Here is a 72,089-nt window from a genome sequence, read left to right on the forward strand (position 1 = left end):
AGTTGTGATAAGCTCAAAGAGCTTTAGATAGCTTAATATGCCACTCTCTTGAGTTTCTATTGATTATCTTGAGTAAAATATTTTTAATAACTTTGTTACTAACTTCGACCTAGCTATTGTCCTGAGTATAGTAAGGTGATGAATGCGACAATTTAATTTCATATCAATCGGCCATTGCTTTGACTTCATTGGACGAAAAGGCTCCGCCTCGGTCCATAATGATCAACTAAGGAATCCCAAATCGATGAATTCTATGAGTCTCAATAAACTCAATAATCTCTTGACGACCGATTCCCGACATAGGTTTTACTTCTCCCGCTTGGTGAAGTAATCAGTGGCCGCAGTAATGAAGCTCTATCATTTAGACGGTGGATAAATTTTCCTTATCAAATCAATGGCTCATCCTTGGAATGGCCAAGGTTTGACAATATGATGCATTTTGGTTATGGGCACATGTTGTATTGGCCCGTGTTTTTTAACATGCTTCACATCCTTTAATATATTGGTTACAATCGACTGACATGTTCAGACCAAAATACCCATAACATCGAAGTGTAATCCTCATTTTCCTTCCGACTTGGAGTCCTCCACAAATTCCTTCATGCACTTTACCCATATCCAATATAGATTCCTTTTTTTACTTAAACATCTCAATAATACTCCATTGGCCCTTTTTCGATATATTTCATTATCAATCAATACATAATTTACAATTATTCTCTTAATGTCTTAGCCGACCTTTGTTTGTGGTGATCATAAGTAATGTATGATTGGAGTTTGTTGATGCAGAAATTTGGTTAACCCCTCTCTAGACCTATTTACCTACACAAGGAATGGACAAGGAAGACCTTGGCTAGAGCAGCGGACCCTCCGATGCCCAAGTCAGGAAAAGGATCTGGGTCTAGTCGAGTATTGAAGGTTTAGGACAAAAGATAGTGTGTACCTTTCACCATTAGAGGTACCTTATTTATAGCTTTTAGGAGAGGCGGTGACGTAGAGGGAATTTTCATGTTTAGTAGATACGTATTGGAAGTAGATTCAGATCCCAGATTAGTAGGAGGATCTTCCGAGATCGTCGGTGAAGATCTCGGGGGTCCGAGGGTGTCACGGATCCTTAGAGAAGACCCCGGATGGATTTCTCTTAGGCCTGATTTGATTATCTGAGATCATTGGAGACGCGCAATATGAGGTAGAGCTAGTCTTGGATGACCTGACCTGGGAGTGTCGTGCCGACCTAGGTCGTGAGGACCTGGGTTGTGCTGACCTACGCTATGCCGACCTATCTCCTTAGTTGGACAACAGGGCGGGATATCCCTAAAGAACTCTGGGAATCTTAGAACTGGCAGAGGTAGTGCGCTTTTAAGTGCTTGGGCATGTCAGCAGATGTCTCGATCTGGTGATGAGATGTCGAGCTCGATCTTACTCCGCGCCTGGGTTTTGAGTATGGGATTGAACTCGTTGTAGTGTCCAACCTAGGGAGGTTTGCATGGTTCTGACCTGACCTTTTATTATTGGTCAGCCTATTTTCCCTAGAACAGTAAGTCCCACCTACTTTTGAGTTTATGCAATGGAATCAACAAGTAGATCAGTTTTCGCTAGGTCAAATCATAATCTGTTCATGTCATCGAATCATTCTGCCATTAATTACTAGGATAGGTGGTTAGGCACAAGTATCGAGGCATATTAGTAATCATGGTATGGCACCCTCGAGGTGGCGTGCCATGGCTCGAGGTCACGTGGCCTGTCAGGGTGCATTTTCGGTGCCAGGCAAATACGGTATCGATGCATGGCCTGACCTCAGTCGTGGAGTCATGCGGGGAGTGAAAGCATGCCACGTGTTGAAACGGGAGAACAAAGGAGCCATTTTTCAGTCGTGCATTGATTAGGAGCAATAAATGCTCGTACACGTGGCTCGTCTATAAAAGGGGATGTCTTAATCGTCAGGCAGGGTTACTTGCCTCTCCCTACTATGGCGTTCTCCTCCTTCCCTTGGCATCAGACGATTTACGGCAACTGTAACTCCGGTGACTGTCCCAGGCGATACTGTCCCCCGATGAGCTTTATTTCCGCTCTCCCCTCCCTTCCGTTTTCATTCTTTTTCTTTCACCAAGTTTTCCAGCATTGTTGGGCCCACAGCCATGCCAGAAACCTCAGGCACACTAGAAGGGATCTCAGGCTGTGATGGGGAGATAGATAATCTACATCCCACGTCGAACCCACCATCACCGCCAATGATGATGAGCAACAATGATTTTTGGACGTCACAGGTGCTTAAACGGTCCCCGGCAGAGCGGCTAGTTGAGGGAGAAGATGACTTCCCAACGGAGGAGGGGCTCTTCGGGTCCTCGTCAGAGGAGGAAGAGAAAGGGCTGATTGAATCCATGCTAATGGAGGCCGACCTGGTGCAGATAAGGTCGGGGTACCATATTCCAGACCCTATAGTGCTCCAAGCTCCCTCACCAGGCAAACTCCCTAATGCACCCCTTGAGGGCGAGGTGGCCATCTTCTAGGTCGCCCTCCAGTGTAGCCTCAGGCTTCCCCTCCAACGGATAGTGAGGCGGGTGCTCGCGTACTTGGGGTTAGCTCTTGGGCAGTTGATCCCGAACACTTAAAGGGCATTGGTTAGGTGGTTCATCCTTTGGTACGAGCTTGACCAGCCCGAGCTGACAGTGGAGGAGTTTCTCCACCTATACCAAGTAAAGTCTAACCCTCTTCATGAGGGTTGGTACTATTTCTCTTCCGGGTGGGGGTCCGACAAGGCCATTATCACTGACGCCCTAACCTCGAACAAAAATTGGAAGAATGAGCGTCGGGAGAGTGGGAGACACCAGGGATAGCCAAGCCGCATTCGTCGGTCTCGACATCCTTCACTAAGCCAGGCTGGTATATCCGAGCTTGGATTTTTCCTTCCATATCCTTTTTTATTTCACATGGTCATTATTCTTCTTCTAACTTGTGTTCTTTTCTTACAGTTCTTCCCAAGTAACCCACCGTATTAGGCCCAGAAGCTCTTGCTCGAGTTGTCGAAGCGAGGTCGGTGAAGGCCGAGCTGAGATCCTGGAGGGAGCTTCTCGCGCCCAAGCTCTTTCTTAAATCAGGTCTTGACTCCACCCTGACAGGTATAGCTTTTGCTTGTTTGGCACTTAACATACTTCGTGAATTTGTTGCTAACCCTTTTGGTTGTGCGGATATGCTTGCGGCAAGGCCTTTAAAATACAGGGCACCTCCTCCTGCCGAGCTAGCTTAGAAGAAGAAGAAGAAGAAGAAGAAGAAGCCGACCTCCAAAAGCAAGGGGAAGGTTGAGCCTTCCTCCTTTGCGGCACAGGAGGTTGGGGAGGACATGCCGACCTCGACTCCTATTGTTATCATGATCGAGGAGACTGTTGGGTCGGCTCCTACCGTCGAAGCTCAGGCTAGCGGTCGCGGAGACGGCAGCTGAATTTCCCTCACCCCATGTGGGGGCTCATCTGGCGGACACAGTGGAGAGGGTCAAAGGCCTCTTAGGTCAGTCCGAACTGCACTGGAGAGCCTTTTGCCTTAGGCGGATTGGCATATTTTTTATGTTAATTTCACCAACATGATGGATGCACCGCTAGAGGGAATCCTGCTCCAGCTGTCACGGCTCTTCCTTAGTGTAAATTTCCTTCACTCGAGTTGGCTTCATTTCGAATGAGCTTGGTCTAACATTCTTTTCTTCTTTTTCTCTCTTTTTATAGTACGTGCTTGCTCTACTCAACGTGCACCACTGGATGTCGCGTCTCAAGGAGGTTAAAGTGGTGGAGGCGACGTTGCTGTAGAAGGGAGTTGAGGCCAAGAAACTCCACGTCGAGGCCAAGCAATCCTCCACTGAAGGTGGGAGACTTCGCGAGGAGGTCAACCAACTTTAATCCCATTTAAAAGCTTAGGCGAAGAGTTCAACAATCGAGCTGGAGGCATCCAAGAAGCTGCTCACCGATGCCTTGGAGAGAGGGGCTCAATGGAAATCAGAACTAATTGTGCTTAGGCGCACCTTCGACACGAAGGTCAAGGAGGCCCATGCAACGATTGTAGAAGAGTTCAAGTCCTCTAAGGAGTACATGGAGGACAGGGACTCTCTGTACGGTGCCAGGTACGAGAGATGCCTCAAGGATGTGAAGGGAGCACATCACAAGCTTAATCTCTCGGCCTTTGAGGACTCCGACTCTGACTCTGAGGTGCCTCCAGAGGAATTACCTTCTGAGCAGCCCCCTGCAACCTAGTGCCTTTTTCTTCCCTCCTTGTAAATATCTTTTTTATTTTTGATGTAATGTGCTCCTCGAAGCTTTATCAATATAACAATTTTTTTGCCATTTTATTTATGTGAATTTTCTTAATAAGAAGTTGGTTTAATCTTTTTAGGTCGCGACATCCAAGTAGTTATAGCGGTCGATGATGCAGCCCTTCTTTTTTTAAAGGGTCAATCAATTAGTTAGGGCATTTGTAAGCCCCGTATCCTAGACCGTACCATTCTGTAGGCTTCCGCGGTCTTCCTGGTCGAATTTTGACAACCTTCGACCCTTAACCGGTATTTGCGTGCAACCCTGCATCACACGCCGTCAACCTAAATCAACTCAAACTGAGACTTGTACCCTTGCGATCGCGCTGTCGCTGCAGTTCCGATGCCGCATCTCGCGCGCCGATCCAATACTCTGGCCAGGAGATGTGGGCCAGCGTTCGGTGCGAAAAAAACACCGCTCGTGCGAATTCCGAGAGAATCTCTATAATATGTCACATCAATCAATCAACCAATCAATCCCATCATGTCAAGTACATGTCAAGTACACATCACCTCACACCCATCCCCAAGCAACCCCTAAAGTCAAAAGTTTCTTACACCACCCATACTTTTCTTACACCATCTACCACAAAAGTCAAAAAAGTCTCTCACATCCATCACTCCATCACTCATCTCTCTCTCTCCCTTTACAACCCTCTCTCTCTATCATTTTCAAACTACATTCCCAAGCAAGAGAAAAAAAAAATCCCACGTCCAAGCATTTCTAACCCCCAAGAGAATTTTGTATGTGGCCCACTTCATACCCCCTCATCTCCCATCTCAACCATCTAAACTCCATCTCCTCTGTTCGGATTGAAGCTAAGGAGCAAAGGAAGCCAAGGGAGCAAGAAGAAGACGGTGGGTGATCTTGGATCTCCACTCCTTTATTTCTTTATGATGTAAGGGCCCACTTATGGTGGGACCCACCTTGATGTAGGCTTTGTATCAAAGAGGGGCCCATAGTGGCGGGGCCCCTCCATCTTCAACGATGTCTCCCTCTCTCTCCCTCTCTCTTTCTATGATCTTGGCCACCTATGATGTGTGTATATCATCCATGCCATCTACCGGTGGACCCCATCCATGTGGGACACACTATGATGTTTATATGTCATCCCAATCGTCCATCTAGGACATGGCCCACCCCACATGTGTGGGTGGGGCCCTCCTTGATGTATTTATTCTAATCCACCCCAACCATTCACCCTAATCGGTGTGGCCCACCATGATTTATGTATTTTATCGACACTGTCCACCCAGCTCCACAGCTCACGTGGTAGGCTGAGTGAAAGATACCCCGTTTCAACGCTGGGATCCACCCAGTCCAAAGCTCAAGTGGCAGACCGAGTGAAAGATGCCTCGTTTCAACACTCGAGGTCTTGGTATTGATCCCTGTGGAGGTGGCTAACATGGAGTGTGTACTGACATGTGAGTACTGACAAGGGTGTGGGGTCCATGGGACCCATCCACACCGTCCATCCATTTGGCGTGGGCCACATCACCATGCACGTGTGGTGTCCACCGTCCTTGGACTGTGGGACCCACCCCCTGGTGTGGGGCCCTCCCTGACATGCCCAAATCCATAGCTCGACTGGCAGACGGAGTGAAAGATACCTCATTTCAACACTAAGGTCTTGGCATCGATTCTCCAGCGGGGGTGGCTGCCAGCGAGGTGTGATTGGACGGTGGGGTCCATGGTACCCACCCACACCGTCTATCCACTCTATTGGGCCACACCTTGTTGCATGTGTTTAATCTGGACCATCCACCATCCTTGGACAGTGGGACCCACCTCACGTGTGGGGTAACACCGTGATGCGTGTCGCTGTCCAGGCCGTCCATGGCCTGGACGTTTGATACATATAATATTATATTATATTATATATATTATATATTATATTATATTATATATATGATATATTATATTATATAATATATATATATATATATTATATTCATGCTGCTATGGTGGGCCCTACGTGGGACCCACCTCTGTTTTGTCTCAGATAAGAAAAGAAAAAGAAAAGGTGAAAAAGCAGCCACATGCTGCTCTCTCTCTCTCTCTCTCTCTCTCTCTCTCTCTCTCTCTCTCTCTCTCTCTCTCTCTTTCTCTCAACGTCAGTGGCTAATTCCATGGGTCCCATCTATTTCACCCTCACCGTCTAAATCTATCTATGGGACCCACCATGGTGCATGTGTTGTATCCAAACCGTTCAACCATCAGTGAGATCATTTTAGGACATGGGGTAAATGAGTGAGCTCCGAAGTTCAAGTAGACCCCACCAATTGCAATAAATAGTGGGTACAGAGACATCCACCGTTCAAAACTTCTATGGGCCACCGTAGTTCCCAATATTGTTCTACTTCATTTATCAAATGGGCCCATCGATTCGGCCCATTTGATCAGCCCATCGATTTGGCCCATTTGATCGGCCCATTTGACTCGGCCCATTTAAATCAGCCCATTTGACTCGACCCATTTAAATCGGCCCATTTGACTCGGCCCATTTGATGTATATGAGGCCCAATGATACGTATGTAAGGCCTTTGTGTGGGCCGAATGTGATGTATATGAGGCCCATTCGATGTGAGATCCTACAATGATGTATGTGATGATGTCTTTTGACGGCCATGCCTTGGGAAAAATGATGCTTTGACATCCTCATTGTAAGAGCAATGACGGTTAAATGTCCGCATTGTAACTCTCCCGAGGCCCCATTGTTAGGCCCATACGTGTAGTGTGTAGGCCGTCTAGGCCCATCTTCATTACGAACGGAATCGATATGCTTGGTATGAGGAGTGATTGACCATAGCATATGCCTTCGGGCTGGTTGTTTATGGGCTCCCAGATAGGCAGTGATGCCCTACATGAGCGCACGGTCCGTGAAGGATTGCTGCATGACTGGATAGTGTGATTCATGCATTTCACATTGTGTGACATGGTTACTATACGCCCTAGCGACATCAAGGTCGTAGCCTCCATAGGCATATCATGGTTGGCAGATTGGATATCGAAAATCTTATTCTACATGGAGTGCTATAGATATCCCTGAGTGAAAGTCCCTAAACCCTTATGGTACCAGGAGGTTGCTCCAATGTCTAGACCGAGTGGGTGCATGAGCGCTGAGTGCCGATTACCAGAAGGCCACGCTTTTCACTGTGTCGTGGTCGGTTGGAAGGGGGTGCGGCCTTACCCACTTAAGAAGAGGGGGCAAAGCTAGGATGAGTTTGACCAGCTTGAGGAATGGGTTCGCTATCAACGAGCCGAGCCTGATATTGGCAGGGAGATAGTGAGGTTTCTTCCACTCGCCTTATTGCGCACGATGGGGTGGCAATCTGGTTTGGAGTGTACTAGACCCTGGTTGTATTTCAGAGTTGAGTTATATTGATATGTGGACTTAGATGAGGATTCACATGCTTGAGTTGCATTTCACACAGCATGGCCTTGGTATGGCCGACATCATTCATGCCTTGCACCGCATGGCCTTGGTATGGCCGACATCATTCATGCCTTGCACCGCATGGCCTTGGTACGGCTAATAGCATTCATGTATTCATCAGCATATTCCGCATTACTCTGATACTGCATAATTGTATTACTACCTTATGCACACACTTACACCACCCTCTAAGCTTTCTATAAGCTTATGCACGACCGTTGCGTGTAGGTGACGTTGGACCGCAGCAGCGCTGAGGTAGGAGCGCATAGCAGATCATCTTGGAGCTTTTGTCCATATCATTGTATTTCCCTTTATGCTCATTGTACTTATAAAATTTTTTATCATAATGAAAATGTGATAGAGTTTTTTGTTGTTGTTTGTGAGTTATGCCTTTGGTTATGCTTATTATGAATCAAACTGACGTTGAAAATCCTCCTCGTAGCATCCCAAGATCGGAAGCTGGCAAATGAGCGCTGGGAGCTAAGAATGGGGTACTACGGAGGCTGTCGGCGCCGGATTTGGCGATCGAGAATTTTGTGAGCCCAATTTCCGAGTTTGGGGCGTGACAGCATTCCTCTCCTTGTGTCAAGGGGAGCCCTCGGTGGTTTTCTAAAGGTCAGATACGCGAACTGCATTACTTTAAGTAGTAATGATAGCATATGGTCCGACCTCTTCTTGAATGGTCAGCCCATCAATGAGGGTTGGTCTTCCCATGTATTATGGGAAGCCCTTAGTAGACATTTAGTAGATGGTCCATTTGTAGACATTGAAGTAGAAAGCAAAACTCATCCCGACTTTGGGATTTTTAATGTAATAGTTCCAACGTTGTAGACTAAAAATAGTAAACAAGTAGATTTGGGGAGCTTGGGCCTGGTTAACCCTTATGCATAGTAGATCTTGAGATGCTCAGCATTCCATGAATGTGGTGCAGTCGTCCTTCCAGGTCTTCAAGTTGGTAGGATCCTGGTCGGGTTGTACTTGTTACCATGTATGGTCCTTTCTAGTTCGGTCCCAAGGTTCTCGAGTCTTGTTCCTTGGTATTCTGGAAGGTTCTATAGAGAACCGAGTCTCCAGCTCGGAATCTTCTTGCCAGATTACAACCTTAATCTGAGCTCGTTCCCTTCTTTCTTCGACAAGGTCGAGATCCAGTGTCATCTGTTTAGCATTTTGTTGTTCATCATAGGAGTAGGTCCAAGCAATCGGTAGCCTGATCTCAAATGGGATAACAACCTTTGCGCCGAAGGTCAAGGAAAAAAGGGTTTCTCCTATGGCCATTCGGGTAGTAGTTTGGTATGCCTAGGGGATGTTGGGGAGCTCTTCTGCCCAGCTCCTTTGGCTTTCTAGAGTTTTGTTTGGAGGTGGTTCTTGATGATCTTGTTGACCACCTCAACCTGTTTGTGGCATGCGGGTGCCGAGGTGATGAGCAGACATTCCGGATCCCGAGATTTTCGCACATACCTCGGAATTGCTTGTTGTTGAACTATTTTTCGTTGTCCGAGATGATAGTGTGGAGGATTCCGTATTGGCATATAATGTTCTTCTAGATGAAGTCTGTGATTTTCTACTTGGTGATCTTAGCTAGTGCCTCGGCCTCGGCCCACTTGGCGAAGTAGTTGACTGGGACGACGTGAATTTAGTATGTCCTTTACCAGTTGTCCAGGGGCCAATAATGTCGATCCCCATTGAGTGAATGGTCATGGTCTAATCATAGGAGTCGACTGCTTGGGAGGTTGTCGAGGTATCGTAACAAACCGCTGACATTTATCGCATTTCTGAGCATGCTATTGTGCGTTTGATTGGATGGTTGGCTAGAAATATCCTTACCGGATAACCTTATGGGTGAGGACTCGTTCGTCGGAGTGGTTGCCCACAAATATCTTCGTGGACTTTTTTTAGAACATATTCAGCTTCATCGGGTTGGAGGCATTTGAGATATGGGAGAGAGATTCCTTTTTTGTACAGAATGTCTCTGATCATGGTAAAGCGAGCCACTCTTGCTCGAAGCCTATGCGCCTCTAGACAACTTTCAGGCAGCTTTTCTTCTTTGAGGTAGTCAATTATCAGGTTCATCCAGGTTGGCTCCGAGTCTATCAAGAGGACCGCGCTTGGGTCAGGTTCGATGATGCTCGGTTCCGTTAAAAACTCGATCAGGATCAGTTTCGGGATGTCATCCTCGACTATTGAGGCCAGTTTCACCAACATGTATGCTTTAGAGTTCTTTGCTTTAGGGATCAGGCTGATCTTGCACTTCGGGAACTTGCTGATCAACCTAAGCCCGACTAATAATGCTCATATTCTATTGTGTTGTTTTATGCATGAAATCCAAATATCAAGGCATATTGTATGCATGTCTAGTCAGGGGCCTCCAGGACTATATCGGCCCCACCGCCTTTAGAATCGAATATAACCATCAACATACAGCGTCCATGTCGACTATTCTGGGTAGGCCATCTGGTGCTTAGTCAGTTCGGACTGATTGTTTGGACTAGATTTTAGCTCGGCATGACCCGGGTCGACGATAAGACAGGGTCCTAGCTCGGCATGACTCAACTCGGTAGGACCTAGGTTGGAACTGGGTATGATCTCAACAATGAAGTTGGCCACTGCTTGGCCTTTGATTGTTGTCCAGGACTGATACTTGATGTCGAATTTGCTTAGTTCGATCGCTCATTTTATGAGTCTTTCGAATACCTCACGCTTCTGGAGCACCTTGCGGAGAAGTTGGTTAGTCGGGACAACGATGGTGTGGGCTTGAAAGTATGGTCGTAAGCGACGCAATGAGATGACTAGAACCAAGGCCAACTTTTCTATGTTTGGATAACTGGTTTCAGCAGGGACCAGTGCTTTGCTGACGTAGTACACCAGAAGTTATGTCCCTTCTTGCTCTCTGATGAGGGCTGAGCTAACTGCTATTATTGACACGGCTAGGTATAGTAGTAATGGCTCTCCTTTCTTGGGCTTAAAGAGTAGTGGTGGCAATCCCAGGTATTGCTTGAGTTGCTAAAAGGTGAGCTCGCACTCTTCCGTCCATTCTGTTTTCTGCTTTCCTTTCAATTGCTTGAAAATGGGAAGGCATTTGTCGGTTGCTTGGGATATAAAGCGGTTCAAGGCGGCTATTCTTCCCGTAAGACACTAGATCTCTTTTGTCGTCCTGGGTGAGCCCATGTCAAGCAAAGCTTAGATTTTCTCGAGGTTGGCCTCGATCCCTCTCTGGCTGACCAAGAATCTGAGGAATTTCCTCGAGCTGATGCCAAAGGCACACTTGCTCGGGTTCAACCTCATCTGATATTCTCGCAGGATCATGAATGTTTCCTCAAAGTCAGAGATATGGTCCGCAGCTTTAATGCTTTTAACGAGCATTTCGTCGACGTAAGCCTCCATAGAGCGTCCAATCTGGCAGGAAAACATTTCTTGACGAGCCTTTAATATGTAACCCCGGCGTAGAGTCCCTTGTTTGTAACGAAAGTGATCTTTTGCTTGTCATATGGATGCATAGCGATTTAGTTGTAGCCTAAGTAGGCGTCCATGAAGCTTAGGAGTTCATGTCTGACTGTGATGTCAACTAGCTGGTCGATCATGGGGAGAGGGAAGCTGTCCTTGGGGTGGACTTTGTTCAGGTCGATGTAATCAACATAGACTCGCCACTTCCCATTGGACTTCTTAACTAGTACGACGTTGGCTATCCAATCCGGATAGTAAATTTCCTCGATGAAGTTGGCCTTGAGGAGCTTTTCGACTTCTCCGATTACAGCGTATCATTCAAGTTTGAATGCTCTTCGCTTCTGTCGTACTGGCTGATAGTCGGGATCGACATTCAATCTATGGACCATAACTTTCGGGTTGATGCCTGGCATGTCCTGGTAAGACCATGCGAATACGTCGGCATATCGTCGTAGGAGGCCCATAACTTCATCTCGTAACAATGGTGTCAGGGATGAACCGATTTGTACCATTTGAGTCGGATCGGAGTCGTTGAGAGAGACGAGTACGAGGTCTTCCATGGGGTGCCCTCTTTCAATGGAGTCTTCTCGGGGATTGAGAGATGTGATGGCCATTGCCTAATGATAAGTCCTTAATGCCATCGAGTAGCACCGTCGAACTTCTTGTTGATCTCCTCTGACCAGTCAGGTACCATGTTCGATAGGGAATTTCATCGTGAGGTAGTATGCTGACACGACGGCTCGAAGGGCGTTGAGTGAAGGTCGTCTGAGAATAACGTTATAGACGGAGGGGCAGTCTACCACTAAGAAGTCTATCATGGTCGTTGTCTGGTTTTGCCCTTCTCCTATCGTGATAAGGAGTTGGATTGATCCTTCTGATGTTACCTTGTCCCCTGTGAATCCGAGAAAGGGAGTTTTAACGGCTCAGAGGCGAGGTCACCCAACTCCCATCTTCTCAAATGCTTCAACAAAGAGGATGTCTGCCGAGCTACCAGTGTCCACTAGGATACGAAACACTTTGCGGTTAGCTATAGTCATAGTCACCTCGAGTGCATCGTCATGAGGGTGGTGAACACCCCGTGCGTCTTCTTTGGTGAAGGTTAGATTGCAGGGCACCTTCTGCTCTTTCAGGGGTCTGCTGGTGACGAGGATCTAGTGTTCCGAGTTGGAGCAGTTGATGCTTCTGGTGTGGGCTCTTCGAGCTCAGTTTGAGTTACCTCCTCCGGCGAGCCCGCTAAAGATCGTGCGAATTTCCCCAGTTAGTTCATTGTTAATGGGCTGCTCGTTCTTTGGGTCAGCTCGTTCTTCCTTTCTGCTGACATATTCATACGGGTGCCCGTTACAGATGAGAGCTTCAATTTTCTCTTACAAGTCGACACAGTCACTAGTCAGGTAACCGTGGTCTCAGTGAAAGTGACAGTATTTCCGCTTGTCTCGTTTATCCGCATTGGATTTCATCTTATTCGACCATTTGAGGATACATTTGTCTCTGACTTCCATAAGAACATGCTTGGCCATAGCGTTATAAGGGTGTACGAACTGAACCTACTCTCAGGTCGTCTGCCCAACCGTTGGCCTTTAGGGGCTCCTCGTCTTTCCTCCTCTTATTGTTGTTGGTCGAGATCGGCTCCTCCTTGGGTCGCTTCTCCTTGTTCGAGCTTTCTTTGTGATGAGCCGCCCTCTGTAGGCTAGCGACTTCCTTGGTGTTGGAGTATTTCTGGGCTTTCTTGAGGAGGTCGGTCATCATCGTAGGAGGACTTTTTTCAAGCGAAAAGAGAAACCTTCCTTCTCTTAGACCTCTCATCATGGCAGTCAGAGCAATTTCCTCCGAATATGCTTACACCTGCATTGTTTCTAGGTTGAAACGCTTGATGTAGTCCTTAAGCAGCTCGCCTTTCTTCTGATAGATATGGAGGAGGTGGGAGGCCAGTTTGAGGGTTTAACGCCTTGAAATTCGGGGGTCGAGCATAACTCAGCTCCCGAGTTTCAAAACATCACTTATGCAACATATTGAGTGATGGATGTATGTTGTCTGTATGAGTGCATAAAACATGGAATAGATTAAGCCAAATGCAAACATAATTCAGGGATAAGTGAAAGTCGCAAGCGGAAGACTTAAAGAAATATATGTGTACATGTGCAAGTCCCTAAAATACGTATACTCTGCCAGGTCATAATTACAAGTGTTGCTCTCAAAATATATGTATCAAAATGACATCATCTATTACAATTACAAAGAAAACCCAGAATCCCCACATATCAGGACATGGCTCACATAAACCCGCCTGAGAACTGCATAAAAGAAAATACGTCCTCATTATCCTCATACTCCTGCTCTGCCTCAGGGGTCGCGTCATCATCTGCATCTAAGACAAAGTCTGGTTGGTGTTGAAACACCGTCCCAAAATGTGGGAGTGAGTGATCAACTCAGTGGAACTATACAGTAAAAGTTAACATGTTATCAAATCAATCAAGCAGTAATGATAAGGCAAAACAATCAAACACGTCCTAACTACTTTTGTTAATGCAAGGATGTATGTAGAAATGATGCATGCTCTCGCCTGCACTCCCTCAGCGTCTTCATCTTACGTTACGCATGACAACCTCCCGCAGTGCCAACAACTCCAACGCACATGCAATGCGGTGCATGAACATGATTACCAAGTTGTTATTAGTCCTTTTCATACAGCAGGATTGGGAAGCTAAGGTACCTTTCTCATATCACTTTCCAAATAGTGATCCATTCTAAGGTCGTCAGTCCTAGACAATCTCATACGATCATATGGTTTTAGGTCGCTGCAAAGGGCTCGTCACCAATCAATGCATGCCTATCATACCTTAGTTACTACCCTAAGGCTCGTCGCCTCAATGCAGTAGCAGGGTATGCTCGAGGTCACTACAAAGGGCTCGTCACCAATCAATGTAGGCCGACAGCACGAATATAGTGTCCCATACCACCATAATTGGCTCACGAGTCTGGTGTGCTCACTGGTCACTACGGGGAGGCTCATCACCACAGCGTAGGCCGACAGCTCGACCACGGTGTCCCATACCACCATGCCCAGCTCATGAGTCTTAGCGGATCAAGGTACAATGGTTGACGGAATTGCATTGGTAAGTTTGGTACCCTAGATTCAAGCAATAGCGTTCATACATGGTGTACATCCACCGGGATAATCGGGTTACTTGACGAACTCGACTAGCAGGAGCACACGTTGAGTTGAACGACATAGAATGCGCAAACACTCCGTGTGGCCAAACCACTGCCGACAACCCTAACACGACTTGGTTTCGTCAAACACGTCCCACGTGGCGAAATCAACCTCGGCCACGAACTCAAGGATTGTTACCGATTTCCTGGACTATTCCCAAACACATTCAATTATAACAGATATTCATAATAACAATTTAGAACATTAATGGAACAACAATTCTAATCATACAATATGGAAGTATTTAATGAATATCAACTTAGCATGGATTTACACATAAGTAGTACTTGAAGTTAAACAACAAGGAATGTAAATTGCATGTAGGAAATCATACACATCAATAGGATAGTTGAGAATCTCTTCTCAACGCCCATAATAGGGTAATATAATACACACTAGATCATTCAGACATTTCTACAAACACTTAGACTACATAGTCCAACATACATGATGTATGTTGGTGATAACACACATTTGGACAATTCCTTTCGCCAAGGAGTTGACATACATACAACTAGCACAAGTACACGACAATTAATCATGGCAAACACATGTTCATATTTTATACGTATACGAAACTTCCTACATATACATAGAATACACAAATCTCAATATACCTCATATATATCAGGAACGCAAAATAAACATCACAGTTGGCATGTGACATTTCATCCACAACAATAATAAACCATTACCTAACATTGAAAGCCTTGAAAACCATAACCTATACGAATATAATCCGCACCTTAAACCAGAAAAACACAATAGATCTGATTCAGACGATAAGTCTTCGTCAACGGCGACTAGATAACCTAAGGCATGAATAGAAAAGAGCTACATCAACACTTAGACAAGTCTAAGCTCTAAAACAGACTAGGGTTTGATTAACTTACCCAAGAAAGAACTTAGAATCGCCGGAATAACGATTCAAAAGTGATGGTTTGGGGATACAGAGTAATAAGAAAGAATCTCAAGATGATTTACCAACTTCTCTCTCACTTTCTCTCTCTCTTCCTCTCTCTCTTTTAGCTAGGGTTAAAAAATTCGTATGGAATAGAGAGTGAGGGTTTTAAGGTCCTTATATAGGCCTAAAATAGATGAAAATAGCCCCAGGGCCAAGGTATACTTAGGTTATAACCAAATCAGGTCTATATTGGTCCAATGGAACACTTCTGGTGGTCCTTTCTCCACGTGCGGTCGGACTTAAGCTCACTGACCATGGATCTAGGTCAGACTGAGTTTTTATACCGATCAGATTTTCAGATCAGCCGTGGTGGACCACTCTCAATTCAACGGTCACCGAAACTCGATCAGGTCCACAAGCACTATGACATGCCTGGGCCATCTTCCCTGATCCGAGGGTGAAATTGGGTCAGAATCCAATGGTCAGAAAGCTTAGAATCGGCGCACAAGCGACACGACTCAGATTTCATAAATTCATATTTAATTTCTCAGCTTTCTCACACTCTTTACTCTGGACTCCAGCAAATCGACCCAGGACATCATCTGGACTTGATTTTTGGGTTGATGGTCAAGCCCAACAAGATGATCAAAATTGTCTAAGATCGACGCTATCGGACTTTCGACGCGCGGTCCAGGTCCGATACAAAGTTTCCAAGTACTCCCGAGAGCAATTGGATTTAGCGTTGAATCCAAGATTTCAGGGTAACATAGCGCTAACAATTCTATAGGTTTTGAGTCCTGCAGATCAAATTTAAAGTGATTGATACTAATTTCACAAGCAATTAAGTTTAACACTAATTAACCCACACAACTTCTAAGGAAAATAGAGGTAGTACTCGGGTCTTGGCACGAAATTTTTCGGGTCATTACACTTTCCCCCCAATGATGTTGGTGATGAAGGTTTTGCTAAGCTGCATGAAAGAATTGATCGATTGTGGCTTTAGTTGTCGAAACCACTTCCGAGCTGCTCCTGCCATGGTTAGCGAAAACGCGCCGCACATGATCGCAGTAGATGCGCAGTGTAATTCCATCCACGTCCTGAAAGACTCCAGGTGCTCGGTAGGATCGGTGGTCCCGGAGTACAGGGCGATCTGAGGCATATAGAACCTCGATGGGAGTTGCGCGTGCATGATGTCGGCGGTGAACAGAGGCTCAGTTTCTTCTAATATTACCTCCACCGAGGTTGGCTTCCCAGGGCTTAGGACATTCGATCGGTAAGCTTGCCGTGTTTCACCGATCTGACCTCGCAGGTCATTGAGCTCGGCTTCCCAGGGGTCGCCACTTTCAACTATGGCCTTAACGGCTGCCTCGAGTGCCTTGTCATGCTTCTTCCTATCAAACTCATGAAGCAGATTGGAGGTTGCCAGCACGGTGGTGCCAGATGCCTAAGAAGGCACCAGCCTTGATGTTCTGAGTTGGCAGCTCTTGCAAGAGATGGCAGGCATGTCGGATGGCTCGGGGAGCTCTTGAATTGTCCGCCCTGGCACCAGCCTATCCCCTTGTGTGGGGTGGGATTATAGCTATTCCAACAGTTAATTCATAGAATTCATGTTGTTGTTCAACATCTCAACTTGTTGCTCGAGGGAGACGAGTCGTCCTCGACTCCAAGATCGTTGTGCCCGCCTTGCGAGCGCGGAATCAGCCTGCAGCTAGGAAGAGGAATCCCGGTAGCTAACAGACTGGTCCGACAGCGTGAGATTGAGCACAATAGAGGAGATAGGAGCCTTCTTCTTCCCCTTCGCCATTGTCAAGATATGGTGGGATGAGAACGACTTTCAATGTCATTCCCATAGACAACGCCAAACTGTTAATGCATAAATCTGGTTAGCCCCTTTCTAGACCTATTTACTTGCATAAGGAACGGACAAGGAAGACCCTGGCTAGAGCAGGGGACCCTTCGATGCCCAAGTCAGGAAAAGGATCTGGGTCTAGTTAAGTATTGAAGGTTTAGGGCCAAAGATAGTGCGTACCTTTCACCATTAGAGGTACCTTATTTATAGCTTTTAGGAGAGGCGTGGCATAGAGAGAATTTCCTTGTTTAGTAAATATGTATTGGAAGTGGATTCAGATCCCAGATTAATAAGAGGATCTTCTAAGATCCTCAGCGAAGATCTCGGGGGTCAGAGCGTGTCGCGGATATCCTCCGAGATCCTTAGAGAAGACCCCAAACGGATTTCTCTTAGGCCCGATCTGATTATCTCAGATCATTGGAGATGCGCAATGGGAGGCCAAGCTAATCTTGGCCGACTTGACCTAGGAGTGTCGTGTCGACCTACATGATGCCGACTTAGGTCTTACTGACCTGCGTTATGCCGACCTGTCTCCTTAGTCGGACAACGGAGCGGGATGTCCCTTAAGAACTCTGGAGATCTTAGAACTGGCGGAGGTAGTGCTCTTTCAGGTACTTGGGCAGGTTAGCAGATATCTCGATCTGGTGACGAGATGCCGAGCTCGATCTTACTCCGAGCTTGGGTTTTGAGTATGAGATCGAACCCGTTGTAGTGTCCAACCTAGGGAGGTATGCAAGTTTCCGACCTGGCCTTTAATTATTGGTCAGCCTATTCTCCCTATTACAGAGTTCTCTAATCATCATTATTTATGTTGACCTAACAAATTTCCTTAGTCGATTCCCATTGGAAGACTAAAGACAATTATATTTTTTAAACAGTTATTGTTCTTCATTTAAATCCTTGGATGATCTAAAATTTCAATGCTAACTATGTCATTTCATCTGCATCAATATTGTTTTCTCTAGTTATATATTTTAACTCAACCTCATCAAATTTGCTTAGCAATTATGTCGTCAAAACATGATATGGTTGTAGGGTAGTACTTATACAATTAAACAAATCAATTAATTGGCTTATTAGTAATAAGGAATCACCCATTATCAGTATATCTTTTGCTCCTAAATCAGTCAACATTTCTATACTAATTATCAAACCTTCGTATTTAACTTGATTGCTCGTGTAATCAAATTCAAACTAAAATGAAAATTCTTATTTTCTACCAAGTGGATCGATCAGGACAATTTATGCCCTTGATCCTTTATCAGTCCTCAAACTGTCAAATATCAGTTTACAAGGTAATCAATAGACCACATATAAATCTAATGCTTCCAAAGGAAGTACTTTCTATGTTAAAAGGGTGATCGACCAAAAAATTTGCTATAGCATGCCTTTTCACAGACCTTTGTAGCACATATACTAAGACAAACTCAAATAACGCGAGAATGAAGGCTACGATCAAAAGCTTGACAGAGCTATGGAATAAAGGCTATGTCCTAGAGGAGTGATTATGACCAAATAATTTTTTTACCAATTAATATACAATTTCTTACTCAAACTAATATGATAATTTAAACTAAGTAAATTTACTCTAAGGCTTCCAAACCAATAAAAGGTCTAATCATATTCCAATGAAGCAACTAGTCTATATATGATAGTTTACATGTATATGTAGGATGTACTAACTATCAAATCCTAACATTCATCTAATTATGCATACATATAATTCATCAATCAATCACATAAGCATAATGAAACATGTGCTTAAATAACAATCACAAACACATGCATGTATAATGGTTCGGCTTTCTTATTCCACTCCCGATGGCTGCATTTAATCCATGAGTATACCAGATTTCACTATCAGAGGTTTTAAATCAGGTTCACCTTTAAACTTTATAAGCGTACACTCTCACCGAAGGCCTAAATAAGGACTCATCTACGTACTCACCTGTGTCAATGCCCTACACAAGGACTTACTATGTATACACCCGTATTGATGACCTACTTAAGGAGTTACTCACATACACACCCGTATTAGTGGCCTACACAAAGACTTACACATGTACTCAGTCGTGTTGGTGGCAATATGGTACTACACAAGAACCTATGCGAGTTTGGGTTACAAACTCTACACTCAATCCTACACAAGGAATGAGTGTGTAGACTCTTATAGTTGATAACTTGTTGGATTGGGCTGATTTTGTAGTGCTTTCTCGGATTGCTTGATCGATGCTCTCTCATGCTTCAATCAACTCTCATTTTGCTCCCTTGATCGTTGATGCCGATGCATTGTCAAGGCTTCGCTCTAAGATCAAATACTTTACATACAATGCACCATTGAGGTGACGAAGGTGATGGGAGTTGAATAGAATCTCTTACAACTAATAAAAAGTTAAATTCCTAGGAGATTCTCCTTGATGGACACTCTAGAGGTTGATAGACATAGGGATTTCCCAATGGAATCAATGTCTAAACTCTCAAGAATACTTGAGATCATGATCTTCTTGTAAAGAAAAATGCTCATTAGAGTGAATAATAACTAAAAAGAAGGCATGGATCTCATTAGGATAAAGCCTAAGAAGTTTGGCAGAGTTTAGAATGCACTAGGGTCTCTAAAATGCCAAAATTAATAAACGTCCAAAGATTAGAATGCAATATTAGGCTCGAGCGATTGATCCTGGCCCTCGATTGATCAAGCTAGGTTGAAAATGGTCCAGAGAACTCGTTGGACTATTCTAGCCATATTCGATCGATTGAGCTTGATTACTCAAGAGGAATCGAAGATTCCTTGCAGAATTTTATAACAATCAGGTAATAATCGGATGGTGGGGTTCTTTCTCCGAAGATAGCTTGCGTTTTATTTTGTTTTTCACCAAAAAAAAAAAAGGACTTTTAGTATGCTAGTGCAAACCAAGTAAAAGGAAAAACTCACAATTAGCCACTAGGAGTGACTGCAAGAATGCATCGCTTGAAAGAACTGTGTGATATTAGATGAAAGACAAATCCAGCGTGTGAGCATATATTTGGATTACAACTAAAAACTATAGTTAAGAATTATTACTACTAGATTATTGTTGCTCCTAGGATAAGCTAAGATAATTGATTGTACGTTGGGTTTGTAGATGATTTGCTCTGTAGATTTTCCCTGCTATTTACAGAGTTCTGTTGCAACTTATTCTTCTGAACACTCCTTTCATTACTCTAGTAGTTACAATAGTTGAAAGGTCTCTCTTTAGATCCTTCTTTTATCACATTTCCCATTTGTGATTGTTCCTATTTATTACCCAATTTTGTCTCTCGGTCACCTACCATATCTTTGGACTACTCGATCATGTTTTTCTCTCTACTCGTTAAATTTTAGATAATTCAACCGCGTTACCTCATCGACCATCTAATGACGTGTAGGATTAGATTTATACCAGCTATAATTTCATAAAAAAACGCTTCAAATATCTTGAAGATCTTTTCATCCATCTCCTATATCTCATACAGTGCCACATGTCACCTTCCTATGAACATTTTTCAAAATGGCCAAAAATAGAGTAAAACAGACATTATGATGATTTCAATGGCGGTCGTTCAATATCAATGTTTCATGTGGTATGGCCCATCTAATATTTGGATCTACTTCATTTTTTGGCCTATGCCATAAAATGAGCTGGAAAAATGGATGGGTGGTATGTATGTGCATCACACAAATTGAGGTGAGCCCCCCCACAGGAAAACATTATTGATCCGAAACTTTTGTACCCCAACAAGTCTGGATCTTATGTTGTAGTCTAACGAAGGTTCGGATCTTCCTTATTTGTGGTCTAGTGAGCTGGAAAATTTGATGGACAGCTCGATAAAACACGTATAGTGGGGCTCATAGAGTTTTGAAACCGGTATGTGACGGGTGTTAAGGTCACCAGCCAATTCGAATCCCACTTTGGCATGCTGAGCAAACTTTGTGGGGCCATGTATTATCCACACCATCCATCCGTTTTTACATATCATTTTAAGACATGATCCAAAAATGAATCATATCAAAAGCTCAAGTGGACCAAACAATAGGAAACAACATGCATTCATGTACATGTGTTATGTATCTTCTATGTCGTCATGTATATGTATTATCCACGTTGTCTATCCATTTTTACATATCATTTTAGGACATGATCATATAATCAAATTATATCCAAAGTAGGGCTCTTCACGAGTCAAGCTAGCTCGATTAACTCGCTCGACTCGGCTGGAGTCAGCTCGGATTGAATGGCTGAGTCGAGCCGAGTCAATCTACATTCTTCTAGCTCGAGTTGAGTTCGAGCCGAGCTCGACCAGGGGGGATTTTGACTCGACTCGACTCGAAACTCGAACTCGAGCTCGACTAGGTATTTTCGATGACCACTCTGTCGGTCAGATTCTCTCCTTCTGCGCTATTTCCATTGCCGGCAGCCTTCACTACGCAACTCTCCTCTTCTACAGCCTCCATCAACACCTCCTCGATTCTTTCCTCTGGAATATCATGATCCGTGCCCACATCAAGAGCGACACTCCCCAAAGCGCCTTGCATCTGTTCGACGAAATGCTTAGCCAAGGCTCCGTCCCTCCAGACAAGTTCACCTTCCCCTTCCTTCTCAAGGCATGCGCACACCTTCAAGCGCTCCACGGAGGAGAACAACTGCACTCCCACGTCCTCAAATCCGGCCTTGCCTCTGACCCTGTCGTGAGGAATGCGCTTATCAACGTTTATGCGCAAATTGGGATGCTGGAATCCGCACGCTGGGTGTTCGATAGAAATCCTCAACGGGACTCCGTTTCCTGGAATTCTTTAATTGGTGGGTATTTGAAGCATGGACACGTTGAGGAAGTAGGTCGCCTCTTCCCGCAGATGCCTCACCAGAAGACTCTTTTCTCTTGGAACATAATGATCTCGGGGTGTGCCAAGTCCGGACGGCCTAAACTTGCCAAGTCCCTTCTCCTTCAACTTCTTTCCGAATTCAGCAACAGCAACTCGCCCATTTCCCTCACTCGTCTCATCTCCCTCTACATGGAGGTCGGGGAGGTGGAGGCTGCACGTCGGGTGTTTGATAGTATGGGCGAAAAGGATATTGTGTGCTGGAGTTGCATGATTTCTGGATACGTGCGCAGCGGCCACTACATGGAGGCATTAAGGCTCTTCAAAGAGATGCAGCAGGTTGAGGAAAACATAAAGCCGGACAAGGTGTTGCTGGTTAGCATTGTCTCATAATAGTTTTTCTTTAGTGTCCATTTTTTCCAGTAGGTTAAGTGTCAACATCAAGATCATCACACTCTCAACCTGACCCCACCCTAATTCTAACCTAGCGTGATTAACCCCAAATCCCAACCCAACTTTACTTGACCTCACCAAAGTCAAATACATATGATTATTCCCAATCCACTAACCCAACACGGTTTTGCAATTCAAATTATGTTGACAACCAAACTCTACAACTTGACATGAACTCGATTGGAACCGTCGGTTTGGTCAAACCGAACCCAAGTTGCAACAGTACTTAAAAATTTTTAAAAATAAATAAATAAATAAAATGTTGCAACAGTACTAATCCAAAAGCCCATTTAAATTGCAGTGTTAAAAAGATTAATCATGCCCATGTATGCATCCATGTCAACTTGTGCATGTAGGCATGCATGTATGGTAATAACTTAACATATGATGATATGAACAAGCTCAAGCTCGACTCGACGGCTTTGGCAAACAAGCCAAGCTTCAATGTTGAGCTCGAGGCTGAGCTCAAGCTCGAACTCGAGTACACCATTGACAAGCCAAGCCGAGCCTGGCCCACCTCGACTCGACTCGCTCGATGCCCACCCCTAATCCAAAGCTCGAGAGGATCATACAACCGGAAACAATGTGCATACGATCTACAAGCGGAATAAGCTGAACCAAACTGAGCTGAATCAAGCCGAGCCAAGCCAGTACTGCCCTGGCTTGAGCTTGGTTTGTTTTTTTAAAACCAACTTGGCCCTGAGGCTTAGTTTGCTTTGAACTTCTACTCAAACCAATCCAAGCAGAGCTTTCAAGCTGGCTTGGTTTGTTTTTTTAAAACCAACTTGGCCCTGAGGCTTGGTATGCTTTGAACTTCTATTCGAACCAATCCGAGCCGAGCTTTCAAGCTGGCTTGGTTTGTATCTAGCTAGGCATCAACACAATCCCAATTCAGATTGATTGTCCATTAACAAGCCTTGAATATATGTTCCTAATTATAATTGCATAAAACATGAACCCAGGTAGCAAAAAGTTCAGGGGCAGGAGCAACAAAAGCATTTATTTCAAAATATTGTAAAAAATAAACAGCCAGGAAGTGCTAGCAATACCTGGAGGGAAAGATCACGCAACTAAAAAGTCCTAATAGGCACACTCATCAACATCTTCTGCAGGGCACCGATGGCTTGGCTTCAGCATAACAATTTATGTACCGTGATTTTATGATTGGGCTCAGATGAACAGCACGGATCATGCTGAAATATTGTGGTAATCTCTAGTCTCCTAAGTAGAGTACCATAGAAAAGATTGAAGAGAATATTGTCCTTGCAATTCGGTGCCAAAAACAATATTATAAAGCAAGTTACATAGGCTATAAACAGTATTTTCAAATATAGTACATTTTTGAGATCATGCTGCAACCACTCACCTAACACATGCATACCGATCATAATTTACACAACTAAGATACCATATTTCTTGTTTGTTCATTCTTCTTCTTTTCCTTTTATGGGATTGACAAGATGACTGGTACAGTATATTCACTTGCTGTGACCGAAGAGATGGGCATTTCTTGCCTTTCAGGCTCTATAGGGGGTCACCTGAGATAATGGAATGGAGCTGTTTTGCTGTCCACGTGACCTCTGAAAGGCTACATAGAGGAGCCACAATCTCTTCTGCAAATGTCATGAGTAGGACCTGGCATTCTGCAAATGATCGCAAGACAAATGATCTGCCGAAATCAGTTGAGATTCAATGGAAACACCGTTATGTAAAATTTTCACCCCTATGCATGCCCATGCAAGTGTACATCCTCGCTGGAAATTACAAAGGCAAATTTCCCATTTCTGGGCAGGGGAGGATTCCAGCAGCCTTTTGGACCCAGGATTATTTTTTTTTCAAACCAGATCTAATAGTAATTTCTGACGGTGGTGGATCCCACAACGACTACACTAACATCTTGTTTGTTATGGAGAATCTTGAAATGAAAATGTTCATGGAGAACTGCCATTGTGGGACCCATTGCTTTCAGAAACTTTATATATATATATATATATATATATATATATATATATATATATATATATAAAATCCAAAGCCAGCGATATTTGACATTTGCCCATGAAACACAACCTCAAGAAGCAGCATTTTGGCTAAAGACCAAACTAGCTCACCTGAAACCTTGCTGAAATTGAGCAGGGACATGGAAGCAAGCACTCGATGCTCAATTTGTGCATTCTTTAAGCTTTCTTTCAGTGGAGGGATGAGAGATGAGAACACAGATAACTGGAGTTCAGCATTGGACAAAGCAAAAAGTGCATGGCTAATCCATGCTACCATGGTGAGGCACACACTGACCAAGTCAGGGCTTTTGGAGTCTAAACACTTGGAGATAGTCTCCAGGAATGACATCTTTCCATTATGGAGCAGCGAAGCCGCGATGTTCTTTGCCCACAGTTCGCTTTCTTTTTCTTCCTCCTGAAAATGGAAATCACAACTTTCAATGACAATGTAAAAGTACCATGTACAGGGTGTACCAAATCAGTTACGTATCAACCAATACGTAATGTTAACGGCTATGACTGTTACGCGTTACAGGGTCATAACGCCCCGCCCCCCCCACCCCCCCCCCAATTTTTGTATCTATAACGGCCGTTACTGCCAAGCAACGATCAGAAAACGGCTCTCTTTCTTTTTTTATTTGCTTTTTAAGCTCCGATTTTTCATATTTGTTGATACTTTTCTCTTCCAAATTCTTCCTAAAACATTCTATTGCAGATTCCAACCACTCTTAGCTTGAAATTAAGGATCAAAACAAGTTATATTAAGGATTTTCTTGATTCGAAGCTCCATGGGCAATTTTTCAAAAATTCTTCAAAAATAGGTATTTATACTTTTTTTTTCTATGTATTGTTGTTTTAATGGTAGAAATGATGTGTTAATCATAGTATAACATTTTAATGTTCATTTAACAAATTATGGTAGTAATTTTATATTATTTTAAAAAAAAAAATTCTATTTTCGCACTATTTTTGGCCAATTTTTTAAAAATACGAAAAATTATTTTTTATTCAATGTATTGTTGTTTTAATCGTAGAATATTATGTGTTAATCATAGTAGAACATATTAACGTTCATTTAACAGATTATGGTAGTGATTTTATTTTATTTTTTCTATTTTTGGACTATTGTCGGCCAAGTTTTAAAAATTACGAAAAATTATTTTTTATTCAATATATTACTGTTTTAATGATAGAATATGATGTGTTAACCATAGTAGAATATATTAATGCTCATTTAACAAATTATGGTAGCGATTTATATTTTATAATTTTTTTCTATTTTCAGACTATTTTCGGCTAATTTTTTAAAATTACAAAAAATCAATTTTTATTCAATGTATTGTTGTTTTAATGATAGAATATGATGTGTTAATTATAATAGAACATATTAATTTTCATTTAACAGATTATAATAGTGATTTTATAATTTTTTTGATTTGTTTCTATTTTCAGACTACTTTCGGCCAATTTTAAAAAATTACGAAAAATCATTTTTTATTCAATGTATTACTGTTTTAATGGTAGAAGATGATATGTTAATCATAGTAGAACATATTAATGTACAGTTAACAGATTATAGTAGTGATTTTATATTCTTTTTTCATTTTTTTCTATTTTCGGACTATTTTCGGCCAATTTTAAAAAATTATGAAAAATCATTTTTTTATTAAATGTATTGATGTTTTAATGGTAGAATATGCTGTGTTAGTCATAGTCGAACATATTAATGTTCATTTAACAGATTACGATAATAATTTTATAATTTTTTTAATTGTTTTCTATTTTTGGATTATTTTCGGCCTATTTTTAAAATTTATGAAAAATCATTTTTTTAAAATTCAATGTATTGTTGTTTTAATAGTAGAATATTATGTGTTAATCATAGTAAAACATATTAATGTTCATTTAACATATTATGGTGGTGATTTTATTTTATTTTTAAAAAAAAAAATTCTATTTTCGAATTAGTAACTTTATATTTATATTTTATTATTGGACAGGTTTGGAGCTTCCTAGGATTTAGGTTTAGAACATAAAATCATCTTTATTTATTAGATTTGGAAGTTCGAACTTTCTATTATTAATCTATTTACATTAGGTTTCGAGATTTAAATTAATTAATTCATTCTCTTATAAGAAGTAAAAACTGTATATAAATTTAGAGAATCGAGTAGACTCACAATCTCACATAGACATAGGTCATATCCACCTAAGGAAATGTCTGGGTCTGGCCAATAAGTGAGTGAGGATATTGGATGGCAATATTGTCAGAGGGTAGGTGGTACTAGGCACCCAATGAAGTACAATTATTGTGAGAGACTAATAACTGGTGGAATTACGCGTTTCAAATAACATTTGGCACATCGAAAAGGTCAAGTTGTGGGATGTACTAGAGTACCAAAAGAGATAATGATATTAATATTTACATTAGGATTCGAGATTTTAATTAATTAATTCATTCTCTTATAAGAAGTAAAAACTGTATATAAATTTAGAGAATCGAGTAGACTCACAATCTCAAAAAGACATAGGTCATATCTACCTAAGGAAATGTCTGGGTCTGGCCAACAAGTGAGGATATTAGATGGCAACATTGTCAGAAGGTAGGTGGTACTAGGCACCCAATGAAGTGCAACTATTGTGAGAGAATAACAATTAGTAGAATTACGCGTTTCAAACAACATTTGGCACATCGAAAGAGTCAAGTTGTGGGATGTACTAGAGTACCAAAAGAGATAATGATATTAATATTTACATTAGGTTTTGATATTTAAATTAATTAATTCATTCTCTTATAAAAAAGTAAAAACTGTATATAAATTTAGATAACCGAGTAGACTCACAATCTCACATAGACATAAGTCATATCTACCTAAGGAAATGTCTGGGTCTGGCCAACAAGTGAGGATATTGGATGGCAACATTGTCAGAGGATAGGTGGTACTACGCACGAAATGAAATGCAACTTTTGTGAGAGACTAATAACTGGTGGAATTACGCATCTCAAACAATATTTAGTACATTGAAAGGGTCAAGTTGTGAGATATACTAGAGTATCAAAAGAGATAATGATTTTAATGAAAACCAGTTTGGATGAGTCTAAGAATAAACGTGTTGCTGGACAGAAGAAGAAAGATGAGATTTTAGAGGCTGCCCAACAAGAGGTGTTTGGTCCTAAACATATGGGCGTTCATAATGAAAATATTATTGATTTTGACGAAGATTCAGATCGAAAATTAACTATAGATAAGAGAGAGAGTTTGCGCCTTGCTCGTGAAGAGGAAGAACGTCGCCGCATGTTTAGCGCGAGTGGGTCAATACGAGATTGGGGGGGGGGGGGGGGGGGAGTGCGAATGCATCTACAAGTGGGGGGTAGTTTGGTGGGTTACAACGTATATTTGGGAGCCGACGAGAGGCATTTGGATGAAAAAGTAAATGAGCCCAAGAGACAATCTATTGATTCAATCTTGTTTAGGAAAAAATCAACTAAACAAAAGAATATAAACCAAATGTGGAGTAAAACTTCCGCTGAGAAGCTACGTAGGGCAGTAACGAAGTTATTTATACATGCCAACACACCTCTTAACGCAGCCAAGTCTACATATTGGCAGATGGTAATTGATGCAACAGCAGAAGTAGGTGAAAGAATTAAAGCTCCCACGACTAGGGAGACTAGGGGGAAATGGATGGATGTAGAGTATGTGGATGTGAAAGCATACATGGTTACCTTTAAACCTATATGGCAGGCTAGAGGATGCACGATCATATGCAATGGTTGGACTAGCCCAACCAGACGCAGCATAATCAACTTCGTGGTGTACTGCCACTTGAGAACTGTATACCACAAGTCAATCAATGCCTCGGCCATTACAAAAAAATAAAAATAAAAAAAAAATAAAAAAAATAAAAATCTGATTATATTTTTGGACTAATGGATAAAGTTGTGGACGAGATTGGAGAAGACAATGTGGTGCAGATTGTGACGGATAATGAAGCATCATATAAACTTAGCGGACATAAGTTGATGAACAAGAGACCACATATTTTTTGGTCGCCATGTGCTGCCCATTGTATTGATCTTATATTGGAAGACGTTGGGAAGAAGAAGAGTATTAAGGAAATGGTCGATAGGGCAAGAGAAGTGACGATGTTTATTTACAACCATAATCAAGTAGTCGCAATAATGAGGAAGTTTACAAAAGGACGAGAGTTGTCGAGGCCTGCGGCGACTAGATTCGCAACAAACTTTATAGCATTAGCGAGTTTACACCAGCATTGGGGAGAGTTGAGTGAGATGTTCGCTTCCCGAGATTGACTCACCACAAAACATGGGCAGAAGACATCAGGGACACCGATTGAAGTTGTGAACATCATACAGGACAACAAATATTGGAAGAGGGTCAAGTCGATCATAAAGGTGATGGAGCCACTAATGATGGTACTCTGTCTTGTTGAAACCGACGAAGCACCTACCATGGGCTTCCTATACGATACCATATGTAAGGCGAAGTTGGCAATTAAACGTGATTGTAAAAGCTAGGAATCTTATTGGAAGATGATCGACAAGAGATAGACAACACAACTCTATCCTGATCTTCATGCAGCAGGTTACTACTTAAATCTTAGGTACAAATATGCCCAATCATTTCTTGCGGATAATGAAGTTCGTGTCGGGCTAAAGAATGTAATAAAGAGATTAAAGCCTAACTTAGATATGTAAATAAAGGCGTTGAATGAATTATATACATTTGAAAATCGCTTGGGTAGCTTTAGAGATGCTCTTGCACAGCATGCAGTATATAAGTTGCAACCGGCCAAATGGTGGATGAATTTTGAAGAGAGTACGAAGGCTCTCCAATAAAAGTTTTGATCCAGACAACATCTTTTAGTTGCGAAAGGAATTAAAGTTGTTTTGCACTTATTCATTCAAAGAATAGGAATAGATTGCAGACTAGGACGTTGGATAGATTTGCCTTCATGCACCACAATATGAGGCTAAGAATGCGACAACATCATAGGAGCATTACAAGCGCCAATGATACAGACTACTGTCCAATAAACTTGGACAATATTTATGATGAGGACCTGCTTCTACCTTGGTTGGAAACAAGGGAAAAGCAAATTGAAGAAGATAGTGAAGAATTGGAAATTGATGACCCACTAATACACACAGCGCAACAAGAGAGTCGTGCAGCTGTAATGGACCCAGAAAGAGGGGCAACTTTCATGCAAGTACGACTCAAAATCAACGGAAGAGTACGAGCAGTTGTAGCAGCTTGACCAAGTCGGATGATGGTGATGACGTCCCTGCCCCTGATGGTGGCACTTCCGGTGTTGCTCAACACACCATACAGCCGTCTACAGATCGCGAGGCCGATAAACATCAACAAGGTAATACACGTGGTCGGACTTATGAGTGTACTGAGTCACGATACAGCCAGCAGGAGGAGGGTAGGTCTAGTGGTGCACCAGGTCCGGGAGCTGCGGAACATCAGCAGGCACATGGTCTTGGGCATTATGATGGATATTTGTATGACCAATTGGATTATAATGGTTATACTTATACTGAGTCTGTTCCATCACATTCGTGTTGGAGTAGTACTCCCGATCCATATCCATATGATTATGGATATACAGATCCAAATAGGGCTCAAAGTTGAGCGGGTTGGGTCGGGTTGGTGCTCAACCTTAACCCAACCCAAGGTTCTTATACCTCAACCCTAACCCAACCACACCTCAGGTTGGGAATTCTCAACCCAAGCCCAACCCAAGCGAGCTCGGTCGGGTTGATTGGGTTGGTTGGGTGTATACGTGCTAATATTTTCGTTATGACATTAGTTTATTATATTTCGATACATGACTTATTTTTTGTATCTATGATTTTATTAATTATATATATGATTATTCATTGTAAAGAACTTCATTTTTTCTTTAAAAAAACAAGCTAAAATATAGGACAACTACTCCTTTAAAAGTCATGTAGAATAGCACGCAACCTATTTGGGAGAGAAATACGGCATATCTTGTTAGCTTGAGTCATTGGAAATGACATGGACAAATGAGACCTGACATCACGAGTGTGCCTTCGACTCAAACGATCCACATTCAATTATAATTTATAGGTAACTTATATATTGATCGGGTTCGGGTTGGGTTGGGCAACCCGAGACCTCAACCTGAGCCCGACCAAAGTTTTATCGGGTTGGTGTTTGTATAGCCCAAGCTTGAGATTGGACCCGATACATCCTACCCGAGCCCAACCCAATGTCGGGTCGGTCTGGTCGAACCCGCCCAACTTTCAACCCTAGATCCAAATCCAAGTTACTTATCACAAACATTCTCAATCTCAAGATTCTCAACTGCCAAGTACAGGCACCAGTATGGCTATTCGACGGGCACTGGTGGATATCCTTACTCGGGGTCGAGAGTCGTTGCCTAGTCAGGATCAGTCATCCTTTAGTTTTGTTGACCTAGTATTTCCTTCTAGAACTGGATATTATGGATATGCTGCACCTCGACCTATTGGACAGCCGCAACCTGATGATGACGATGACGATGATGTGGAGGTCGAGCAACCACAAAAAAGCAGATTTTCATTTTGGTGGTGACTTGTGAATTTTATTATGGTAATTGAAAGTATATATTTGTATTAAGGTAAGTATTGCATCAGTACTATTGCTATATACCTATTAGTCCATTACCCACACATTCACCAAGCAAGCACACACTTGACACTGTTGAACTTGTATTTAAAATAACTCCCCTGACAACCAATCAAGTAATTCTTAATCGAGTTGCGGGGGAGTATATCAGACACTACTAATTTTATTTTATTTTATTATTGACTTGAGGATGACAGGACGGGAATCATAGCCACAGGATAAGAGGAGAAATCTCTGATATGTTGAAGAATGAAGACTCTAAAATATAATGAACAATGTAATTTATGCAAGTCCAGACTCTGGTCTAGACAATAGAGACCTCACTCCTCCTTAGGTATGTTAAGAACTTAATATAGAATAAATTATGAAAAATAGTTGCAAACACCTACACATGTAAGATATTTTGATATTACATTCATTTTACTGTATCTATCATTAATATTAGATAGTTAGAAAATTAAATATTTGAGTTTTGCAGTCAAAGCCAAGGTTGTTTGGTTCATAAATTCATCAGACAGTCCGATACAACTTCTCACCAAAGAGTAGACCATTACACCACCATAAACATGTTCCAAATTATAAATGAATACATATTTGGAATATTTAGAACATTGGGGATTTAATGGATATTTTTACATAATTTTTTGACCCAAAAAAAAAAAAAAAAAAAAATTTAAAATAAATTGCACCGTTACGGGACCCGTATCGGCCATTACAGCCCCATATCGGCCGATACGGGGCGTATCCATATCGGTAATGGTGGGCACCGTTACAAATCAAAAAGCAAATATTAGTCAAATAAAGTCAGAACCAAATTGAAATTCCTTAGTATTCATATTGAGGGATTGGGCTCCAAATTGCAGTTGCACATCTTCTGAGTTGGATTTGAAAGAAACATAACTACGATTTAAGGGCTATTTCCTTGTTACAAATTGCTAGGAGACATCACTAGTTCCGTCATTTACTCTTTGATGAAACTGAATGTTCACAACCTAATTCACTTGCGCATCCAAATGCAGCCTTGTGCTTTTGGTCAAGGTTTGAAGTACAGACACTATTTTCCACAAAGGAAAACCTTGCGACCTAGGTTTTAAAAACAAAAAGACGAACAAAACTGGCACATATAAGAATTTTAAAGCTTCAACGGACAAAACAAAGATCACAGCCTGCAGTGTTACCACTTACAAAAGCTGATAGGGAGAAAAGAAAATAGAATAGGATAAAAAGCGGCAAAAGAAATTTACATGATGAGGTTGAGTAAATCGTACTTACCGATGGCATGGTTCCATCCTCTTGGGGGGGATTTTCTGGAGAGTTGGCATCATAACCATCATAGAATCCTGCCTGGTTTAGTAGCCAAGTCTCTGTCAATCTCTCTCCGGAGTATGAAAAATGGCCACCCAAGATAAGAAGAGCTTTGCAAGACTGTTCTTGGACTTTCTCATCAGTTAAACTGCAGTCCAGAGCCACTATAAGTGCATTTACTGCTGCTTCTGCGTAGATACTATCATGCCTTATGGGCTCTATCTGCAACAAGGTCAGCCCAATGGTGAACATATAAAACTCCTAGCTACTTGTTCCTAATTTTGTTTAGGCCTGCATTTCCGGCAAACAGAAATGGAGTTCTAAACACACTCAAAATAGAGACCTTTAGAATGTAGAAAAAACAGTCGACTTTCTCGAATGCTACAATTCAAACTCTTAAGAGCACTTTTATTGTGCTTGTGAGTATGTCTAGCAGACCTCTACAGGCGGTAGTGAATAGGATGTTTTAACAAAGGTAGATGGGTATGCATATTCATTACTCTTTATCTAGTGCCTGTTCTAGTAAGAGAAACCATGAAAACTAGCTTTGTACACCATGTTCTTCAGGAGAGGATGAAAATGCTGCTAAAATTCAGGATGGCATCACTACTGCCCCATGTTTTTCAGAAAAGAAGACAGTATTGTGGATCATTGCCAGTGAATGATAACATGCAGACTCTTAATATGCAATTAAGAGTTTAAACTGCAGTCCAGAGTCACTATAAGTGCATTTACTGCTGCTTCTGCATAGATGCTATCATGCCTTATGGGCTCTATCTGCAACAAGGTCAGCCCAATGGTGAACATATAAAACTCCTAGCTACTTGTTCCTAATTTTGTTCAGGCCTGCATTTCAGCCAAACAGCAATGGAGTTTGAACATACTCAAAATACAGACCTTTAGAATGTAGAAAAAACAGTCGACTTTCTCGAATGCTACAATTCAAACTCTTAAGAGCACTTTTATTGTGCTTGTGAGTATGTCTAGCAGACCTCTACAGGCGGTAGTGAATAGGATGTTTTAACAAAGGTAGATGGGTATGCATATTCATTACTCTTTATCTAGTGCCTGTTCTAGTAAGAGAAACCATGCAAATTAGCTTTGCACACCGTGTTCTTCAAGAGAGGATGAAAATGCTGCTAAAATTCGGGATGGCATCACTACTGCCCCGTGTTTTTCAGAAAAGAAGACAGTATTGCATATTAGAATCAAGGTACGCGAAATCGGTTATGTATCGGCCAATACATAACGGTATCACCGTTATGCGTTAGACCCCCCCCCCCCCCCCAATACTGGCCATTACTGCCCCGTAAAGGTTAAGGCATAACGGTCGGAAAACAGCTACTTTTTTTTGGCTTTTTAAGTTCCAATTTTTCACATTTTTTTATACTTCTCTTCCAAATTCTTCCTAAACCATTCTATTGCAAATTCCGACCACTCTTTAGCTTGAAATTGAATATCAAAACAACTTATTTTAAGGATTTTGTTGATTCGAAGCTCCGTGGGCCATTTTTCAAAAAATCTTCAAAAATAAGTATTTATACATTTTTTTTCAATGTATTTCTATTTTAATGGTTCAATATGATGTGTTAATCATAGTAGAACATATTAATGTGCATTCAACATATTATGCTAATGATATTATATATATATATATATATATATATATATTTGGCCGAGTTTTTAAAAATTATGAAAAATCATTTTTTTTTCATTGTATTTATGTTTTAATGGTTGAATATGATGTGTTAATCATGGTAGAATATATTAATGTGCATTTAACAGATTATGCTAGTGATTTTATATTTTTTTTTCTGACTATTTTCAGCCGATGTTTTAAAAATTACGAAAAATCATTTTTTTTCAATGTATTTTCTATTTTAATGGTTGAATATGATGTGTTAATTATAGTATAACATATTAACGTGCATTTAACAGATTATGCTAGTGATTTTATTTTTTATTTTTTATATTTTTGGACTATTTTCAACCAATTTTTAAAAAATTATGAAAAATCTTTTTTTTTTCAATGTATTTTTGTTTTAATGGTTGAATATAATGTGTTAATCATAATAGAACATATTAATATACATTTAATAGTTATGCTAGTGATTATATATATATATATATATATATATATATATATATATATATATATATATATATAAAATTTTCAACCTCAATTGAACAGCTCCACTCAGCTACGAATTTTTTTTTTTCATTGTATTTCTGTTTTAATGATTGAATATGATGTCTTAATTATAGTAGAACATATTAATGTGCATTTAACAGATTATGTTAGTGATTTTATATTTTTTGAACTATTTTCGGCCAACTTTTAAAAAATTATGAAAAATCTTTTTTTTTTTCAATGTATTTCTGTTTTAATGTTGAATATGATGTGTTAATCATAGTAGAACATATTAATGTACATTTAACAGATTACGCTAGTGATTTTATATTTTATATTTTTTATTTTTAGAATATTTTTAGCCAACATATTTTTGTTTTAATGGTTAAATATGATGTTTTAATTATAATAGAACATATTAATGTGCATTTAACAGATTATGCTTGTGATTTTATATTTTTTTTTATTTTCAGACCATTTTCGGCAATTTAAAAAAAATATATACGAAAAATCATTTTTTTAATGTATTTCTGTTTTAATGGTTGAATATAATGTATTAATCATAGTAGAACATATTAATGTGCATTTAACAGATTATGCTACTGATTTTATATATTTTTTATTTTTTTTATTTTCAGACTATTTTCGGCCAATTTTTAAAAATTACGAAAAAAAAATCAATGTATTTCTGTTTTATTGGTTGAATATGATATGTTAATCATGGTAGAACATATGAATGTGCATTTAACAGACTATGCTACAAATTTTATATTTTTTTAATTTGTTTTTATTTTCGGATTAGTGACTTTATGTTTATATTTTCTTATTTTAAACAAGTTTTGAATCTGTTTAGGGTTTAGAATATGATTTCCTCTTTATTGATTAGATTTAGAAGTTCAAACTTTATTTTATTAATCTATTTACATTAAATTTCGAGATTTAAATTAATTAATTCATTCTCCTATAAAAATTGTATATAAACTTAGAGAATCGAGTAGACTCTTACATAGGTCATATCTACCTAAGAAAATGTCTAGGTATGGCCAACAAGAAAGTGAGGATATTGGATGGCAACATTGTCAGAGGGTAGGTAGTACTAGGCACCAAATGAAATGAAACTATTATAACAGACTAATAACTGGTGGAATTACACGTCTCAAATAACATTTGGCACATCTTGCGAGATGTACTAGAGTACCAAAAGAGATAATGATCATAATGCAAGCCAGTTTGGATGAGTCGAATGATAAATGTGCTGCTAGGCAGAAGAAGAAAGATGAGATTTTGAAGGCGGCCTAACAAAAGGTATTTGGTCCTGAATATATGGGCGTTCCTGATAAAGATATTATTAATTCTAACAAAGATTCAGATCGGAAAGTAATTATAGTTAGGAGAGAGAACTTGCGTCTTGCATGCCGGGAGGGGGGGGGGGGCGGCAGTGGGAGTGCAGCTAGGAGTGCGACTACATTTGCAAGTGGGGGTAGGTCAGATGGATTACAACGTATATTCGGGAGCTGACGTGAGGCATCTTCATGCGATGCCCCTGTACATTTGGATGAAGAAGTAAATGAGCACAGGAGACCCTCTATTGATCCAATCCTATTTAGGAAAGAATCAACTAAACAAAAGAAAATAAAACAAAAGTGGAATAGAAGTTCCATGGAGAAGCTAGGTAGGGCAGTAGCAAAGTTATTTATACATACCAACATACCTCCTAACGCTGTCAATTCTCCATATTGGTAGGTAGTAATTGATGCAACAGCAGAAACAAGCTAAGGAATTAAAGCTCCCATGGCTAGGGAGATTAGGGGGAAATGGACAGATGCAGAATATGCAAATGTGAAAATATACATGGCTACCTTTAAACTCATTTGGCATGCCAGATGATGCACGATCATGTGCGATGGTTGGACTGGCCCAACCAAATGTAGCATGATCAACTTCATGGTGTACTGCCACTTGGAAACTGTGTACCATAAGTCAATTAATGCCTCGGCTAAAACAAAAAATGCTAATTATATTTTTTCCCTAATGGATAAAGTGGTGGATGCGATTAGAGAGGAGAATGTTGTGCAGATTGTGACAGATAACAAAGCAATATATATGGATGAAAGACATAAGTTGATGATAAAGAGACCACATATATTTCGGTGACCATGTGATGCTCATTGTATTAATCTTATATTGGAAGATATTTGGGAAGAAGAAGTGTTAAGAAAATGGTCAAAGGGCAAGCCAAGTGATGACATTTATTTACAACCATAATCAAGTAGTCGCAATAATGAGAAAGTTCACGAAGGGACGAGAGTTGCTGAGGCCTGCGGTGACTAGATTCACAACAAACTTTATAGCCTTGGAGAGTTTATACTAGCTAGGGGAGAGTTGAGTGAAATGTTCGTTTGCCGAGATTAGCTTAACAAAAAACATGGGAGAAGATATCAAGGACACCGGTTGAAGTTGTGACATCATACGGGACAACAAATATTGGAAGAAGGTCAAGAGGATCCTTACGGTGATGGAGCTACTAATAAGGGTACTCCATCTTATTAAAACCGACGAAGCACCTATCATGGGCTTCCTCTACGATGTCATGGATAAGGCAAAGTTAGTAATTCAACATGATTGTACAACCTAGGAGTCTTATCGGAAGATGATCGACAAGAGATGGACAACACGACTCCATCACGATCTTCATGCGACAGGTTACTACCTAAATTCTAGATACAGATATGCCTAATCATTTGTTGCGGATAATGAAGTTCGTGTTAGGCTAAAAAATGTGATAAAGATATTAAAGCCTGACTTAAATATACAACTAAAGGCATTGAATGAATTAGATAGATTTGGAAATCGCCAGAGTAATGGTAACTTTGAAGATGCTCTTGAACAGCATGCAGTATCTAAGGGCCTGTTTGTTTTCCTATTTACCATTGTAAACGGTAGTAAATTGGTAATTATAACCTATTTCTATCGTTTGGAAGAGAGGAAATATAAAAGGTAATTACGCCTCAATTTTTGGAATTTTTTTTTTTTTTTTTTAAAAGGGTGGGAATGACCGAGTGAAATTTTTGGATCTCACCATGATGTATGTGATTGATCCACGCCGTCTATCTATTTTATCAAATCATTTTAGCGCTTTTGTCAAAAAAAATAGGTAGATTATAAGTCAATTGGACCACACCGTAGCAAACAAGGGGATATTGACATCCATCGTTGAAATGTGAAGCCATCCATGGGTCCCACACTGATTTGTATATGTGATCCAACTTGTTCATAAGATCACACGGACATAGATAAAGGAAAAATACAAATATCAGCTGGATACAAAACTCCTATGGCCCACAAGAAGCTTTCAATGGTGTGTTTAATCCTCGTGTTTCTTGTGTTGTGGTATACTTGCACTTTGGATTTGCCTTGATTTTCAGTTTATGCCCTAAAACAAGCTGTTGCAATGAATGGACGGCTTGGATCAAACACATATATCATGGTGGGCCCTGCAAAATTTTGAAATTTTTTCTTGATATTAGTATCAAGTCAAATCAAAGCCTACTGTGTAGGCGGCTACGGCGTATTTCTTATGGAAAATAATGATTGTTTATTTACTTTTATTTATAGCTGTAAATAAGAAAACAAACACCCCCTAAGTTGCAACTGACTGAATGGTGGATGAATTTCGGGGAGAGTACAAAGGCTCTCCAAAAAATTGCAGTAAAAGTTTTGAGTCGGACAACTTCTAGCTGCGAAAGGAATTGGAGTTGTTTTGCACTTATTCATTCAAAGAACAGGAATAGATTGCAGATTAGGACGTTGAATAGACTTATCTTCATGCACTACAATATGAGGCTAAAAATGCGACGACGTCATATGAGCAGTACAGGCGCCGGTGACATGGACTACTGTCTAATAAACTTGAACAATATTTATGATGAGGACAACACGCTTCTACCTTGGTTGGAATCAAGGGGGGGAAAAAATTTAAGAGAATAGTGAAGAATTGGAAGTTACTGACCCAATAATACACACGACGCAGCAAGAGAGTCGTGCAGCCGTGTTGGACCTAGAAAGAGGGCCAGCTTGCATGCAAAGTCTGGCTCAAGTTCGACGGAAGAGTATGAACAATAGTAACAGCAAAACCGAGTCAGATGATCATGCTGGTGATGGTGATGACGCCCCTGATGCTGGCACTTTTGGTATTGCTCAACACACCATACAGCCGTCTACAAATCGCAAGGTCGATGAACATCGACAAGGAGGTACACGAGGTCCAAGTTATGTGTACTAAGTCACGATACAGCCAACAGGAGGAGGCTAGGTCTAATGGTGCACCGAAAGGTCTAGAACATCAGCAAGCCAATGGTCCCAAACATTATGATGCATATTCTTATGGTCAAGGGGATTATAGTTATAATGAGCCTGTTCCGTCACATTCATGTTGGAGTAATCTTCCTAATCCGTATCCATATGATTATAGATATCCAAATCCAAGTTACTTATCATAGACATTCTCAATCTCAAGATTCCCGACAGCTTGAGTACGGGCACCAGTACAGCTATTCGACAGACACTGGTGGATATCCTTGATGGGGTCGAAATTGTTGTCAAGTCAAGATCAGTCATCCTCTGGTTTCATTGACCCGGTCTTTCCCTCAAGCACTAGATATTATGGATATGTAGCACCTATTCCACAGCCACAACCTAATAAAACGATGACGTGGAGGTGGAGGTCGAGCAACCACAACAAAGCAAATTTTCATTTTGGTGGTGAGTCACGATGCGAGTGACTGAGTGATGACTCGTGATTTTTATTATGGTAATTGTAAGTAATATATATTTTTATTAAGGTAAGTATTGCTATACCCATTAGTCTATTACCTACACATTTACCAAGCAAGCACACACTTGACACTGCCGAACTTGTACTTAAAACAACTCTCTGATAACCAATCAACTAACCCTTAATCAAGTTGCAAGGGAGTATATTAAACACTACTATATATATATATATATATATATATATATATATATATATATATATATATATATATATATATATATATATATATATATATTCTTCACTTGAGAATGATAGGACAGGAGTTAAGAATCACGGGATAGGAGAAGTCTCTGACATGTTGAAAACTTTAAAATAGAATGAACATTGTAATTTATGCAAGTCTGGACTCTAGAGACCTCACTCCTTAGGTATGTTAATAACTTAATATAGAATAAATTATGAAAAATAATCGCAAACACCTACACATGTAAGATATTTTGATATTAAATTCATTCTAATATATCTATCATTGATATTAGATAATTAGAAAATTAAATATATGAGTTTTGTAGTAAATTCCAAGTTGTCGGGTTCATAAATTCATCAGACAGCCTGATACAACTTCTTACCAAAGAGTGGACCATTACACCACCATAAACATATTCAAAATTATAAATGAATGCATATTTGGAATATTTAGAATATTCTGGATTTTTTGGATATTTTTCCAAATTTTTCTATATCGACCGTTACGGCCCCATATCGGTTGTTACGGGGCATATCCGTATCGGTAACAGTGGGGACCATTATGCCCACCTTTACCGCAATGGTACACCTTGATTGGAATGGAGACCCCATAATTTTTTCAAATATAACTTATCCAATTTTTTCAAGGAAATGATAACAATGATGATGACTAATGCAGCCATTGTTGTGCTTTTGCAGATAGGATGTGAATATAATAGAGTGGATTCTTGTATTTTGAGGAATTTACAAGATACTTATCCTGGAACAGAACATGGTAAAAAAGAAGGCGAGTTTTTAATAACACATTACTGTAAAGTTCTCTATGGTATTTTTCACTATTTAAGGTATTCCAAACATCCACCGCAAAAAAAGCTGGTGATCTTCCACCACAGTAGTTTTCTGAATCCACAAAAAGGGAGTAACTTGTTTTTAACAGCAGAGAAGTATTTTCAGTTATCAAAAAGGAGATACAGGTCCATGAGAAGGATCCCTTTAAAAACAATTTAGGGAAGTCAGGGCCATAGGAATCAGCAAGTCAACTTGCTGTGACTCAACCAGCAACTATTTAACCAGCCCAAGGTCAATAAATAGCACAAATAGAAAGTCATTCGCCAAGCAAATTCCTCTCTCCCTGCCTCCCTACCTCCCTCCCAAAAGTGGCATTGAATGGAAAAGTTCAACCACAATCATGACAATGTGAAATACTTATGAACAAACGTACCATAAAATCCAAATGCAAGAGAAGTACAGCGACCAGAGGTCTTTGCTCAGGTGGACAGCTCTGGATATACACAAGCAGAACATGCAGTGTATTCGTGATTCCCTCTTTCCGCATACCTCTCAGGAGTAAAGTGATCGCTGTCCTCCTGCGATGTCCAAAACAAGAAAAAATGAACACCATTGGAAACCAGAATCAAATAGAAGATTTTTTTTTTTTTTTTAAGGAACATCTGATTCTTCCTTTCCATCAGCCTCCCTGGGAATATAAGCATGCCCATAATATTAAGACAAAAGATGCAAATTTTGAAGACCTCCCTGCCTGTGGGCTTAAAAATAACAAAACACGCTTCCAAAAAAAAAAAATCAAGGGCATATGTAACATGTGTCAAGGAAACAAATGCAAAACTCATGCAATTTAGTTCATTTCACATAAAAGTAAGACACTTTCTGTAATTTTACTACCCTAAAAACTATTTGGAGTTGACCTTGCATGGTAAGTTTCATTCTATAAACGACAACCTTCTTAACTCTTATTTCCAGGACTTAGCATAATTTTCCTTTAGAAGCTCACACCCAAAAGAATATAAGACAACGGGAAGAATACATCGCCTTTTGGTAAGGAAATAAAAAATAAAAACCATGTCAGTTCCACAGATATGCTTGTTAGTGACTACCATTTAAGCTATTAAAAGAATTCTTAAAAAATTAAAAGAAATCAAGCAACTCCCAAGAAAGTAAAGGCTTTAGATAACTAGACACAGACATGACAGAAGAATGAATGGTAAATATTACGGACCTGTTAAGGCAAATCAGTTCAGTCAACAACAACACCACATTTGTCCGTGAATTAACTTGTTTGTTGTGCAGGAGCTGAATAAGACATGATATGTCTATGTTTCTCACTAGGTAATTTCTACAACTGCCATCGGCCTTAATGCAACAGGACAATAGTGTGGCGGTGCAGGTTTTTTCTTCCATGTTGCCCAATTCAAGCCTCCGAACAAGAAACTGCAAGCCTCCCAAAGAGATAAGCAGTTTAGCATTCTCCATACTTTCCTCTGTGTTTAAGCTTGTGAGGAGCTGCTCTAATATGAACATAGCTGCAGTCTCCTTTGATCTACAGTTGTGTTTAGTTGAAACACCTGCTATGTGAGTGGCAAAGACCAAGAGATTTCTACAGTGTTCAGATTTCCATCCATCAATAACACGCTTCAAGACAAAATTAGTAGATGGAACTGCTACAGATCCCAGTGTCTGCCCAGTCACTGGGCATGTTCTGCTGCCTCGATTGAACCATTCCTTAATGGCCAATCGCTCATAGGTCTGACCAGTCTCTAGCGTGATGGGATCTTCAAACAACCGACGTGTTAAAGGGCAGAAGAAATCCTTGGGAATGCTAGAGAAGAAAGAAGTTTCTTCAAAATATTCATAATTTCCATGCAGCCCTGCACTGATAAGACACAATCATGACTGGATTTTAAGATTGTTCGAGGAAGAAAGGAATTATTGGCAAAGCAATAAAGAAGTTCTTACCTAGAGCTTGTTACAGGTAAATCAATATTCAATGTTTCGGAGGTCGATGCAATTTTCTCGTGCTTGCACTCCATACAAGATCTTTTGTTGCTCTGCTGCACTCAAAAGGCATTTTGAAAGTTGCAATTGTCAGGATCCAATGAATTCTTCATTTAGAAACCAATAAATTGACTAGTTTTCAGTACATTGGTATACAAATAGGGCACCGGCATGCACTTCGAATGCAGCATAGTAGCAGATACAGAATCTGGGGAATCCTCAGTATGCTGCAGGTGGAAAACAGCTTTTGCTAGCTTCTTAAGAGTAAGCTCATTTGCTTTTGTATGTGAAATTAGATGTAGTATGGTGGCTGTCCCTGTGATGTTCAGTACATTCCTGCTTTCTTCCTGGAGTTCGTTAACATCTTGAACCGCCACACAATGTGATCCTGATGCATTCAGTGCATTGCTGCTTTCTTCCTGGAGTTCTTTAACATCTTGAACCGCCACATAATGTGATCCCGATGCATTTTCAGGTGCCAAATCCTGCACACACACACACACACATTTGTTGGTTACACTGCACAGATGACTGAAGGAAAAGCATCCTGAATTAAGCATTATGTGACAGGTATGCAGAGAAAATGTTGTGGTTACCTCTACAAAGAATGAATAATGGAAATATATGGTTTTTCCTTCTTATGGTCACCACCGAAGTGAAGAATTGACTAGATAAGAGTTTTGGGTTTGGGGTTTTCATTTTCATGTAGCCTTGTGATTCTTATTGAGGTCTTTCAGAAACCTGCAACCTTTTTTTTAGTTTTTTATTTTTGAAGGATTAACCAGCAAAACTTTCCCTTATGCTTGACTTAAAACTTGGGTCTGCAACAGAATTCAACTCGTGTCCTATCTCAGTTTGCTTGTTTAGTTTTGAACATCGGTCATTGTTTCTTTTAGACATGCAATTTGTTTACTCCCTCTTCTTTTATAACTGGAAAAAGAAATAATTACATGCACGCGTTCTCGCGTGCACACACACAAGTCATTGGTTATTTCAGACATGCAATTTGTTTACTCCCTTTTTTTTCAAGGGTTAGGGCCTGTTTGGATTGCAAATTACATTAGTAACGTACTGTAAAAGTGCAATGATTACAAAGTACAATACCTATCTCCTGAAAACAGGTAATTTGACCAACAATTCCCATGTTTGGATAGGCGTGGTAAAATCATAATGATGATACTTTTTCATTACTTCAATGTTAAATCATAGAGAAAATACACTGATAAGCGTGTTTCGTTAAGAAATCTCCACTGCAATACAATGTAATTGTAATGATTATAATTTCCTTTACCTGTCTCCCATTACATCTGCATTTGACCGCTGAATTACAAGTTTAAATAGACATTGTAAAATCGTAATGATGGCGCTTTTACAATACATTACTAATATAATTCACAATTCAAACAGGCCCCAAATCTTCACTGAGAATATAAACATGCATGCACGCATGCAAAATATACACACAGAGAAAAATACTCCCTTTTATTTATTTTTTAATGGGCATATACTTCCTTTTATACAGTGGTTGAGTCTTCACTAAGAGAAAAATAGCCATATGCATGTATAACGGCTTGGTTATTTACAATGAATACATGCACACACATACACATACTCACCTTTATACAATGGTTAAATCTTCAGGAGAGAAAATAGCTGTGTGTGTGTGTGGGGGGGGGGGGGGCGGGGGGCGGTATGTGTTTTGTTGACAAGTACAAAAGGTCCAGTTGTGGGCAATGGAGGGACAAAGGGATGACAGCTTTGAAGAAATTGAATATTGATCAACCAGTGGGCAATTCATTCACATCATTGCCACAACCCTCAATTCTGAAAACCGTTGCCACGGGGGGGGGGGGGGGGGGGGTGTATGTGTTTTGTTGACAAGTACAAAAGGTCCAGTTGTGGGCAATGGAGGGACAAAGGGATGACAGCTTTGAAGAAATTGAATATTGATCAACCAGTGGGCAATTCATTCACATCATTGCCACAACCCTCAATTCTGAAAACCGTTGCCACCAAGTGCCAATTGTGGTGATCAATTAGGCAAATGAATTGGCTAATTGATGTAAGTATACATTAAGAAGATAAATCGCCTAGTTGACCTGTATATATCTTGGAAGAATAACTCAAATGTCATTAAAACATGATAAATTCACTCCCTCTCTAGTACCAAACCTGGAAAAATAATAAATTTGATATTTCAAGAAAAATACGCAGGAAAAAAAAAAAGAACAAAGAATCAATATCCAAAGAAAAAACTACTTACTTGAATAGATGCATCCTCCGCCGTATCTTTGCAATGCTCTTGTTGCATATGTTGTTCTGTGTTAGTTCCTGGTTCAGTATAGCAAGACCCTGCTCCTTCAAATTCTTCAGAAGCACCATCTAAACTTTTCAAACAGGTACTGAAGCTCTCCTCCGCCTCTCCATCCTTCACTTCATCGGCCCCATATTTATTATAAGGGACATCAACAGCTTCACGCAGTCTTTTGCTGGTCATTGGCTGAAAAGAAGCATAACCAACTTTACTAGGTTGTAGCTCTGGAGGAAGTCCATGTGAATCTCCTGCTGAAGCTCCACGGACAGAAGTTGTAGGGGTAAGGATGGATGGAATGGTGGGAGCTCCAATTCCTTTCGTAAGCCACTCCTTGTAATAAACTGCAAACTGGTAGGTACCACTATCCACTATTTCATTATATGCTTTCTCAAGATGCTTCATTTTCCTTGGCCTACTTGAGGAGTTCAATATGGCCTCAGCTTCTTGGTTGAACCACAGCCGCAAATGTGAAAGATGAGGAAGGAAAAGTTGGCCCCACAGCTCTGGTAACAAACTCTTCCGTGCTTGAAAGGGTGAATCACAGAAAACCTGTAGAAGATGCTTTGCGGAAATCAAATCTTTCTTTCGGAGCTTATAAATAACGCTAAGGTAGAGATGGGCACAAGCTGCCAAATGTGAATTGGAAATTCCAGAAGTAAAGCCATCTTTCAAGCCCTTTGAATTTAAGCCTGCAATGACACTCAGCTGTAAAGAAGCTTTCTTCAATTCCATTGGATTCCCTGATTTATCAGCGACTCTTTCCACTGTTTCGACTGCATGTCCGAAATTAACGATCGCTCCACTATCATTATGATGGGGTTCATCCAATCCAGTGGAGCTTAGGCATGACAAACAATTCTGGCGAAGTGATGTTCGGAAAGTTTGATCTTTCGGAAAACGTCTGACGTAATTGCTTAAGATTGAAATCATGGCTTGGACAGCAGCTTCATCGAGTGCAGGTTCAGAAACTATTTGGTCGAGACTTAGACACCTTTGACTCTGAAGATCACCTGAGTTTTTACTGCTCTGTGAACTATTTCGAGAAGCATTGTTCAAGTTCATTTTTTCCAGCAGAGGCTTCGACGATCTGTTTCCATATCTCCCATCTTCCAGTAAACCCCTCCCACTTACTTCATTTCTCTCATTTTCGTGAAAGTCGTTACCGTATCCATCACTCAATCTGTCATTTTCCAGAAACTCTTTCGAAAACCTCTCTTTAGAGCTTGCATTTTCTTTTACGCCAGCCAAATTTTGATCATTGAAAATCCTGGTTTCCTTGGATCCATTCTTTTTTCCCACTTCATACCTCAAGTTTTCCTGCAATTTGTCAGAATCTCCAAAACTAAATTTCTCATATTCGCGCATTGCAGTGGAATCTGTTTCTTCGACTATCTCAATCTCCTGTGCATCTTTATCGGGTTTGACAACCAACCTCTCAATTTCAAGCATGTTATTACTAGATCTCCTGTCTCTAACTCCCTCATTCTTTTGCAACTCGAGTCCTGACACATGCCAGGAAACATCAGATCTGACCCTCCTCGTCCTAACCGGAATATCTGGTGGAGCAGAAACTAAATGATTCTGCTCGTGATGAAGGTGCTGTGGCATACTCACAACTTTCTGCATAGTCGTGGTATCAGATTTGAAAGAATTTCTTGACCGCCACTTCATTTTCCCTCCTTTAAAGCCTTCTTCTGCAAGCAGCTCCTCCAGAGACTCCATTTCTGCACCTTTTGAACCCTTTCCAGCAATCTGTAACAGATTTCTTGGGTTTAGAATCTGATAAACAAGCAATTGTCTACACTTGGAGAAACAGAGCTAAAAAGCCCTTAGTATGCAAGAAAATCCTGTGGAAAAGCCATTTCCGCTCCTTCTGAGCTGTTTTCAGCTGGCTTTCAAGGATTTCTAGGGTTGCAAAGAAAGAAAAACAGCTAGATGTTCCAAGGAAAGAACTACAGCTAAACCTTTCCCTCTCAAGGAACTCCTCCGGATGTGTATTTTGCTGGTGACTTTCAGCTGTCAGTCACTTGCACGTGAATTTCCTCCCCCCAAACACCACCTGTAAGTCACATCTCACTTACAGAACTTACAGGCATCCAAACGACCGCTAGGGTTTTCGAGCTTGTATTGGGGATTCATGGCGGATTTGAAGGGTTTCGAAACCGAAAAACGATAAATAAATATTTAAATTAAAAAAAAAACCTTGAGAATTTTTATTTATTTTTATTTATTTTTTTTGAGACACAGGGTGTCCCCACCTCATTTTTGAAGTGAGACTAATCCCTGCGGATACACGCAATCACCCACAACCACGTGTATCGGGTAAAGCCAAGGCGGGGAATCGAACCCTCACCTATAGGGAGCAAACCTACGGGGAAGACCATTCGCCCAAACCTTGTTGGGTTAGGGCCAGATCTAAGAAAGGAAAGAAGACGAGAATTGAAGGGAAAAGAAGACGAGAGAAAGGGTTAGGGCCAGATCCAAGAAAGGAAGAGAGAATTCAAACCGTTTATCTGCAAGAAATTCCTCCGGAAACACCGTTTCTCCTCTTTTCGAGCTCGTTTTCGCGATCCGAGTCGGGGATCTAGGGTTCGGAAGAGGTGAACAGAGACAAGGTTTGAGATTCGAAGAGAGCAACGGGGTGACGGAGTAATTTGGAGAAAGCGATGGGATGATGGAATAATTTTGGAGAGGAACGCCATTTTATATATATATATATATAGAGAGAGAGAGAGAGAGAGAGAGAGAGAGATTGGGAGAGAATGGATAGAGACGTAGAAAGAAGCAAAGGGAATCGTCTGCAGGCGAAAGAGAAATTGGGCGCCGGCAGGCGATTTCGTGTTTCCGCCGCTGCCGTTTCTGTTTTACGTGAGTCGCGGCTGACACCTGTACAGCGTACGCCTCCTCCTCTTAGTACCAACGTGGCATGATCATAACTCTAGATTACCGTTAGATGATGTTGCGAAAAAATATGACAACTCCAATGACCTGGATATGGAATAGACCAACTTTATTGACAGTGCCTGGGATTCCGAGACAATAAACCTGACCGAGGTAAAAGAATCAAATATCTCAATAAGAGACTTAACTCGGACAGTGAGGAATAAACCTCGACCGAGACTTATAGAGTTATGAGATATAGGCAAAATATATAAGGCACATAAAGTTGACTCGAATAACGAGGCAGCAATGACTAAAAGGACCGACTAAGGCCCGAATGCTAGAAGTCTCTTGACCGACCATAAAACCACCCCATATTAGGTCGGTTACGGTGTCGGTTATCAGATTAAGAAAGGATATCGGTTATAGACCGACTCTATTTCATTCAACAGAAAGCAAAAAGCCTCATCCTTGTAGCCAGTCGAGACTTATTTATTACCAAAACCGTGTTAAGGCCGACTGAGCAAGGAAGAGATGGTGTAAACATAAATATCGTCCCGAAAATCTTGTGAAAAGGATTCCCGATCCTGAAGATCTCAAGATCGGGCAGAATCCATAAACAGATTACAACTAAATCAAATCTCCGAGATACTCGGAAGAGAATCCCTGCACAGTAAGACCCTCCCATTCCTATAAAAACAGGAAATCTCTACGATGAAAGGTATGCAGAAAACTCTCTTGAAAACCCCTCTACACGATCATGTCTCTAACTTTAGCATCAGATGGTCTCCGGCTCTAGCCAGGGTCTCCTTTGTCTTCTTCTTGTGCAGGTAACAGGTTGGAGGAGGACGCATCAGTTTTTTGCATCAACAGATTGGCGCCGTCTGTGGGAAACAATACAAAAAGTCGTTTTCAAGGCTCTATCCAGAAGCTTAAAACGAGTTTTAATAGCAAGAACCAGAAGGACTATTCAAGATGAACCGAATGAGGTTATTGTCACTGGACCGCCTGCAACCAAAGGACCACCAGGTACAAATGGAGCCTAAGGTGCTCAGAATCGACCCGACCACCGACAGGGTTCCGCTACTCGTCTGACAACCTTTGCTACGACTAGGAAAACCCAGCGGAACCGTGGCAATGGATGGTTGGACAGGAAGGTCCAGGAACTCAGATCTGATATAAACGTCATGAAGCAAACGTTGGAACAGATTCATCGTCAGCAAGTCCCGTTACCTCAACGCACCGAAGGTCAGGCGACGAATGCTCCATAGCAATTCGCCGACCCTCAACCTATTGCTCCGCGATCTGTCCCTCAACAGAGTCAGCACCATGGTCTGTCCGAGCCAGCACTCGCTCAATCCGTGACTGCCCCGTTGCCCGATACCGACCTTTGACACAAAATAGATCGAAGGAGACGCAGCAAGCCTCCGGCTGAGGGAACGGCAGAAAGTGATGTACCCTGGAAAGCCGACCTCCAGGACTTCAGGAGGGAAGTACGGAAAGATATTGCGGACATGAAGCAAGGCCGAGATACACATTAAGCAAGGTCCGAAGCAAGAATATCCTCATTCGTAGAGGAGGTAATGCAAGCTCGGTTACCAGAACGGTTTCGTCTTCCGCAGATTATACCCTTCACCAGCAAAACCGACCCAACAAAGCATATCGAATCCTTTCGGTTGTATATGGAACTACACAATGCCTCGGACGATGTGATGTGTTGAGCCTTCTCTCTCACTTTAGCCGATGTAGCCCAACTTTGGTTCAAACAGTTGAAACCGAAGTCCATCAGTTCGTTCGCAGACCTCAGCGATGCTTTTCTCACCAACTTCATCGGCGGGAAGAAGAAGTTGAAGCCACCTGCACACCTGAATAATATTGTGTAAAAGAAGGGAGAGTTGCTGAAAGATTATATCAAACATTTCAACTTTGAGTCACTCCAAGTTCTAAAGTATTCGGACGAAACAGAACTCAACTCCATCATACAGGGTGTTAGAGACAAACCCTTTCTAGCATCCTTGTATAAAAATCCACTGATGACCCTGGCCGAATTCATGGCTTGATCAGATAAGTACGCGGATGCTGAAGAAACTCAAAACCTGTGTGAAGCCGTTCAGAACGCGAAAATCCTAGCCAAAGAGTCAGCTAAAAAAGAAGTTAACTCGGCAGGGGGAAAAAAGCGTAAAGATGATCGAGCACGCGATGAACGAAAGTCAGGTAAGCGACCTGATCGCAAGTTTTCAACATATACCCCGCCCAATAAACCACAAGAGTAGGTTTTGATGGAAATTAAGGGCGAGGGGTTCGTCAACTAGCCCGATAGACTCCGAGGCATTCCGAATCGACGAAGTAAGAACAAATACTGCTATTATCATCATGATCATGGGCACAATACAAGTGATTGTTATCACTTAAAAGAAGAAGAAATCGAGAGGCTCATCTGAGAAGGCCGACTTAGAGAGCATGTCGAGAGGACCGGGACGACGGATGAACGCCAGGGTAATAACCGACCCACCGAGGAAATTTGAACAATTGTAGGTGGTCCCCAAGGCAGGGGCGACTCAAACAATGCTCGGAAAAATCATGTCAGGAGTATCACTCACGCTGAATCTGAGATCTTGATATTGGCTCAGCTTCCGAAGGAAAAGAAAAGAGAGAGGTATTGCATATCCTTCACCAACGAAGTCGCCCGAGGCATCTATCATCCGCACGATGATGCATTGGTCGTCACGTTGACTATAGCAAACCGCAAGGTATTACAACATTCGCATCCACACATACATCCCACAAACTTGAATGATAACAGTTAGGAAAAATAAATCACACATCCACAAAACACAAAGAGTTATAGTGGTTCGCCTGTGTGTTCACCAACTGTTAAACAACAGTCACACATCTTGCTACTCCACTCCTAGTATCCTCAAACAGGGGATATCAGCGTTCACTATGAAAGTAGGTTTCTCAGGTTCACCTAAAACCTTCACAATTGTGTCTTTCAAATGGGCTTACATAATTCAAAAACCCTACTTTCTGAGTTTTCTGGCTCTCCTCAGATAACCAACACAATCAGATTTTTTTGGCTCAATCTCAAATAAAACCAAAATAAAAGAAATTTACAATAATGTAAAATACCTGGATTTCTCCTTTTGTTGGAGCCCGGAAGAACCAATCAGAGTAGAAGTTCGAATATAGAAGTTCGATGTCCAATACTCACTTTGAAATGGTTCTAAATTCTAATTGATTTTAAATTAAATCAAGTTGGGCTAGCTAAATTTGATTTTGATTCCAAGAAGAAGGAATACAACAATTCTTCTTTTCCATTCAGATTGGAATATAGAAACAAAATCAAATTAATAAAGCTAACAAAAGAGAATATTAAATATGCACAATGTAGCTTAAAAAGAACACAGACTTATCTCTCAGAGTGATGCTTTAATTTTACTTAAATTGGATTGTCAAACTCTGAAAATCATGTTCTATTTATAATTGTAGAAATCGCATCTACGACTAGTCCTGAGGACACCACAACTGGTCGTAGGACGAACTGCATTTTGAAATTTTGAGCGCGATCGGATAAAACTGTTCCACGACTGGTCGTAGGGTGTCCACGACTGGTTGTGAGCCCTCCACGACTAGTCGTGACCAACCCACGACTGGTCGTGAGGCACCAGGTTTAGTCGTTGTAGTTTGAGTCGTAAGTGCACGACTGGTCTTGGATCGAGTTGTCACTATTCCTACGACCGGTCGAGCAGTGTCTAGGACTAGTCGTAGCTCAACTAAAAAATTTCAAAAAATTGCAACAAACTTAAGACTGGTTCTGGAATTTCTTGGACTGGTCGAGCCAGTTCTAGGACTAGTCGAAAAGGGTTCAGGACTAGTCTTAGAACAGTCCAAATACATGTAAAGTAATTCAATTTGAATTATGTATACAAAATGACCTACCATAAGGTCAATCTAAGGTCTTTCATACTTTAAATGTGAAGTATGGACATTGAGTCTTCATCTTTTCAGATGATGGTTGACCTTTGAAGATTATGAAGCTTGAGATCTCTACAAGATGTAGCTTGAACTTGAGATCTTTTAAAGTTTGAATTACAGTTCATCTTGAGTTGTATATTTTGAGTCTTTGAACAAAATCGCTTCTTTTGTTGTAGCTTGTACTTGCATTACTTGAAATGATTTGAAGTAGTTCTTCATTCTTGACTTGAAGCAAAGTGTTTAGAGAGGTGATGCAATGTCTTGAACATATATACCAATGAGCTACACAAGACATAGATTGAGGTTTTGACACCACAAAATTTGACAACCAAAGGAGCATACAAACCATAGCACTTACAATCTCCCCCTTTGTCAAATTTGTGACAAAACACACTCTAATAAAAATAAAAGAAGTACAACATGCTCAATAAGGAATCATGCACCAGTTATATAAGAGAACCAGTTACAGCCTGGTTAAAGAATCATACACCAGTTGTCATCAACTAGCACACATCATCATGTAGTAGGTCAAAACTCTTACTTATTTACTCCCCCTGAGTAGCATACATATATATCCATAAAAATTAATGTTACTACCCCACAATCACAATCCATATATCCATTCCAATCAATCAATCCAAACTCCCTGAAATCCTCTCCCCCTTTTTGTCACAATATAACAAAGGAAGAAAAAAAATGGAAACGAAGGATTGCCAAGAGAGTAATAAAGGAATTAACTAGGCAAGATATGAGAAAAATTAAGCAAATTGAAAGTACACATATTAATAACCAGTTTAAACAAAAGTTAGTCTCACACACTTAAGTAAAAGCAAAGTAGTATTAGAGATTGTACAAACCAAAGGATAAAACACTTAATCAAATCCTGAAGAAGGAGCAGGTATGGTAGGATCCATTTGATGAAGGCCCTTGTTTAAGCGCCTAAGATACTTGAGCATATATTTAAATTGTAAATCATGGGCAATATTCATGTTCTTAACCCTCTCCTCAAGTGCACGAAGACGAGCATCAAAATTAGATGGCTCATAGTCAGGATCATTAGTAGAGTTTGATTCAAGTTCACCAAAAATATCATCCATATTAACATCATTAGGAAGATCGCCAGCCTCATCTTCATTCCCTACTTCAGCTCCACCACCACCAACATCTACTTGGCCAGGAGCCAATTCCAATTTCATTTTGTTTATATTTTAATTTTTAAAAATAAGATGATGGATAGGAGCCTCTGCAACAGGCATATTAACTAGCATGTGAGCAGCTAACATAGTCATAAGATAGGCAAATGGAATATCACTGTCCTAGATAGAGACGAAACTGAATGATGGAATGACATATCAAAGAAGACAGATAAACTCTAGTACCAAAGATGACAGAATGCAAAACTCTAACCATAAAGGAAGTCAGTTCTATTTTATTACTAGAATGCGGATACAGATTTGAAATAAAGATTCTGTGGAGAACTCTGTATCTGGGTAACAAGTACTTTGAGGGGAGCGCATTCCCTTTATGAGTCCATTGCACATTCATATTGTATAAATCTCTAGTGAGCATGCGTTTTTCTGATTCTGAGAGTTTCTCAACTAGTGTATGAATAGGAATACCCTCGTCATTAACAGGTATGTCCATAAGGCTAGATATCAAATGTTGATCAACATCAAAAGGGTCATCTCTAGTAGCAATTTGAAAAGATAAATTCTCAGTCAAAAATTCAGAAATACATGCAAACATGGCCTGAGCAATAGACTGGTATGCAGGCCCACTCAAATGTATGATGTTAGCCTAGCCTATAGCTTGAAGAAGAGGAAGGATACCAAAAGGAGCAATATGGTTAAGATCAACAGGACGTTCAACAATGACATTGCGCATTCGCAAATCCCACACATGTGAGGGATCATCTTTGGGTGACCGAAGATGGTGCCGAGTGATAGGAGTTGATTTATAAGAAGATGGACCACGAGAAGTTTTCTTTTTCCCTCTAGCGTCCATTTGCAATAGGAGAATCAAAGAAACAAGGAGCTTCAAAAGATTTGGAGTGGGGTTTTGCTAGATCAGAATTTTCAAAATAAAATCCCAAAATCATAATGAATGACAAAATAAATTACGCCAAGAGTGAAAATGAAGTAATATAGACTAGAATCTACAAGAAAAATGCAAAAGACGCACTAACCTTGAAGATTTAAGAAGGTGGGTACGATCGGTTGGGTGTCAGCTCGTTGGAGAGAAAAGATGAAATGAAGAAGATGAAGTTTTTCCCAAATTTTAAAATGTCCAGCACGCTACACGACTGGTCGTGGGATGTCCTCGACCGGTCATGCCACGACTGGTCGAGTATATCCTCGACTGGTCGTGTATCGACTAAAATATGCATTTTTCATAAAAATTTAAAATTTAAACCAATAAATTATATATACACTATGATACAAGTATGCATGAATATTCAATTTAGATTACACATACCAAGATCAAACTTCAATTTATTAAACCTGTTTTTGTCGAGCGGTTAGTAAAAATTTCAGTAAGTTGTGTCTTGGTCGGAATGTATTCCAAAGATATTATTTTTTCTTCCACTAATTCACGAATATAATGATACCTAATGTCAATGTGCTTGGTATGTGAATGCTGGATATGATTTTTAGATATATTTATAACACTTGAATTATCACAGTATAAAACCATTGATTCCTATGCAATTCTGTAATCGCTTAACATTCTATTCATCCATACGAGCTGAGTACATACATTTCCAGCTCCAATGTATTCAGCCTCAGCGGTTGAAAGCGATACAGAACTTTTCTTCTTGCTAAACCAAGAAACTAAACAATTTCTGATATAGAAACAACCACCATTGGTTGATTTCCTGTCATCGATATTTCCAGCCCAATCAGCATCAGTGTACCCAGCCAACTGAACACTAGTATCATATGGATACCAGAGACCCAAATTAACAGTACTTGCGACATATAGAATAATCCGCTTAACAGCAGTTAGATGTGACTCTTTAGGATCAGAATGATATCTAACGTAAATGCCAACACTAAAAGCAATATCTAGTCTACTTGCAGTTAAATAAAGTAAACTACCAATCATACTACGATATAATTTAAGATCCACATTTTTACCTGTAGAGTCTTTTGAGAGTCTTAAAGTTGTACTCATAGGAGTATCAAAATTGTTCCCATTTTCAAAACCGAACTTTTTAATCAAGTTCAAAGTAATTTGGTTTGAGAAATAAATATACCATCAGGTTGTTGTTTTACTTGCAACCCTGAGAAATAATTCAATTCCCCAACCATGCTCATTTCGAACTTAGATTTCATTAAATCTACAAACTCAACAGTTATGTTAGTACAGGTAGATCCATAAATAATATCATCAACATAGATCTGTACTATTAAGATATCATCGTTATGTTTCTTAACAAACAAAGTTTTATCCACACTTCCCATTTGAAAATTATGACTTAGTAAAAACTTAATCAATTTTTCGTACCATGCCCTGGGAGCTTGTTTCAATTCGTAGAGAGCCTTTTTAAGGCGATAAACATGATCAGTGTTCTTAGGGTCTTCAAAACCCATTGGTTGTTCCACATACACTTTGTAACGCCCTGAACTTTTCAATACCCGAGTATTGAAGGTTCTCGAGCGTTACCAAGTAATTTACTTAGTATGTACACATGTACGATACCAATCTGACAATCCTAGCCTTACATCCTCATCCTAACACAAACCTAACCATTAGGAATGACCATCATTGATCAAGCCATCTGATCGTTGATTCCCAGGTAGGACCATCCATCACATGATTTGACATAATTACCTTCCCACGTAGGGCATGATGAATAACTCCCTATCTGTAGTGATTTAGATATACATTCCTTTATAAGAATTTCTTAGAAATGTGCCTATAACCATGTGGAACCAGTGGATTTTTCAAAACTCACAAATCAACAATAATTATGAAAATGCCATTGACCTAAACCCCTGAACTCTATATCACATGGTTCCTACAATCCATTCCATGTGAAATTTTATATCAGCCATAATTATCATAAATTAACCATACACGTTAAATTTCAGCCTTTAGATCGTAGTAAATTAACTACTTGACTTCTACATCCGTTCGTACATTTATCAGATCAAGATTCTGATCCGATCACCTTGTTCATCACCTATGAATATGCTTAACCCACCATCAGAACTACGATCTGAGAAACCGATACATGTAAATGAGATACTCTAATCTGGCGATACACATGCTTTACCCCTAATCCTCTAGAAACCCGCTTTACATCTATCCATTTACGAAACTGACTGTATATCCACCTACATACATAGTAAGAGTGTTAACCATCAAGTTCCCTTATTTTTATCTAGTCATCTGACCCTCCATCATATTCGGATCTGCCAAACGGGCCACCAGAACATCACAATAAACCGATTATCATGAAGATCTTAGGTTCTAGGTTCAAACCACCCGGTAACTTATCAATCAGAAGTGTACAAATGTTATTTTGAATTACGGATTGTGTTAGCAACTAAAAGATCATCGTGGTCATCCTTGATGGATCAGGGCCCAAATTTAACTGTTGAGAGGGTGTGAAAAATAATAATCACCTGTCAAATTTTACCTCATTTGGATGATAAAGCTAGGAGTTATGGACGGCAGAAGTTTAAATAAATAAAGGGTAAATTTGCAAATAAGAAATACTATATGCATGGCACTGTGCGGAAGAGAATTTCAATTGAGTTTTTAATGGTGAATGTTCTCGATACTCGGTTGGAGTATGTGGCCCACCCGATTGATAGAATCACTTCATTTTCAACCTCGTGTCCTAAAATAGCGCGGTGAACCGGATAGACGGAGTGGATTCCTCTAAAAATCATCGTAAGTGGGCCCCACAAAATTCAAACAATCTGATGTGAGTGAGAGTGAGAATTTTAAGTGGAGAGCACCACTCGTACCTCGACTGATCATGTGGCCCATCCAAAACTCAATTCCGCCTCATATTTTGGCCCATGGCCTAACACGACCCTACAAAACAGATGAATGGCGTGGATCCACCGAGAGACCCCCATCAGTGGAACCCACTTACACCAGTAGGTGCGTACTTCGAACCCGTGCGCAGAAAGGAGCGGAGCTGCGTCCGTTCTTCACGCCGCAGCAAGTGCTGCGAAAGGATTTTCCGCAAGAAGGGTCTAGAAACCCCTTGTGCCTATAAAGGCCCTACATCCGACCAAGAGTGAGGGAAAGAAAAGAAGAAAAACAAGAAAGAAAGCAAGAAAGAGAGAACAAGAGAGAAACGGAGAGATGTGAGAAAGAAGAGAATGTAAGAGTGAGACTGGTCGACCAGCAGCAGCAAGGAGCCGAGATTTGATCCGACCAAACGGTAGCCTGTCCTAAACTGACCCAACCTACGAAAGGCACTAGCAGGTATACATAGCAATCAAGCTGTTTCGACCCTCAAACTTCACAGGATTTGGTCCGCAACTCTATATTCCCGGCGTACACAGAGAGTTCTGGATTTCTGGAGCTTTACAAATACATCCCTGCTGTTCCAACGCTTAGAAAGGACCACAACAAGAAAAGAGAAGAAAGAAAGAAGGAAGAAGAAAGAAAGAGAAAGAAAAGAAAAGAAAAGAAAATAAAGAAAAGGAAAGAGAGAGAAAAGAGGGAGAAGGAGAGAGAGAAGGCTTTGTGCTGTGACTCAGTTGAGTCACAGTCGAGTCATGAACAGGTCGGCTCAGTAAAAGGATATCGTCAAATCCGTTTTAGGCCAAGACTCAGGTGTTGATCAAGGTAAGTATCCATTTACGTGAAAACCTATTTTAAGTTTCGATTTAGATAATAATTAGTTTAAAAATTAAACCCCAAATTAAGCTCTAACCGTTTAATTGGTATAATCTATGGGTGAAGTCGAATCTAACATGCACACACTAGGTCCTAACAAGATGAAAGGGCACTTCAACCACAAAGGTGAGGGTTTTATCCTTTAAGCTTAAGTTACTATATTTGTCTTGCCTTTCCATGCTTTTTACGATATGAATTATCTTGCCTTTCCATACTTTTGATGATGAGAGTTATCTTGCCTTTTCATACCTTTAATGATGTGATTTATCCTGCTTTCCATGTTTTATGGGAATTATCCTATCAATTGATTCCATTATTATCATTACAACTATTGGCCCCTTTGGGTTCACGACATGATGTCAATTATAAGGAATTTCTCTGGATTTGTGTGAGGCCATGGATGCAAGCCTTGCCCCTTCCTCATCACCTTTTTGAGTAGGCCCTGCCACTCGTCTCTTTATTTGAGTTGGCCATTGCCACTCTTCATATTATAGAGTTGACCATTGTCACTCTTTTCTTATTATGTTGGCCATTGCCACTTTTGTTGAGTTGACCATTGTCACTTTTCTCTTTATTATGTTGGCCTCGTACCGTCTATCTTTACGGCTTGGGCATGTATCATACCATTCCAGAACTTCCATAATTCAGTTGATATTCTTTATTATTCGGTTTCTGTTATATTTGTTATGATTCAGTTTATATTCTCTATAAGTGCAAGTGATGTGTAAGATGTATTACAACCAGTGAATCAAATATTCTATCATGGACATAATGTGCTCTGGGTAGAGACCCTCTTGGGGCACGTAAGTCCTTGAGCCTTCGGGTAGTGGTGCGCACAATTTGATGTTGGGTAATTCTCTACTGTAGTTCTACATCACCTCAGGATTGGATGTTCACAAATAGTCGCTCCATGAACAATCGTATCACGTAATTCACCAGCTCATGTTGTTGTGCGCTTTGAGGACTCCTCATAAATCCACGATACCATCGGCCATGCCGGTGAATATCCGTAGTTATGGGATGCGGGTTGAGCCGGTTATCTATAAATCGTATTCCACATTGTGATGATCACTACGTATGATGAGCCCCATATACTTTACTAGGCATGCATCTCATGTAGGTTGTTTGTGCATGCTGATACCCTCGTGATAGTGGAGCACGGGATGTCTCAGATCCTTACTTTACCTATTATGAATTTCTTGAATTATTATTAATCTTGAAGGATAACCTTCACTATGAGTAGGGCATTGACCCTTTCCCAACTGTACAGATTATGCAGGTGACGTACAGAGGACTACTTTCCTATAGAAGATTACACTGAAAGAATTCGAAGATATTTTACTATTTAGTTTTTACTTCCACTGTGAACACTGATGTTGTAATAAACCTCCCATTAAGAGGGCATTTGATTATTCTTTTTACGTTGATGTAATATAATTGATTACAGTTGATTTCTTTCTTGTGAATGTTACCTTCTTGAATGTATCTGGATGTAAACAAAAGGAAAAAAATATGGTGAAATTTTCCAAAGCATCCCAGTTTATACATCATTAACACCCGGTTTCCTCAGGCACAAGTACAAACTCTGGCCTTGAAAATTTGGGTTGTTACACACTTCTTCATGTAGATCACCATTTAAGAAGGCACTCTTTACATCCATTTGATAAATTTTGAATTTTCTAAAGCAAGCAATGGATATGAATAGTTTGATCGATTCAAGATGAGCTACCGGGGCAAAGGTTTCATCATAATCAATTCATTCAATTTGAGTGTACCCTTGTACAACCAGTCTAGCCTTGTTTCGAATTATATTACCAAGTTCATTAGACTTATTTTTGAAAATCCACTTAGTTCCTATAATGTGTTTATCTTTAGGTCTAGGAACAAGATACCAAACATCATTTCTCACAAATTGGTTAAGCTCTTCTTGCATAGCTACTATCCAGTTTTTGTCAGTAAGAGCTTCTTTTACGTTAGCTGGTTCTATCTGAGATGTAAAGCACACGTAATTACATATGCCTTCTAGTTGTCTACAAGTGTGTACACTAGTGAGAGGGTTTCCAAGAATTTGAGTGGTTGGATGATCTTTGACAGTCCTCAGTTTAGAGATAACTTGATTTGATGAAGTATCTGGTTTGTCAATTAAAAGAACTTTATTATTATCTGAACTTGAGTCAGGTGTATTTAAATGATCATCAATGACCACATTAATGGACTCTTGAATAACACCAGTCCTCTTATTCAGTATCCGATATGCACAACTATTCAAAGAATATCCTAAAAAGATACCTTCATCACTTTTAGTGTCAAACTTTCCCAGATTTTCATGGTTACGTAAAATATAACACTTGCTGCCAAAAACTCGAAAGTATTTAACAACAAGCTTCTTATCGAACTATATTTCATAAGCCTTCTTACCGTTTGATTTTCTCATATAGACCCGGTTGATTATATAGCATGCAGTATTTACGGCTTCAACCCAAAGATTTTTAGGGAGCTTCATACTATTTACCATTACATTAGCCATTTCTTGAAGCACTCTATTTTTTCTTTCAACAATACCATTTTGTTGTGGTGTTTTAGGTGCAAAGAATTCATGTAGTATTCCCTGATCATAACAAAATTTCTCAAAACCGTTATTCTCGAACTCAGATCCATGATCACTACGGATCTTACTGACTTGAGAACCTTTTTTAGTTTGGATCCGTTTGATAATCCTTTTCACTTCATCAAGGGTTTCTGATTTATCCCTTAGGAAAGCTATCCAAATGAATCTAGTAAAATCATTCACGATTACCAATATGTATTTTTTGCCACCTCGACTCTCCGTCCTGATTGGTCCTACAAGATCCATGTAGAGAAGTTCAAGCGGTTTTATGTGGCCTTGGAGTTCACCTTTTTGTGAGTACTCCTAGTTTGCTTGCCTATTTAGCATTCGCCACATATTTTGTCTACTTTCTGTAATTTAGGTAGACCTCTTATCAGTTCTCTTTTGCTTAATTTATAGAGATTGTGGTAGTGTATATGTCCAAGACGTTTATGCCATAACTTGGTCTCATCGATATGGACCATGTAACATAGTTGATTAGATGAGCTAGAATCACTTATGATGTAGCAGTTTTCAGAAGTTCTACGACCAATTAATATTACTGAACCATTTTTGTTTAATATTTCACACCCTAGGTTAGAAAATTTAACACTATGATTTTTATCGCATATTTGAGAAATGTTTAATAAATTATGTTTTAAACCTTCAATGTACAAAACATTCTCAAATAAAGGGAGGTTAGAAAGTTGAACCATACCTTGGCCAATAATCATGCCGTTGCTACCATCACCAAATGTGACTGACCCATCGATCATGTCGTTAAGATCGGTGAATAGACCTTTATCACCAGTCATGTGCCTCGAGCATCCACTGTCTAAGTACCACTTTAAATGGCTTGAAGCTTTGAAAGTTGTGTGAGAAACCAAGCAAATAACCTTAGGAATCTATTTCATAACTGTTTTGGTTTTAAGAGTATAGTTGGTCTTCTTATGTTTGTAGTTATTGTAAGAATGACCCACTGAGTTAGATTTTAAGATCTCCTTAAGCAAATCAACTATTTTTTCAACTAAAGGGTTTCGGTTCTGATTTTTATAGTTGATATGATTACTTTTAGGTTTGAAAGATTGAAAAGTTTTAGCATTTTTAAAAAACTTTTGATTTGAACTATTTCCTTTTAAGTTTGAAGATTCTCTTTTCACAAACTTAGGAGAAGTATTCTTCTATTTAGGAGGAACATTTTTATCGTAGCCCAAACCAGATCGGTTGCCACATTTTCTTGATCCAGACAAAAGTTTTTTTAATTTTGGATCAACTTGGGCATATCTCCATGTATCCTTTAAACTCAAAAGAGAAGAGACTTTAAGTTTTAGTTTTTCATTTTCAGATTTTAGATTTTCAATCAAAGAAGTTTTGAAATCTAAATCGCATTTTGATTTTTCAAAACAATCTGAAATATGAGATTTTTCTAAAACAAGTGAATCAAAATTTTCTTTAAGTTTTGAAAACCTTTCTTTTTGAATTTTAGTTTTATGGCAATTTTACAACTTTCCTTGTATAAGGCATTATAAGCATCTTGAAGATCTTCTTCATTTTCATGATCATTATTTAGATTTTCTTCACTAGTAGAATCATCATGATCTGAAAAAAGTGAACTTGGCTAGAGTTATAAGGTCTTTAACTTCATTGCCTGACTCGGTTTCAGAATCTTCTGATTCAGAAGAGGCTTCAGTGCCAGAAGATTCATCCCTAGCCAACATTCCTTTCTTTTTAAGTTTGTCATTTTTAGGACACTTGTTTGCTAAATGCCCATATTCTTGGCAGTTGTAACATTGACTATCTTTTAAAGATTTCCAAGTTTTAGATTTAGATTTAGATCTTTTCTTATCATTTGATTTTTGAAAGTCAACTCTCTTTTTACTTTTGAAAATCTTGTAAAAATTTTTCGCTAAAAGAGCCATCTCATCTTCAGAATTTTCACAATCAAAATTTTCTTGAGCAATACATTTAGAAGATTTAAGGGTAATAGATTTACCTTTAGGAGCTTTAAAGTTTAATTCATAGGTTTGTAAAGACCCAACTAGTTCTTCTACCCTTATATTGTCCGTATCACGAAGTTCCTGGATCGCGGTTACCTTAGAATTGAACCATTCAGGAAGTGAGCATGGTATCTTTGCATACACTTTATTTTCTGAGATTTTATCGCCAAGACCCCACATAGAGTTCACAATGTCATTTAATCTTGTATAAAAGTCTATGAACATTTCATTTTCCTCCATATGTATTTTCTCAAATTTGGTTGTGATGAGTTAGACTTTAGATTTCTTGACAATTGATGTTCCTTCCTGTGTCATTTCTAAAATATCCCAAGCTTGCTTTGTAATATCACAGGATATAATTCTTTTAAATTCATCTAGTGATAGTGCGCAAGTGATTGCATTTAGTGCTTCATTTTTCTGAAGAGTGGTCCAAGAGAAATAAGGTGTTACTCTCACTGATTTTGAACCATCGATACTAGTCACTTCAGTGGTAGGAGAGGTCCATTCAGTCACTGTGGCTTGCCACACGCTCTCATCCATGGATTTAAGAAAAAACCTCATCCTGGGTTTCCAATAGGCATAATTGGAGCCATCAAATGGTGGAGGCCTAGTGACTGAAAGGCTATCAAAATTTGACATCTTATAAATAGCTTAGATCGATTAGCTCAGGAATTAAATCCAAAAATATAACAATTAAAACAAGCTATTAGGCTCTGATACCACTTGAAAAGGCCTATTCTTGTTATGGATGAGATTTCACATCCATAATCTTGCAAATTAAAACTTTAACAGCGGAATTAAAAAAGTAAAGATAGTACTTTAAACCAATCACAATATGAAAATGTAAAGTAACCTTCAAATACTAGAACAGAGAGGTTCATACCAATGTTGTTCTAAGGACAATCTTGCACCATAAAAACCAAGGGTTTATGACAGGACAACCTTACTAGAACAGTTTGAATATCAAACACTCAAACTGAAAGGAAATAAAGGAAATAGCAAGAAATGAAATTCTAAACTATTACAACATTCCCCACAATGCTTGAAATGTAAATATTCAACATTCACATCCACAAATACATCCCACAAACTTGAATGATAAAAGATAGGAAAAATAAATCACATATCTACAAAACACAAAGAGTTATAGTGGTTCGCCTATGTGTTCACCAACTGTTAAACAACAGTCACACAGCTTGCTACTCCACTCTTAATATCCTCACACAGGGGATATCAGCGTTCACTATGAAAGTAGGTTTCTCAGGTTCACCTAAAACCTTTATAATTGTGTCTATCAAATGGGCTTACACAATTCAAAAACCCTACTTTCTAAGTTTTCTGGATCTCCTCAGATAACTAACACAATGAGATTTTTCTGGCTCAATCTCAAATAAAACCAAAATAAAGGAAATTTATAATAATGTAAAATACCTTGATTTCTCCTTTTGTTGTAGCCCGAAAGAACCAATCAGAGTAGAAGTTCAAATATAGAAGTTCAATGTCCAATACTCACTTTAAAATGGTTCTAAGTTCTAATTGATTTTAAATTAAATCAAGTTGGGCTAGCTAAATTTGATTTTGATTCCAAGAAGAAGGAATACAACAATTTCTCTTTTCAATTCAGATTGGAATATAGAAATAAAATCAAATTAATAAAGCTAACAAAAGAGAATATTAAATATGCACAATGTAGCTTAAAAAGAACATAGACTTATCTCTTAGAGTGATGCCTTGATTTTACTTGAATTGGATTGTCAAACTCTGAAAATCGTGTTCTATTTATAGTTGCAGAAATCGCATCTACGACTGGTCCTGAGGACACTACGATTGGTCATAGGACAAACTATATTTTGAAATTTTGAGCGCGATCGGATAAAACTATTCCACGACTGGTCGTAGGGTGTCCACGACTGGTTGTGACCAACCCACAATTGGTCATGAGGCACCAGGTTTAGTCGCTGTAGTTTGAGTCGTAAGTGCACGACTGGTCCTAGATCGAGTCGTCACTGTTCCTATGACTGGTCGAGCAGAGTCTAGGACTGGTCGTAGCTCAACCAAAAAATTTTAAAAAATTACAACAAACTTAGGACTAGTCCTGAAATTTCTTGGACTGGTTGAGCCAGTTCTAGAATTAGTCGAACAGGGTTCAAGACTAGTCTTAGAACAGTCTAAATACATGTAAAGTAATTTAATTTGAATTATGTATACAAAATGAGCTACCCTAAGGTCAATCTAAGGTCTTTCATACCTTAAATGTGAAGTATGGACATTGAGTCTTCATTTTTTCAGATGATGGTTGACCTTTGAAGATTATGAAGCTTGAGATCTCTACAAGATGTAGCTTGAACTTGAGATCTTCTAAAGTTTGAATTATACTTCATCTTGAGTTGTATATTTTGAGTCTTTGAACAAGATCACTTCTTTTGTTGTAGCTTGTACTTGCATTACTTGAAATGATTTGAAGTAGTTTTTCATTTTTGACTTAAAGCAAAGTATTTAGAGAGGCGATGCAATGTCTTAAACAGTAATTTCTTGAACATATATACCAATGAGCTACATAAGACATAGATTGAGGTTTTGGCACCACAAAATTTAACAACCAAAGGAGCATACAAACCATAACACTTACCGATTTAATCTAGCTGGAGGAGGTGCTGGTGTTTCGGACTGGGACCCGCCACGTGAAGTTTGTCGTGACCTTTGACGAGTGGGGGTCCCTCGTTCGGGGGCTTTTGGCTTCTCTTTTGAAGCAAGGGTCTTTCGTCGAGAGGCTCTAGAGGACTTCCCAAGACCAGACACCGTTTGTTTGTCCTTACCCTTAAAGACAAATTTGGGAAGAACGAACAAAATTCCTCTTTTAAAGAAATTGAAAATACCCGACCAAAATGCAAGATAGAATCTGGAATGGAAGAAATGGAAGAGTAGTACCATTTTTGAGGCGCTTTCGGGACCTACCGATGTACTTTTGGCTGAGGGGATGAGCAAACGAAAGTGCCTTTTTGAAAAGAAAATGAAATTTCTTTTTCACTCGATCGCCTTTTATCAGCGGCAGTCTTCGATATCATCGACCAGTGTTTCGATGATATCGATGTAATTCTCCCGATGTTATCGATACCATCTTCGATATCATTCTCGATCATATGGCTCTTTACATTCCAAAGAGACATCGATGATATCGACCCTGGATCGATTAATTGAGAATGACTTATCGATAGACATATTGAGGATGAATATTTTCAATTTTTAGCATTCAGACACTACTAAAAAACTAGGCAACATCGTTGGACTTGGGTGGCTTTGGTTAAGGTCAGTAATCCGTCAGCGTAGCTGAATTTTTGAATGGTGGACGTCCAACTATGTAACGACCTTGGAAATTTTGTGCTTATTTTTCCTTAAGTAGTTGTTTTTGGGGTAATTAACGCTATACTCGATTGCTTGTGAAATTCGCATCAATCACTTTAAATTGTATCTGCATGGCTCAAAACTTGTAGATTAGTTAGCGCTATGTTACTCTGAAATCTGGGATCCATCGCTAAATCCAGTTGTTCTGGGGATTTTTTGGAAGTTCTGGATCAGACCTGGACCGCGCGTCGAAAGTCTGATAGCGATGATCTTAGGCTATTGCGGTCACTATGTTGGGCTTGACCGTCACCTCAAAAATCAAGTCCATGTGATGTTCTGGGTCGATTTGATTGAGTTCGGAGTGAAGAGTGTGGGAACGGTTGGAAATTTATTAAGCCTTTATGAAATTTGAGTCGTATCGCTTGCGCGATGATTTTAAGCTATCTGATCGTTGGATTCTGACCCAATTTCACCCTCTGATCAGGGAAGGTGGCCCAGGCATTTTCTTGTGCTTATGGACCTGATCGAGATTCCGTGACCGTTGAATTGAGTGTGGTTCGCCGCGGCTGATCTGAAGAGTCGGTCGGTACGAAAACTCAGCTTGACCTAGATCTATGGTCAATGAGCTTAAGTCCGACCATTTATAGTTATAGGCCCACCAGAAGTGCTTCGTTGGATCGCGAGAGTCAGGTTTTGGTTATACCTTATGTATACCTTGGCCCTAGGGTTATTTTCATCAATATGAGGCCTATTTATAGTCCTTAAACCCTAGCTCTCTTTTCCATACGAATTTTCTCTAACCCTAGCTTGGAAAGAGAGTGGAAAAGAGAGAGTAAGTGAGAGAGAAGTTGGTGTATCATCTTGGATTCTTCCCTGTTCTTATTCATCCTTGAACCTTCACTTTGAATCGTTATTCTGATGATTCTGAGTTCATCTTGGGGTAAGTTAATCTAACCCTAATCTGTGTTAGAGCTTAGATTAATCTTGGTGTTGTTGTATCTCATTTCTATCCTTGTTTTAGGGTATTCTATCACCGTTGACGAAGACAACTCGTCTAAATCAGTTCGGTGTTTCTTTTCTGGCTTAAGGTGCAGACTTTAAGTGTATAGGTTATGGTTTTCAAGGCTTTCAATGCCAGTTAATGATTTATTCTTGTTATGGATGAGATTTCACATGCCAAATGTTGTGTTTATGTTGCGTTCTTGATATGCATGTGTTATATTGAGATTTGTGTATTCTATGTGTATGTATAAAGTACCGTATACATATAAAATATGCACTTGTGTTTACCATGATTATTTGTCATGTATGTATGCTAGATGTATGTATGACAACTCCTTGGTAAAAGGAATTATCCAAATGTGTGTATTTCAACATACGTCATGTTTGTTGTATCATGTATTCTAAGTGTTTGTAGAAATGTCTGAATGATCTAATGTGTGATATTTCAACCTAGTATGGGCGTTGAGAAGCGATTCTCAACTCTCCCACTAGTGTGTATGATTTCCTTCTTGCTAGTTACATTCCTTGTTATTTAATTTCAAGCATTGCTTATGCTTACATTTATGTTAAGTTGATATTCTTCAGATGCTTGAGTACCACTTGATTTAAGTTGTTGTTCCATTACTGTTTTACATTCAATATGAATATCTGTTGTAGTGTAAGGTGTATGGGACTATGAATAGTCCAGGAAATCGGTAATCGGCCTTAAGATCGTGGCTGAGGTTGCTTTCGCCACGTAGGACGTATTAGACGAACCCGAGTCGTATTAGAGTTGGCGGCAGTGGTTTGACCACGCAGAGTGTTTTGCGCACTCTATGTCGTTCAACCCAACGTGCGCTCGTGCTAGTCGAGTTCGTCAAGTAACCCAATTGTCCGATGTATGTTCACCATGTACGGATGCTACTGCTTGAATCTAGGGTACCGAACTTACCAGTGAAATCCTATTAACCATGGTATCTTGATCCGCTAAGACTCATGAGTTGGACATGGTGGTATGGGATACCGTGGTCGAGCTGTCGGCCTACGCTGAGGTGACGAGCCTCCCCGTAGTGACCAGTGAGCAACCAAACTCGTGAGTCGATTATGGTGGTATGGGACGCTATATTCGTGCTGTCGGCCTACATTGATTGGTGAGGAGCCCTTTGTAGTGACCTCGAGCATGCCTGGATACCGCATTGAGGTGATGAGCCTTGGTGTAATAACGGCGGTGTGATAGGCATGCATTGATTGGTGACGAGCCCTTTGCTACGACCTGAAACCATATGATCGTATGAGATGTCTAGGACTGACGACCCTAAAATGGATCACTGTTTGGATGGTGATTTGAGGAAGGTATCTTAGCTTCCCAATCCTACTGTATGAAAAGGACTAATAACAACTTGGTAATCATATCCATGCACCGCATTTGCATGTGCTTTATAGATGTGGCGCACTTCGAGGTGGTGTCATGCGTAACGTAAGATGAAGACGCTGAGGGTGTACGCGTGAGGGCACGCATCATTTTGCATACATCCCTGCATTAACAAGAGTACTTAGGATTTATTTAATTGTTCTGCTTTATCATTACTGCTTGATTGAACTGATAACATGTTAACCAGTGCCTTATTGTTCCACTGAGTTGATCACTCACTCCCACGTTCTGGGGCGGTGTTAAACACCCACCAGACTCTGTCTTAGGTTCTGATGTTGCAGATGTGGATGCGACTTCTGAGGCAGAGCGGGAGATGGATGATGAGGAGGCTGCTTTCTCTTATATGCAGTTTTCAGACGGGTTCTAGCGAGCCTTGTTCTGATACGCGGGACTCTGGGATTATTTTTGGGAATTTAAATGATGTAACTTGATACTTGTAATTTTATTAAGTAACACTTTCATACGACCTGGTTGGTGAATGTACTTCAGGGATTTACACTTGTACACATATATTTCTATAAGTCTTCCGCTTGCTTTACTCACTTGTCCCTGAATTATATCTGTATTTTGGCTTAATCTATTCCATGTTTTATGCACTAATACAGTCAACATACATCCATCATTAAATATGTTGCATAAGTGATGTTTTGGAACTCGGGAGCTGAGTTATGCTCGACCCCCGAATTTCAGGGCGTTACAAGTTGGTATCAGAGCATGATCTGGATTAAACCGGACCTGGGTTATGGTCACACACCGCACGTTGTCGCCACTTTAGTGTATTTGGGTGCGCGTCTATCGTAGATTTTGTGTTTGTGCTCCGTAGCTTCTATCGGTGAAAGTTTCCTGAAAACCTTCATCGAGATCGAGTCTGTACTCTTACCTGATCACACACAGTCACCCGAAACCTTTTCTAGATCATCTATTAATGAGTTTAGATGGTTTATCATCTTGTTTTAACCCTTAAACCTTCAAGAAATCTTTATTTTAATCAGATTTCTGCCAGAATGGCCCGATAGGCGTCAAATCACGCAAGGGGCCAATCGGGGCATTTCCAGTGGGGCCCGGGGGGGAACCACACTTTTCCAAGCATGGGGGATCAGGATAACCTCACCCAAACAACGAGGCATCGCCGGTTAGTCCAGAGACCAGTGATGCCATCGCCGGTTCGGCGAGGGCTCGTCGATCAGCGGGCCAGGCGGGCCGGGCCGGCGCGGGCCGATGATTCCTTGGCCTAAGGTGGCCCACCCCTCCACGGCTTTCAGCTTAAAACATTTCCTTTACCCTATTCCCTTCACAATCATCCCTCCCAAGCTCTCCCTTTCTTGAAAACCCTCTCCAATCTTCTCCAAATCTCTCCCAAATCTTCTTCTTCTTCCATTTTTCGTGCAAACCCATCACCCTATTTCAAAACCTTCACTCCCATTACTGATTTCCCTCGTTTTCCTTCTCATTTGAACTCTCATCTTCCTTTTTGGTCTCTCAAGTGTGTGGAAGCTTCACCATCTTCCTATTTCTCTCTTTCTCTCATTTCTCATGGCCCTCTTTGAGATTGTGACGGCCATCTTTTCCATTTCTTCCCTTCTTTCTTTGATGGGGAAGAAGAGAACGCCCGTGGATGAAGCCGGGCCTAGCCGTCCAACCCGTGCAGGGAGGCCGAGAGGTGCCGCCGCGAGCACGTCCGTCGCTCATGAATTTCAGACCAAGCGGGACCTCGATCATTAAGCTCTCATTGGTAGAACCTTGTTGGCGGAGCTATCGCATGGAGTCTATGAAGGCCGTAGAGTCCTTTTTGAGGCTCATGTCGATCCGCGGCTGTATGGTGAGTTTTTGTTGTTGGAGTGCCTAGAAGGGGCTGGTTGGTGTCCCTTGTTTGAAGGTGAGTATCGCGCGAATGCTAGCACTGTTCGAGCCTTTTATGTCAATATTCTTGATCCTTCGCTGGAGCCTCTGCAATTCAAGATTCCTTGTAGTAGCGGTCGAGTGGGTATTGTCAATGTTGCTTTGATATCCCGACTCCTTAATGTGCCACTTGGTGAAGTGCATGCCAGCGAGAAGAATGTGAACAGTGTGCGCGAGAGGGATCGTCGCACCTAATCCTTGTGTGGTCATCTGGTCGAATGGAAGCCTAATAGGAGTCTTCTGGTTACCTACATGACGGACGACTTCCGTTTGCTTCATCACATGTGTACGTTTAATGTATACCCAAGGTGGAGCAATCACAGCGAGTGTACGCGCCTGATGGTGGATTTCCTATATCAGGTGGGGCAGGAAGCGAAGTTGTGTGTGCCGACGTACATCCTGTGTCAGATTATTCTCATCGCTTGTTCGAGTAGGAGGACCGAGTCGCTTCCATTTGGCCGCCTTATTTGGAAGCTTGCACATGAGTTTGGCTATAGGCTTGGAGCGGAGAAGCCGGTTCCTGTTCGTCATATCAATCTGAGGACTCTTAAGCAGATGGAGGTCGGTTCTGGTCGGCATGCCTCAAAGAGTGAGGCTGAGTTTGAAAGCGATGGTGAAGAGAGTTATGCTGAAGGTGGTGCTGAGATTGAGGAAGAAACAGAGCAGGACGAGGATGAGGCATAGGATTCGAGTGATAGCTCTCCTCCTGTGGCGCCAGAGCAGGGCTTAGAGTAGACTGCCAGAGATGCCCATCTTACACGGCTTGAAGAAGGGCAAGCTGTTTTATGCCAGGATATTGTTGATCTTCAAGGCCTTGTTAAACATAAGTTTAAGAAGGTGACTCGAACTCTGAAGTCTATCCTGTGTTGCTTGCAGGATAAGGGTGCCCCACCTCCATCTCCTAATTCCGACGAATAACTGTCGTCGTGGCCGTCCTTTGCTTTGTTTGTTGTTTTCTTTCTGTGTGTAGCCGTTGTTGGCTTTGTAGTTGGAGTTGTTGTAGTTGTTTGTGGTGGCTGTGGTTGTTTGAAGTGCCAGATGTTATTGTTTACATGCTTTCCTAGTCGTGATTCATGTATTGCTTCACTACTTGTATTGCGACAATTTTGATTAATGGAATGCATGTTGTTTGTCTTTGGAGTTGTGCTGTGTTGCTGTGTGGATGGATAATGTGACGTAGAATCTGACAGGTTACATCCTCTGTTGAATGTAGGGATGCCTCCTAAGGGTTCGAAGTCTTCGGCCCGTCTCTCTTTGATTGAGTCGCTTGCTGGGGTTCCTCCCTTGAGCGATAGCCAGTCAGATCCACAGGCGGGTCCATCTCATGCCAGTGTTGGGCCGACACCTATGGCTCCTCCAGTCACACCCTCGGTTCCTGAGCAGAGCCGTGCACCTTCGTCTGCTTCACCTACTGATAGGTTTGAGCAGATGATGCTGTTGATGCAGCAGCGGCAGATTCAGCAGCAGTACACCAGCAACAGCAGCAGCAGCAGCAGGAGTTCCTCTCTTCCATGGCTGGCATCTTTGCTCAATCAGTGGGGGCGACTCCACCTATTTCACCTATGCCTCCATCTGGGAGTGCCAGTGCCAGCGGCACTTTCGAGCGATTCCAGCACTTGCGACCTCCTACATTTGTGGGTTCTCATAGACCCGATGAGGCCGAGTATTGGATCGACCGCATCTCTAAGATGCTGAGACCGCTGCACTGCTCTGAGGTCGAGCAGGTTGAGCTTGCCTCCTTTATGTTTGAGAAGGAGGCCAGTCTGTGATGGGACAGTGTTCTTCGCACTGTCGAGGAGGATTTTGTGTGGTCGTGGCAGGCGTTTGAGGCGCACTTCCATAAGAAGTATTTTCCGGTTACGTACCGACATGAGAAGGAGAGTGAGTTCCTTCGCCTCCGCCAGGGAGGGTTGTCGGTGACGAAGTATGAGAACCGGTTTACTGAGCTGGGTCGGTATGTTCCTTTGATCCTAGGTGATCAGCCGATGAGGATGCGGGGTTTCTCTGAGGGATTGAGACTTGAGATCCGATCGAAGATTTGCTGTGCTAGCATTTCTTCTTATGAGGAGTTGGTGAGCATGTCCTTGCGAGCAGAGCAGGACGGGGATAGATCGTCCCGCATGCGAGCACTGATGGTTCTTAGGCCGCGACCGGACTTTCAGGGTGCACCTTTCCTCGGTAAGAGGCCGCGAGCAGATTCTCCTCCGAGGTGTTCAGCGCCGCCCGCTCAGCAGATGAGAGCTGATCTTCGATGTTCATATTATTGGAAGACAGGGCATTTGGACCATTTTTGCTTCTCCCGTATGCGAGCCAGTGGTTTTACTCCACCACAGAGGGTTAGCCGTCCGATGCCTCAGGTTATTTCTCCTCCACCTCTTCGATCTGCGCCAGCTCATCCATCCTTCAGACCTGCAGTTCTTAGCTTCAGGCCACCTTAGCGGCCCATGGTTCCTCCGCCGAATCGTCAGCAGCAGGCTCGA

At 40.6% G+C, this 72,089-nt stretch overlaps 2 protein-coding genes across 9 annotated transcripts; one reads left to right on the plus strand and one right to left on the minus strand.

The window, feature by feature from the left end:
- The first annotated feature begins 21,700 nt into the window (after nt 1-21,700).
- LOC131244148 (pentatricopeptide repeat-containing protein At2g44880-like) lies at nt 21,701-22,366 on the plus strand. Its single transcript, XM_058243799.1, has one exon. It carries the CDS (start codon nt 21,701-21,703, stop codon nt 22,364-22,366), a length of 666 nt encoding a protein of 221 aa, XP_058099782.1.
- Nucleotides 22,367-23,671: 1,305 nt separating this feature from the next.
- Nucleotides 23,672-47,374, minus strand: LOC131243132 (putative E3 ubiquitin-protein ligase LIN-2). Of its 8 annotated transcripts, XM_058242246.1 has the most exons (10): nt 47,158-47,372; nt 46,616-46,710; nt 44,601-46,403; nt 42,484-42,822; nt 42,299-42,393; nt 41,562-42,215; nt 40,767-40,911; nt 32,361-32,615; nt 24,538-24,841; nt 23,672-24,069 (listed from the first exon to the last, which is right to left on the minus strand). In XM_058242246.1, the coding sequence occupies exons 3-10, from the start codon at nt 46,371-46,373 to the stop codon at nt 23,951-23,953; spliced, it is 3,684 nt and encodes a 1,227-aa protein (XP_058098229.1). In that variant the 5' UTR covers nt 46,374-46,403; nt 46,616-46,710; nt 47,158-47,372; the 3' UTR covers nt 23,672-23,950. The 8 variants fall into 8 exon arrangements, with proteins under 8 accessions (XP_058098229.1, XP_058098231.1, XP_058098230.1 ...); XM_058242248.1 differs by lacking the exon at nt 46,616-46,710 and having other exon boundaries at nt 23,672-24,095; nt 47,158-47,373; XM_058242247.1 differs by lacking the exon at nt 46,616-46,710 and having other exon boundaries at nt 42,299-42,390.
- Nucleotides 47,375-72,089: the final 24,715 nt, after the last annotated feature.

This window comes from Magnolia sinica, chromosome 4, assembly GCF_029962835.1.
Source record: "Magnolia sinica isolate HGM2019 chromosome 4, MsV1, whole genome shotgun sequence".
NCBI classification, from domain to species: domain Eukaryota; kingdom Viridiplantae; phylum Streptophyta; class Magnoliopsida; order Magnoliales; family Magnoliaceae; genus Magnolia; species Magnolia sinica.

Coding starts and splice junctions, on each gene's coding strand:
- LOC131243132 (XM_058242245.1), bottom strand. CDS start 46,373: ATGGAGTCTCTGGAGGAGCTGCTTGCAGAAGAAGGCTTTAAAGGAGGG. Junction 42,394..42,483: donor TGCCCTATTTGTATACCAAT/GTACTGAAAACT, acceptor TTTTGAGTGCAG/CAGAGCAACAAAAGATCTTG. Junction 40,912..41,561: donor GAACTGATTTGCCTTAACAG/GTCCGTAATATT, acceptor TGGACATCGCAG/GAGGACAGCGATCACTTTAC.
- LOC131244148 (XM_058243799.1), top strand. CDS start 21,701: ATGCTTAGCCAAGGCTCCGTCCCTCCAGACAAGTTCACCTTCCCCTTC.